At 41.3% G+C, this 72,089-nt stretch overlaps 1 protein-coding gene across 1 annotated transcript; it reads right to left on the reverse strand.

The window, feature by feature from the left end:
- Positions 1-5,371: 5,371 nt before the first annotated feature.
- On the reverse strand, positions 5,372-57,602 carry ptchd4 (patched domain containing 4). The gene is made up of 3 exons (XM_068708748.1): positions 57,003-57,602; positions 43,856-44,351; positions 5,372-13,188 (listed from the first exon to the last, which is right to left on the reverse strand). Exons 1-3 carry the CDS (start codon positions 57,600-57,602, stop codon positions 11,513-11,515), a joined length of 2,772 nt encoding a protein of 923 aa, XP_068564849.1. The 3' UTR covers positions 5,372-11,512.
- Positions 57,603-72,089: the final 14,487 nt, after the last annotated feature.

Below are 72,089 nucleotides of genomic sequence, written 5' to 3' on the forward strand. Positions count from 1 at the left end.
CTCTGATATAGAATTAGAATTAGAGTTAACTTTGAAAACCTGAACATTATTTCCATTCCAAAAACTTTCTATTCTTATTTCCATCATTCCTTTACATCATTGCACAGTGCTAGTCACACACTGTAAGTAAAATAACTAATAAAGATCTCACAGCTCGCTCTCCCTTATTGTTCCCCTCATATTCAGTCCCTTGTGAAATATATATTCATATACTTTTCAACTCTCTTCATTGCCAAAAGTTTTCAGCATCTCTTTCAGGTGGAGAGAGAAAGAGTAATTATCACAGTGACCCTAGACAGAGAATTCAGACTACTTCAGTAGGTTGTGAAGAAAAGCAATTTAAATGAAGGCTGTGGAGTGGAGGGATACATTAATAGGTAGGTAGTGGTGCTAACGAGATCATTGATTTATTAACATATTTATATATTTGGAGGGTATGGGAAAAATTGCAGATGTATTATAAAACCTATTAAATTAATAAATTATATAGAACTGATTGGTGCGCAGCATGGGAGCCCACACTTGAATGCTGGGCCTGTGAATGAATAATAATGATGACAAATATATATATATATATATATATATATATATATACATATACATATATATATATATATATATATATATATATATACATATATATATATATATATATATATATACATATATATATATATATGTATATGAGGAAAGCTGCTGCTCGTGGTGGCGGTGTTAAAGAAATGTGCGCAGGAGGAGAGGATGGGGAAGGTGAGAGGGGGGAGTAGTTGGGGTGAGAGGGTGGAGAAGGTGGGATAAGAGAGGAGAGAGGAAGCATGAATAATCCATTGGAGAATCACGACAGGATTAAGACAAGGTGGAAGCCAAAAATATCCCCGGCCGAGGCAGCTTGGCGCAATAACGCTGCAACGGAGCACCACACGACAGCAAGCCACTCCTGCTGCCAGTCTCCGCCGGCTCAGGAAGCAAAACGTTTGGGGGATTATAAAAAGCCACTATGATGTCGCCGTGTACAGTAAAACTTCCAGCATGACGCAGCACAGAGCCTAGACTCTATCTGCTTTCCCGACTGCCTGTGAGACACAGAACTTTTGTTAAATGTAACATAAAATGTGTCAAACACCGGCCTAGCACTTTCCTCAATTAAACAGATGGTTTTCTGAATCCAAACTTCAACACAAAGCCTCCTGCTGAAGTCCTACAGCAAAACAAAAACAGTTTCAAGAAGTCCTTACTGATCTTTAAAGGGGCACTCCAGCAATGTTCCTCTTCAGTTCAGTGTACTTGTCACGGACAGTACTACTCACCATGTGAAAACAGCTGTGTAATTTATTTTGTGGCTCTGGTAGAACAATAAAAACAACAACAGCAAAGTCCTAATGATGTCATCTGGGTTATCTTGTTTTGTATTGGATATTTAACATTTCAGCAGAAAGCCGGCATCATAAACTGGAGGAGTGCAGTGTGAAGTATGTGGACATTATCCAGTGTTTTCAGAGCTGGGGAAAGCCTACCACTGCCCCGGCCCAGGTCGTCCGTGTGGCAGTTACTTTTTGTTTAAATTGCTTCGTTGGTTGCTAATATGCACCATTGAAACACAAGTTAAAGTTGGGTAGAAAACGTTGTTAGTTTATATTTAGAAATAGTTTTTACACTCACAAAGTCAGTTAATCTGCTTCATACAGACTGTGTGTGGGGGTGCGGTTTGATCAGACTTGAGTCACAGTGGTCTGGCAGTAGAAGTTGACATCCTGACTCAGACATACAGTAAATACTAAGTGACGTACAGCAAACCTTCAGTAGGGTAATATTCCAGCGTAGAAATAGTGCTTAGTGTCTCAGAGGGCTAAACGGGGCCCACAACAAATTTTTGCCTCAGAAACAGCCTAGCCATAGGTGAAGTCACCCTGCATAGTAGGAACTAAATGCTAACAACTTTTAGAATTTTGACCCACATAAATCCTCCACCTTTATGGAAGTGCAATACTAACATGCTGGAGTACCCCTATTCCTTTAGACATGCTTTCAAATCTGATAATGCTGAGGTAATTCCATTTTCTTCAACTGAAGTTGATCATTGACTTGACAGTGGTGGAGAAATCTGCCTTTTTTTAAAGATTTCCACTGAAATAGGCAAATCTGTGTCGGTTCGACAGACGGCGACGTTTCTACGTGCTGTAAGTGACATAAGCCGGTAAGACTCAAGCAAAGGACTCAATATGTGTATTTCTCACCGTCACCCTCCATTCCTACGCCATCTCCCTTCACCAGAAAACTTTCAATCATCCCTACCGCTGGAATCTTCACAAATTTAAATGAGGGCTTACCTCCTGTTTTTCTTTATCTCTTCCTCCCTCTAACGCCTCTCTTGCCCACATTTCCTCTCACCCTTTCTCTCCCCCCTGTGATTGTCTGCATGTGTCACTTCATTTAAAACAAGGTTAAATCTTCCCACTGCTTGGTAAAATAAGTGCAAACTAGCAAAACAGAAATCAAACTCTTCCAAACACCTAAGAAGGCAACCAGAAAAACACCAACACAATACCTCGGCAACATGTGTGCACAACACAAAGCCGTGCAGAGCTGTACAGAGCTGTACACTGCTCTTGAGTACACTGCTCTGAGTGACATTAGAGTTAGAATATACATTAGAATATCCACAGCATTGGGGATCTAACAGTGACTAGAGGTGGTAAGATGGGAGATTACAAGTCATTCTTTAGGAATATCTCGACATGTGAAACACAATTTCTGGGCACAAATATGCATGCTTTGATGTTTCATAGGGACATCATATGTACAAATTCATATGACTGAGTGATTTTTGTAAGATGAACAGTTATGAGAAAGGCATTAAGAATTAACAGCATTTAGAAGCCTAAATCCCACAGTATCGTTACAATATCAAATGACAAGTTACCATCCAATTTAATACACTTCCACTCACCTATTCAAACATTTCACATCACTGTCATCTCATCACGGTGTTTTTTTTTACTGTGCCTGGCTATAAAGACATTCTCCATATTAATGTCTCAGTCCCAATGTAACAAAAATATTCCACCTCAAAGATGTCGACGTCTGCATCGAAATGTTGGAAAACACATGTAAGGCAATGAAGAGCACAGACGTATGTACCAGATGCTTACAACCCAAAAGAACACAAAAGAGGAATACCACCCACTTTAAGAAACCAGTCTAGTCAGGTACAGAGAGTCAGATCAGTCATTATGATCACGAATCCCTCAAAACCAGAAGTTAAAGTAGAAACAGAGACTGACTGTGTTGGCCCATCTGAACTAGATTTTAAGATGCAATGTTGATTAGCCAGCAGAAAATGTTATTTTTTTTATTTAATTTCTCTACATACAGTTATTACTGCACATAATGTTGCTTTGCATTAATTTCTTACTACCTTGAAAGGTTGTTGTGAGAATATGTTGTGTCCCCAAAAAAGGTCTCTTCTTAATCTCCAAAAATCTGAACATGTTTACTTTTAAAACACTGCCATGGAACATTTGGAGAACTTTGCTCTGTCCACAAAGTTAACATTCAAAGTGAGACTATGAAGCTTTTTAAAGAGGAAATGACATATCATTCTTCTTGCGAATGAAAAGTTAACTACAATAGCAATACCATTTACACTTAACTTAGTTAATACACTCCTAGGGGTTCTGCCATTACAACCTTTTTTTAAACCTAAACAGCTGTATAACTGTTTAGGTAAAGAAAAAAAAAAATTCCACATTCTCTCTCTTACTTATTAAATTTCATGAGGAAAAAAGATACCACAACCTCCCTTGCTCTGGCATGGCAAGTAGCTTCTGGTGGTTCATGCTAGCTAATTAGGGCTAATCACACTGCACTTTGACCCAGGCTAAGTGAGCTGTTAGCCTGGGGCTAACATATCTTTCACCCTGGCACATTCCAAAGTGGGCTAACCAAGACTTAAGCTAGTGCTTGCTGGCCATGCTCCAGAGCAGGGTTAGTCTCTAGTTTGTGGGGTTATCCCCTGAAAAATGAATAAACACAAGACTAAAATGTGTTAGTGTGATGAGCTAAAGTAAACACTGGTATTGTTTAAAATTTAACCAATTTAACCTTAACAGTAGCCATGTGTTACGACTGAAATTCAACCCAGGGCTAGTAGAATGGCAGTGTTAATCGTAAAGCACTAAGCATAGGTTCACAATGTGTGACTGTGTGAAAAGGGGCCACGTTATCCCAATATGCAGTGCGGAAAGCTCAATTTTAGCAAACTCAAAATAGTTACTGAATAACAGATATTACAGAGTCAGTTTGTCAAATGTATTATCCTTCTGACTTGTTACACAAAATGTAGCATTTAAAATGATTCCATAATTATTACTTGAGGACAGCCACAGTTCAGCTGAAGAAAGCCACAGCTTAGTCCACTCCGTTATGTTTCAGATGGGTTAAGACAACCTCACAACCTGTTCAAAGAACATTTTAGTAACCAACAATTTCCCGGATACAATCTTTCTTGCTCTGGCATGACCAGAGGCTTTTGGTGGCTAAATTGTAGTTAATGGAAGCACATTTGCTGTTTAACATGTTTAACATAACTGAAATTAATACTGAGTCAATCCAATGACTTTTTCCCATTACTGTAATGTGTAGACATGGTGGCCAATGTTTAGCAAAAAGTCAGATTAACTATAGTTTTAAAGATATATATATATATATATATATATATATATATATTATTAGATATAATATTCTAAAAACCACATATATTATAACATTCAGTTGCTGGTTTCTATGAATAACCTAAGACTGTTAAGTTATAAACCAGTCTTCATTATGCCCTTAGATTGTTGTAATGTGATGCAGTTGTGCTACTACAATGTAGCCTCTCACAAAAAGTTAGTATCACCTGACTCTTCAGGGATCTGGATTGAAACAGTACTTGGTCACCGTATGGTAAAAAAGTATTCGTCTAACTTCACTTCCTTAAGCAAACATGTTTTCTGATTGTTTTGTGGTTTGATCAAGAGCTGACCATGAGGACTGGACTTCCCATACATAGCATTTGTAACTTGTTAAAATGAGTAGTATACCCTTTTAAGATACAGTATTTAAGGCTCAGACTTTGGCAAAGTTGAACTGACCAGACTCCTCCAAATACATTGAATAATAAGAGCAAACAACCTTGTGTCCTCTTACCAGAGTTACATGGACACATTATACTCATGTATTGTATCCTTACTTCATGTGTTTGGGTCATACAACTCAAGTAGTTATACAAAACCATAGTTTAGACAATGTTGTATGGAACAGAAGCATAAAGATAGGTTCTTGACAGCCACACAAACCTGTAAGTATTGCTACTAAGATAGATAGATAGATAGATAGATACTGTAGATAGATAGATACTGTAGATAGATAGATAGATAGATAGATAGATACTGTAGATAGATAGATCTTCTGCACAATGTTGAAACTTGATGAAAAATGTTGAATTACTATAGATGCCATTAAATAACAAGTTTGATGAATGGGGGACACTAGAGCCTATTTTTTTTACTTAGTTAGTTGGCATACAAGATAGATGAGTTGCAATAAAACAGCCATTTGTCCTCTGAGGCTGTGGTTACAATGTAGATTATTCAACAAACAAAGCGGTGATTGCATATTTTTATTGCCCTGTATTGTGCAATCTCTTCCTGTACAAACTGAATATGTGCTGGTGCATGTTCAAAGGACAGTACACCCTATCTACCTGCCCAAACATTTACTTTCAATATACCACAAAATATTTTAGCGTATATATTGCTACTTTAATTGTGTTTCTGCTTTTTGATGATAATGCATTGTACTCATTATTTTTTGTGAAAAATAGATTCTGAGGCAACCTCAACTAACATCCCAATTGATGCCATATCAGTATTTCAGCAATATTTTCATGCTGTAGTATCACATACATTTTAGTTATGATACCCCCATAGAAGACAAAAAGAAGCTACAACACACCATACAGCAGGAGCTTACAGAGTGGATCCAATGAAGCTGATTTGTAACATTAGAAAATGTGCAATGTTTGTACGGTCACCATTATCTGTTTTTCTTCTGAATTAAAGATTTACGTGGATGAAAGTACGTTTTATGTGTGATTATAAAGAAAGTGAATAAATGTGACTCAAACAACCACATTTTACGATTAATGAATAGGATTCAAACTATTTTTGTACACAGAAACAAACTCTGATATGAAAAACATACTATCAACAAATCTAATGAAATGACCAAAACCACCAATGTATTGATCCTGTGTGTATCAAAGCCTTATATCTTATTCCTCTGTGCCATATAGCTCTATTACTGAGTTGCTAATTAATATGCTGCTGAAAATAGTCCTACACATGCACCCATGTTTGAGTAACCTTTCTTGACTACTACTGTGCAACCAATGGGAACCAAGCCTATCTTCAGTGGATTTGAGATCTACCAATACAGTAGGGTGAGTAAATTAGAACATTTTAAGAGATGGACTGACAAGGTTTTGGTCTGATTTTGGTTTTGGTCTTTTCAGGGATTTTTTGACAGTAAGAATAATTTTGAATGATGCCAAGCTCATAGTTTAAAGGGACAGTGTGTAGGATTTGGTGGCATCTAGCGGTGTGATTGCAAATTGCAATACCCATCCGCACACACTCCCTTTCCACACTGAAATAACGTATGCCCTCAAGTGCAAAACCACGGTAATGCAGTTCGCCTTGCTCTGAGGCCATCCTTACCACAATAACACTTTTGTGGGAGCAGCGCAAGTTAGACAGCGGCTGGCGGTGCCACGGTTTTGCCCTCTGCGGTTTCACAAGCATGTTGGAAAATTACGATGGCCTTCAGGTAATGAAAGACGTGAAAGACCTTCTCTAGAGCCAGTGTTTGGTTTGTCCATTCTGGCGTACTGTAGAAACATGGCGGTGCAACATGGCGGACTCTGTGACTATATGAAGGGCTTAACCCAAGCTAACGAAAACACAACCATTCTTTCAGGTGATTGTTCACTAATGAAAACATAGTTATGAATATTATATTCCATTTCTGCTAATAGATCCCTTGAAATGCTTCACACTGGCCCTTTAAGCTTTTTTTTTTTTTTTTTTCAAAAGATGAAGACACTATAAATATGTGTTTAAATATCGGATATCACATGCTGTTTATACAACCCATTGGTAAGACTCAGTGTGTTGCCTTGGAGGAATTTCTTATTCATTTATAATAATGCTATTTAAATACACAGGTGCCTAATCAGACAGTATTCAGCATTGGGAATGATGCTAATTGTAAGAAAGCCGAAAAGTTGTAAAAGTAGCTAGGTAACAGCAATAGCTTTCTAGACAGCAATGACAGCTTGCCCAAGTGGACAGCAAGTATATTTAGGGATGATGAATCAGAGTAGTGACCGGTAATGCTAAATACTGAAATCTTTGCAGTTAAGCTTGGCCTGCTGTAAAGCAAACTGTAATAATTGTATTTCAGACAGATTCTGTAAATTTATGACCTACGTTTTTGTGAAAAGTGATGTTTACAAACCCTGATAATCTGTTGTGTTGTTTCAAAAAGGGCTGTCAAGTAGTAGATGACTTCCTTAAATGTTAGGACCAAGTACATAATGTAAAGGAGTCAAGACACAAACAAACAGTAAATTGGTGTCCACAGTTTCCCATATAAAAACGTGAATCATCAACAAACATTGACACTGCAGTGTGTGCAAGGAATACGATCTAGTATAATGGTAACATTCCACTGTTTATTACTGGCCTACTGTGTTCAACTTTTTTCCCTTTTTATTCTTTTTTTAAGAAAATTCTGTCATTAAAAATCTTTCTATAGTATATTTTTTTCTTAGAAAATATAGAAAAGAGAAATTTACAGTTATTTTACACATGAAATATCCTCTGGCTTTTGTTTTGGAACAGATGTGACTCATTTTGTCCTTTTGCAGCACATGGTGTTACAGAATATGCATCGAAACAACAAATATAAGTCACTACAGTGTAGCAAAAAAAACAGAAGAAAAAACCCCCCGCAGACTTCATACAGAAAAATTAAATACATGCATACATACAATACAGTGCCATGCAAACACAGTTCATTTTGGGAAGTAAATTGTTTAAGATTTGCATTTCTTTCCCGTGTTTCAAACATTTCATGCCTTCTTGCTATACATACATGACATGGCTTTTACATAATGTGACATTCACTGCAGCTGCTGCAAGAAGTAGCTTGCCAAAAACTCCTCCCTTCTAAGTAGGCCAATGTTTGGTTGATGAAAGTTATAAGGTTCCTATTATTGACATTTCAGCAGTTGAGATTACTTTCTAACTCCAGAGAAGCAGGAAATGTGTTTGTGGTAAAGTATGGCAGGTAAACAATGATTCCTTTCTACCTTTGTGTCTCATTTGCTCACTGATATTAATTTTTACACAAACTGGGTTTTGACAATTAGTTATTGATTTTCCACTTGAATCTTACTCCCTCGTCCAATTCTATGTCAAACACATATTTCTCACTCACATTTGGTCCAGTATGATCATTCTAATCTCCCCGCACGCCTGTTTATTAGCTGTCCTCTGTCAGAGTCGTTCACTTTCTCAGAGGCACCACAAGGAAACAAGACAGCAGTGTCCCCTCAATGACAGCCCCGTAAGAACCAGCCAATCACTTAAGAAGATATTGACTGGTCTGCAATCAGCCACATCTGCTCTCTATCACACGCCACCAGCTAAGATCTGCCTACAAAGAGGTCAGTGTGAGATTGGTATCTGTCAGAGCTGCTGACCTTGAGTGTGTTTGTTTTGGTACCGCAACCAAGATTCTTATCGGGCCGTGGCCCATATAATACATACATATAAATAAAACACTCTAGGTAGACGGCAGACATTTTAGACTTCTTGGACTGACTATTTAAAGATGGTATTTGTGTGTGTGTGTGTGTGTGTGTGTGTGTGTGTGTGTGTGTGTGTGCCTTCACATTTAGAATGCTCCAAATAGATAGCTGAAGTCTTGACGTCACTTCCTGGCTAGATGCTGTTCTTAAGCTATCATAGCTCAATAGTATATCTCATTGTCTTTAATTGGCCTCTCTGAAAGTGAAATGCTCTGCTGTGGTTTACTACTCCAAGATCAATGGGTGTCTTTTATAGTATTTGCTATTAGCATTCAAACCCTTAATGATTGCAAAACAAAAGTTATATGATTGATTTGTTAACATGAAAAAAAGCTCTTAAAACAACCTGGTTTTCTAGCATGGCCTTGAACATATTATACATCACTGTAACAATTCTCTTCCTTGGCTGGTGCCAATGCTAGTGCTAGTGCTATGTCATATCTAGTCTTTCAAGCTGTTGTTATTAACCCAGAATGGTCTTAGGCTTGGGGAAATGGTGTTCATTAAAGCAGCATTTTTTTGGTCACGTGGGGGCCTTGGAACATGCTGAAAAACACATCTTGACAAATTATCACCTCAAAAAGTAGGCATGTATTAGAAAGCAATTGCTTATTTACACATCTAGCAGATACGGAGCAACATCAGCAACAATTTGGCATTGTGTTTCTGATCGCCTGATCAATGTAAGTCCAATATTCACTCTTCTTTAAGCTCTGTTTTGGTCTCCACCTACTCCTGATGGACATATGTGGCTCTTTAGCCGCTAAATGCTACGTCCACTAATTTTCTCTGTCTGCTATTTGTTGCTGGGAAGGTAGCAAAGAGAAGGTATATCAAAGCTTTTTCACAGGACAAGCTGCCTACTGCTGGAAACGAGGTTAATGAGAGTAGTGACAGTGAACCATACAGTTAGGCTGCTGGCCACAAAATAATGGGCTAAAAGACACTACAATGCTCTGCAGAGCTGAGGTGAACAACAGAGTTGGTAAAAATCCTCTGCGATCTTGTCACAATGATCAACCCCTTTGTATAAACTTTGTATTTTGATCCATTGTCAACAAACATATTGATTAGTGTAGCTTTAAAAGGTGGTAAAAACACAGATATTAAGTAAACAATGATTATGCAATTTTCTTTTTAAAACGAACTATGTCTATAAAATGGAGAGAACAAAATACAAAGATAATGTTGTAGGGCTGGATTAGTGGTAATTTGTTTTATTACAAATGTCAATGATTTTGAATAACTTTACCTCACTTCTGGAACAAAAACCCAGACGTTCTAGTTTCACTACGGCTCTTTATCAGTTTTTTCACGCTATTCAGAGACAGTCTATTTAACAATAGGTGCTTCACTGCTTAATTTAAAGCCTGCTTCACAAACCTGAACATTAAATAGCAATCATTCAAATTAGCTTGAATGATTTATGATTCGTGGTTGGTTTCTGTGAAAGTTCAAACTTACTGAGACTTTTTTTGTTGTTATAGAACTCTGTCAAACAAAAAAATATGTACACTATTTGGCACCACTGCTAGTTTTAAATCACATTCAGACCTTCCAATTACCAGTGCCATGCCATAAGCTTTTGTAAGTGGATCACAGAGACATTCATACTCTCTCAGGAACTTTCCATTGTTATCAACCTGCAAGAAAGTTCCATATTTCCAGCCATGGAAACACCCTTCACATTTGGTTTTACTGGTCTGGTGCAAAAGCAGTTTAGGATAAGTCATACTCAGGCTTACTGCCTTTTAAAAATACTGCTGCACGACAGTTACTTATCACTTCCCCTTCATAAGCTGCAGCCCACTGCAGTTCCTACGACCTTATTTGCCCTCTGGAATAAAGCAGGAATATTTGTCTCTGCTAATATGAACCTCGACGGTTCAATTTGCCGATGCAATGTGCAATATAATTCTTCATAATGGACACAGTGTATGCCATCTGCCCAGTTCAGCTGTTCAGCTATTTTTTAATGTCACAGAAAAGCATGTTGTGTGATCTCCACAGTTTCTCTCCTTCCATGGAATTTGGTTTTGTTTGTTTTTGCAGTTATCACGGTGTGAGGAGTAAGGCGCGCGTGCAGTCGTCTCCTGCACAGTTTCATTTATACACTTTTGTATGATCCCACTAACCACTTTCACCAACTTGTCCTTGGCTTAACAGACTGCTATGTTCCTCACTCACTTCTTTTGAGTTAAGGGCAGCAGGAGATGAACATAGAATTGCTAATATTTAAATGGACTCACATACCGATTGTTTGGAATTTACTTACAGACTTAGCGAGCATAAGTTCTGGGAACTAACTTGTCTAATATACCAAATAGTTGGGAAAGAGCTTGAGAACCGTGGGCATGCTGCAGTTTGTGCAAATGAGATACACTGTCCAGACTGAAGGACTGAATGACTGACCAGTGGGGCTGCGCTCTACTCTGGCCAGCTTAGCTGCTATTGGTTGGGAGTGATCAGTTCCCACTCCTCAGGGGACTTCTCGGACGCCCCTTTACCTCAAGAGGCGCCTCACCATTGGAGGATACCTCTAATCCACCAATAACTGACGGATAACCACTGATACTCATTGCTAAAATTACAAACTACTCAGACGTTTGTCACATGATCAGGATTCTCCCTGACTTCAATGCACTCTATCTCCTCCCTTTCTCTTTCCCTCTCCCGCTCCCTTTCCCTCTCCCTCTCCTTGCGCTTGGCCCGTTTCTTTTTCTTGTGTCTCTTTTTGGACGGTGGGAAGAAGGTCAGGAAGACGGGCAGGATGACAAAGCAGTGCAGCACGGTGCAACCCGCCGTGAGGAGGGAGCACTTGAACAGTGTGTAGGTCAGATTGGAAGGCACAAACACCAGGGGCATGATCCCGATCACAAAGCAGGATGCGTTCTGCAGGATGGCCGCCCCGTGCTCCTCCAGTGCCAACTTGATGCACTGCGTCCTAGTGTGCTCGGTGGCCAGCACAAAAGTGTACAGGTGTGGTGCACAGTGATCCATGGCGAAGTTGAGGGTATAAATAAGGCACAGGATTGAGATGCTGTCCATGCCGACGTTCCAGAGGGTCATCAAACCCAAGACGCCCAGCTCCACGGACGTTACCGTGAGGATGAGCCAGAAGTTCCCCAATGGGTTGATGACCAGGAAGAAAGTGAGGATGAGGATTGTGAGTACGCTGAAGCCTGAGGTCAGGATGGGCGAGATGACAGAGGAGCTGTAGCGGTCCATAAACACAAATGTGGGATTGAAGGCAATGAATTTGATGCTGTTGATCAGCATCAACGGACGAAGCTTTTCCAGAAGCTCCACCACCTCCTCTCGCTTCTTCTCTGTCGTCCGTGCGACCAGGTACATCCGAGAGGCGATAATGTCGTACTCATCAGTCTCGCGGTTCTTGGAGAAAATGATGTCCTCAGTGAAGTGCTGGTACTCCGGGCTGCGAAGGAAGGAGCCCTTGAGGATGGTGATGAAGTCGCTCTTGGTTGACGCGCTCACATTCACCACGCGCAGGTAATGGAAGAAGTTGTCCATCCAAGAGATCTTGTTGAAGCCATGACTCAGGGTCTTCAGGTGCTCCTGTACCGTGGAGTTCCAGTACTCGATGGGCTCATAAATGTAGAACCCAATCACAGGACTGTAGTTACTGAAGTATTTCTGCTGGGTCAGAGCGTACGAAACACTCGGAGAGTTACTAGCCAGCAGGTTCACTATATTTGATCCATCACTGATCTGTAAACATCCCATGAATGAAAAAGAGGCGTAGATGAGATATAGAATGACCACAAAGGGTTTGACATAGGTGTTAGTAATCCATTCTGTGTAGTGCTCACGCAGGAAGTGCTGGATGAAGTGATTCTGGTAGGGGACGCTGTCGTGGTGTGTGGACAAGTCATGGCCATCACTCATCATGGTTTTGAACCATGTGGGCTGGCGGTCCAGGTACTCCACTGAGGGGATTTTACAACAGAAAACACTGTGATAGCGGTTCTGCTCTAGCTGTCCGGCAAACACCAGGCAGGAGCCGTAGAAGGAGAAAACGTAGAAGTAGTTGACCAGGATGGCAACGCACATGCTCTGGCAGAAGATTTTCACCGACTCGATGTTGGTGAAAGGGCTAGCTCCCATGCCAAAGGTGATGATGTAGAGGGAGCTGGTCATGGTGTAGCACACCATCACATCAGCAAAAGCGTCCGCCACGCGCTCCTTGAAGGGGAGGTTTTCCCTCGTTCTCCTCCAGCCTGCCAGCAGCTCGAACACCCCTTTGGTTCCATGGCCTAGAATGAAAGAGAGAGAACTCAGTAAGAATTCTGTTTGCATTGATGTATTAGCACTGTGTACATCAAACATGACATGGTTTAGAAAATCATTCTCTTTGCATGATATAATCATTCCTAGGAAGTGAAACGGTCCTTGTCTCAGAGGGATTTTGGTGCCACTGAGTAATAGCATTATCAGAATACTCTGGATTGCTAAAACTACATTTTTGTGACTGAACTGAACTGCTACACATGATGTTATTAAGCAGCATCAACAGATATACAAAATATATCATTACAAATGAGCACAACATTTTGAAGAATTTCTTTCAATTTGGATCTTATCTTTAAGCTTATGTTCCACCATAACAACTACTTTATGACGGCATCTTCAGATGCCATGTTTTGTCCAAAAACTGATTAAATTATTAAAATAAAGCAGAGAAAAACTGAGACCACAATCTGAAGCTTGATTTCGGCAATCTTCAGATTTTTGTTGATTTGACATCTGGGGCACCGTGTTTTGCAGCGCAAGAATGAATCGATTTGAGGTCCCTACCACTCTGATTTGCGTCTCTGACAGTGCCAGAGACTAATGGAAAAACACAGGTCCAAAGAAAAGTTCAAGTCATTTTGAACTAGTGGTCATAACATAAACCTGTAGTATTGTTATAGCATCCTGTGTTTCTTTGTTGAGGAACATTGAGAATATTTTTACAAGAAAAAGTTGAAATGGGAATTTAAATTTTCTGACTCCTCAACTCTATGAGATTTGTTAAAACCTTGTTGGCATGTACAGGACTCAAGTACTCTGATATAGAATGAATGTCAAATCAGCCAGTATGTTCACACCAATATCTCGGTAGAGATTACAAAAAAGATCGGAAGATACCCTGATATATATTACAAAAAAGTATTTTTTGTAATTATGATTTTTGACATGAAGTTCTGAGGGCTCCATGATCAACTAGCTGGCATCAAAGTTTACTGGAGCATTTTCATAAAAGCAGTAAATATGTCCGGGTATCTGCCAATCTTCGCTGTCCAACGTGGCTTATGGAGGCCGCCATGTCCAGTACACACTTCAATACACAAGTGCTAAAGAAAGAAGACAATGCACAGATGTTTTGGGGTATTTTCACCATGTACGGTTTTAGTGTGACACGACAGATTAAAAATAAAATTAAAATTCGAACATGCTTGGTTAAACTCCTCTAATAGAGACACAGGCTTTCCTTTTCAGCTCATATCTGAGATATAGTTGTACACAGTCCTCCCTACCATGCACCAGTAAGCAGCATCCAAATCTGTCTGCAGCAGGCCCATTCATGTGAGTCAAATCTGTGGGATTTTCACCAGTCGAAAAATATAGACATGAATACACAACGTTCAAAGGCATGTGCTCCATAGTGCAAAATCTCCCACACAGGAACACCCGCCCGCCCACGCACACTGTTTATTTATTTGTAAAATGCCTGAGCTGCATTTCTGATGAGGGGGAAACTTCTGCGAGGGAATGTGCTATGAATTTCTGAACGCTCAAATCAATTTCCTCCATCATGTAAATATTTCAGTACAAGTGAACACTGGATTGGGCCCGTGCATATGCCACTCGGCCAACATTTAAAGCTGTAAAATGTTCTTTTCAAACCTAGCAGGTGAGAGGCATTGCAACACTTGACAGCATTGTAAATTTCCCCTTGTCTGATACAGAGAGAAAAAGAGTTAATTAACTATAAAGGATTAGGCCTTTGTAATGAGCTGGCTAGATGGTTTTTCTGTGCTGCAAGTCAATTTGTTAGTGTCAGTTGGTTTAGAGGGTGTGGAGACAATGGGAATTCATGCCCATGTTTTTTCCAACATTACACCAGGGGCGTCAGCATCCATTTCCCTTCACCAGTTACCAGATAGGATGTTAAGTAGCGTGTCATTTGCTAGTCATGATTGGAAAAGCCCTGGGATTTATTATAGTGATTGATTGCTGGCAGGAGGAGGTGGATAGTAACAATGAGCCCATTTGGTAAAGTATCTCTGGTTACGATTGATGTTTTGTTTTTTACTGATGCATAGCTAGAACTTGTGTTATGAAGTCTTTATCTTTGGATACTCGTTCACTTACATCGCAAAATATATTGTATCTGTATGTTGTAGGGAATAACAGTTCCTTTATTACTGTATATTTTCAGATAGAGTAAAACATTTAAAAAAGGCCATAAACAGTGATGCATACTGATTGTGCTGCAGCTGTTTATTTTCATTATTTTTGGTGGGGCTATTGTTTTGAAGCTTTGATTTATGGATTTTGGCCACAACCAAATTTGGATGTGATGGTGGAGGGAGGGATGTGCATTGCCTGATTGACAGGTCGTCAAGCCATAAATTATACCCTGCTTTATTATGTATTTTACTGTAAATAGGACCACAATGTACTAAATGTATTGAAGAAGATATTTTACTGAGGTAATATATTAAGTGAGAAGTGGGTCTATTTCCTTTATTTTCTCATAGACTTCTATACAATCACATTATTTTTGCCACCGGAGGAGTTGCCCCCTGATGGCCATTAGAAAGAATGCAGGTTTAAGGCACTTTAGCATTGGCTTCACTTTTCAGACCTGGAGGCTACGTCCACCTCTTTCATACAGTGAACCTAACGAGGGGCGCCATGGCACCAGGATGCCTTGGAGATTTTCATGATCAATCACAGGCAATGGTGAAAAAAAAGTTCCAGACACCAAATTCTACAGAATTTGCAATCACACCAAGTAGAATAAAGCAGTTAATCGCCACATTAAATAGGCTGGAACAAACACATTTGATTGATTTATAAAAGAGCTTGTGGATTGATTTTCTGCAAATCAAGTAATTGATTGTGGCTCAGCTCTACATGTGCTCACATTAATTATTTTTGAGACTAAATAGTTTAATTTTTACATACATATACAGTATATATATATATATACATAACACTTTTAGCACTAATGACGATGCCATTATCAATGAATCTGTAGACATATATTCATCGTATGGTCTACAAGACAAGTCTGCTTTCTAGTAAGAGCAGAAATCATTTCATCAATGACAGCGGCAGATTTCACACCTGTCTTGCCTCTCTGTGAGAGTAGGTTAGTCTTTGAAGGCTCCAAAGTGAGAAGAATCCCAATTAGAGGGGTTGAGTGAGAACTGAAAGAGTGCAAGCAAAGATCAAAATCAGCAACAAGCTCACTGGGGTAATATGTATTCACAACCGTGTCAAAGAAAGACAGATGCTCTAGTGGGCAACTCAGCAACAAAAAACGACAAGGATAGCACCGCACATCTCATGTTTAGTGAATTCAAAAATGTGTTGCTCAAAATATGTTGCTTTCGCACATATTTCCCTAAATCTATCAGCAAATTTGACATGATTTTACACAAACAAAGGAGTGTAAATATCTTTTTTTCAGGAATCAATTGTTTATCAAACATGATTGGTTCAAATGTTGCCTTCACATGACTGGTTTATCCTTTGGCTGAAAGCTCCATGCTTTTCTTGACCCAATGGAAACACGGTTGGATTGCAGTGGCTGGTTGCACTGTTTCTAAGTTCAAACGTAGCCTAGTTATAATTATGTTATAATTGTGATGCTAAATGTACCTCCTTTAGCCGATTGCAGGTATGCTTAGGTATCATTTAAATCCTAACTAAGTGGATATTAACGCCCCCTAAAACTGTTATTTTTGCAAATTATGCTATAGCTTGTTCAAACTTTCATTCAGTGGGCAAATAAAGGAAAAACAAAAACAAACCCTGGTCAATGTGGACAGTCCAAGGAATTTAATCAATGACAAAGTGAAGCAGCAAGAGGGAGAGGAGCACATGGCTGGAAGCATGACTGCCGCTCAATGTTAATGAAATTTGGTGCAAACCGACAATTCTCTCAATGTCTGAATGCTGATAGATGGAAAACTGAATGTCTAAATTTTTCACTTGGGCCTCTGTGAAATACGAATAGATGACGTAAGAAGCGTGAGGGTGAGGCAACGCGGCAACAGAGACTGAGATAGAGATTGCATTCCCGATTATTGCAGTGATAAAACTCCACCAGTGTCACCGGGATGTCCCCCCCCCCCCCGACACACACACACACACACACACACACACACACACACACACACAGTATGACTACCCTGTTAGAACTTTATAGCCAGGACTATGAGTCTGCAGGGGAGACCACACTCTCATTTGCTGTTGCTCACCCACACACAAGCGCTCTGGAGCAAACACCCACATACAGACAGCAAATGAACTAGTCTGCCTCCTTTCACCTCCCTTTTTCCTCTATATACGAGGCTGCAGGTGGTGTAACACACTCTCTGGCAGCTGCAGTGAAGGCTCGCAGCTGAGTGCACTGACTGGGGATTGAGATAGATAATAACAGCCTGTTATCAGCAATGTCAACCTGCAAAAACAATCAAAATCTGCTTTTCAGGCAGCATTGGTTTTGCTGTTCCCCAAGTGTAGCTGCCAATGAGATCATGTCCCCAGTATTTCGTCTGGAAATGGGTTTCAGCATCTTTTGGGCGGGTTTACGTTCCAGAACTAGAAATTATGATCAACACTCTCAATTTAAATCAAGCTCCGGGCAAGTGGATGTTGTTTCAATCAACCCTCCCAAAAGCTGTGTCGGCATCAGCTATGTGGCTCTAGATTGGATTGTTTCATGCCAAACCTTTGTGTTGGTGATGAGCCCTCCTCAAATATTCATCTCTCTTGTAAGGTCCCTCAGGGGTCAATCCTGGGTTCCCTGTACTTCTCAATGTACATGGTGCCACTCTGTAGACTGTCACTAGCCTTGTTTGGCGCTGTGGGCTACACACGGCTGTAATCCGCCAGTAAAAAAAAAATAGAAGATGTAGAGGTTGCAAACCAGAAAAAAAAATGTACAATAGAAAAATGGAGAGAGGTCTTCAGGAATTTCTTTCATTGTACTTTCATGTCTGCTTGTATCGGGCATGTTTCATGCTGTTCGGAGATGAAGAAAAGCATTCACAAGTTATGGGAATATTCGGGAAGATGGCAACAGCAGAAACAGCTTATCCGTAATGTGAGAAAAATGTTTGCTAGGTCAGCCATGTCCTATTTAGTGTATCAACTCTTTTTCAACAAAGGCCAAGAACCCACCTCTCAAGCGAGCATAACATCCTTTTCCGAGGACGTTTTATGGAATTTTGCCGTCTTCATACAGCTATTCTAAAGCGACACTTCAAAATGTGCATAAAAATCAGTGAATGGAAACACAAGACGAAATCTTTCAGTGACACCTGTCATTGCAGCCAGCAAAAACAGAAATGACAATTCTGTTTTTATCTACCATAAATCAAGGGAAAATTCCCAAATTACTTTGAATTTTGAGTGGTAAATCTGCTATAGTTACACTAAGCAACACCAAGATGAGTGGGGTTGACCAAGGGTCCTGTATTTCCCAATGAAGCCTGGTGCTATGAATGCGTCTCTTACATTGCTGACATTGAGTGCCGAACGTTCAGTTGAAAGAAAGCAAATCCTTATAATCCCCCCTGGTCCAAGTGCCTCCCTGGTACAGTCTAGTCTGGATGCGCTATCTAAATGAGAAGCTTGTGTTCTTGGTGTCATTTTATGACTCTGAGCTGTAATGTGATGCTCAAGTCACCAAAGTACTGCAGTAGTGTTTCATTCAAGGCATATAACCAAAATCCAGTCAAGCATGCTTTTATCTCCCACTGGCTTGACAATTGTTACGCAGTGTATTCAAGTCGAAGCAGGTACTTATACTTATGACCGCAGTATTTCTAAAAGTCTGGCTACGACCTTGGTTGTTTTTTTGTCAGTGTGGGTATTTCATTCTGGTAATTATCTGACCATTGTTACTGATTAGCCGGTGATAGCCTTTGCTAATTTTTTTAGTTGCGACACTGATGAACCTTTGCACCGAAAGAGCAGCTGCAAAGCATCCGTACACCCCTCTGCAACCATTCCCTTTCCCTCTAATGGGGGACAGGCTGTGTGTCTGCCAGCCACTACGGCAGCGTGTCTGGAAGCGGAGATGGATATAGAGGGATGGGGAAGCTGTAGCTCAGAATGGAAGGATGAAGAGGCAAGAGGTGCAGGTACATCCTGAATGGATTGTAAGAGGGCAGTTTGTCACTGGCTGTCTTGCAGACTATTTTCTACTGTGAGGAGAGGGAGGGGAGAAAAAAAAAAAAAAAAGCCTGCACGTTGCTCCGATAATGGAAGCTCGGCCTGCATCCGCTGCCCACCTCTCCTCCCTTGGCCCGCACCGAAAAAAAGCCACCGAGTCATTAAACTACATTACTGCTCTAAAACTTCTGCGGCACACGGACCCTTGCAGCACATCCATCACGTGGCGAGAGAGCGTGTCGGCGCTCCCGCCCACCGAGGGGTTCTTCCAATCAGGGCGACCGTTAACCACGCCGGCTTGTCACACAGGTGGAGATGACGGAGGAGCCAATATCGCACAGAGGAGGTCCCGCCGCAGAAGAGTGATGCAAACTCAATAAAAAAAAGAAAACACACGAGGGGAGTGAAAGTGAGGACGAGCACAGGGGAGCCCAAAAAGCAATCTTCACATCCAAATCAATATTTGGGGCGATAACACTGCTTATAAACTCCAATCTTTTTGGGGGCTTTCCTCGCAACCAAGAAGGACATTTTATCCAATTTAACTTTTTTTTTTTTTTCCGCGGTGCTGCCTACAGTTGTTGTCCTGGATAATTTCAGCTAATACACTATTTTAGCTGAAGGTGAGTTTGACTCTGCTGCAGTGGGTTACATACAGAAGTAATGACTAATGAAAGTCATTGTCATACAGTTTTAGTCCTTTCACATGAGAGGTATCACATAACATGCAAAACCTTTAAAAGGGACAGTTCACCCCCAAAATAAAAAAAAAAACTTACCCGTGGTGCTATTTCTCAATCTAGATTTTTTTTTTTTGTGACTCCCCTGGTTTTGGGGATACAGCACGTAGAGATGTCTGCCTTCTCTCAAATATAATGGGACCATATAGTAACCAGCTTGTGGTTGTCAAGGACAGCAATGTCTCTTTCCAGAAATCATGTCGCGGTTACATCTGTAACCCAGTTTGCAGAGGCTTTAAATTGGACTTCCATTGGCAAACACTCAGATTGCACCTGATACTAGCTCACTACTGTCAATAATACTAGCTTCACCGTAGACAACATTGAAAGTACAATGAAACGTGTCAAAAATTCAACACTTGCATGGCCATAAATGCGTGGGGGTTTAAGAGTCACTTCACAGAATGATTGCAAACCATATCAAATTCAATTTTGTACCAAAAAAACACAACTTCTGCACCGCTCTGCTTATAATAACTGCAAGATTGCCTTTCTTGTATCTTTATGATATTGGACACACTCACCCACACACACTCACACTCTCTAGATCGGCAGCAACGCTATCCTGGATTTTGAGTAGGAGTCTGGCTGGGTTTGCCCCCGGGTGTGAAACAGCAAATTTGATCATTTGCATGTTAAAGCTCTCCACTTCTGAGAGAAAAAGTATGTTACTTCTGCTTTTCTGCAGCAAAACATGGAACTCACATCTATGTGCTGTCTTATTTGTGTCTTTCCAGCGGCAGGTTTTGCAGTAAAAATCAAATAAAGCGCACCAGATGTAAGTGCAGTTTATTGAAGTAGCTTCTCTGTACGTTGGATACATGCAGTGTTGACACCAAGCTGAGAGATTTTTTTTTTTATCTTTAGTTGACTGAGATGCCTGGATATGTGTATGCATGTCTCCATTTATTTATAGGCTTTTGTTTGTATCCATCTGCTGATGCCACTTCCATAGGTTGCCATTTTCAAACTCACAGACAACAATAAAGCTGTGTCAAAAAGTGTCCCCAGCTTTGAAGAGATCTCTGTCATGTGTTTCCCCCTGACTCTGGCAGAAAGGTCTCTTCCATCAGATCCTGAGAAGTCATTCATTCACTGGAGATGCTGATCTTTAATGATACATTGCAGTGACTGTCAGATTTTGCTGCAGGGTTATCCGTAAAAACAATCACAAAACATTTTCACAATTAAAATCTTCCATTCCATCGATGATACATTTATGTGGTTTTATTCCGTTAAGTTCATTTTGAATCTTTTTCCCTCTACCTACAAAAACACTACACAAATCGTCGTAGGCTCCACCGTAGCCTTTTCCGTAATAACTGTTGTGGCTGTAATATGGTGAATAAACTGACTGGAGTGTCACAACCAGGCGGCAACCTCCAGTTCTGCTGAGTGAAGCCAACGCAGAAGTGTCTTAATTAAAACTTGCATTCTCTCTAATGTCCACCAGGGGGCGACTCCTCTGGTTGTATAGAAGTCTAGTCTAAAATGACTCTACTTCTCTCTTGATTTATTACCTCAGTAAACATTGTAAACATGAGTTTATGGTCTCAATCTCTAGTTTCAAGTCTTCTTCAATACAGCATGATGCGATTGACTAGTTGATGACTACGTCCACTTCTTATATACAGTCTATGGTCACATCATTATTATCATTGTAATAATATATAGTGATAGCTATCAACATGAATCAAAATTGAAAAAAAACCATACTGTCCAGCCCTACTTTGCTGTGTAGCTTTTTGCTCAGCTGCTTGGGCTTTTCACTGAATTCAGAAAAAAATAATAATGAGAGTAAAAGGTCTCCGGGATGCTTAAAGTCATCATTTATTTGATGCATTTTTTCCCCCTTAGAGTGCCACTCTTCACAGACAACAGAGAGCGCAGGGAGCACTTACAGTTACACCCAGCCATCCAACCAATCACATGCCTTATTGTGTTTCTACATTTTTTTCCCAACTGAGTGATATTTAATACAACTGTCAAGTGTAACCCAAATCTATGAACATGAGTCTGAAATAATCGCAGAGAAAAACATTGCTGTCACTCTCTCGCCTTTGATGTGAAATGAGTTCACAAGCAATCAGTGGCATGCTGTGAACATAAATACCACAACGGACCAAAATACACAGACACAGGAAGTATGATGCACAGTTGAGCCATTAAATATGCAAGAGCTTACCACTCTTTGATGCTATATTTAGCGATGTCAAAGAGGGGTCCTTCCGAAACCCCACTTCCTGCTGAACGTTAAAAATGGATTAGCCCCCAACACGCCTGCTCATTGACTATGATCTGTAAAAGTGCCTCTCACCCGCTTTCAATAGTCACACACTGACGAATGGCAAGTCAGTTTGCCAGATCGGGACAATATGGGCTACTTGTTCTTTGATTGCATGGGTTAAAAATAGTTTGGGTGGCTGAGAATTGTATCGTTTGGGCAGTAAAGTTAGGCTACACTATGATTAATTGTGATTGAGATTAAAAGGGTACTAGTAAGCTCAACGCTCAATGACTGAACTAATGGCCAACAAAACCAAAGTACATCTAAATACATCACAACTAGGTCGTTTACATTTTCTTTTCAGATTATTATTTGGTCACAGCTCTCTGCTCAAGACTTTTTTTTCCAGGCATATAATTTAGAAAAATAGTATTTATCTTTTAAATCAAACATGTCAAACTCAAGGCCGCGGCATCATTTTATGTGGCCTGCGAATTTAAATTAAAAGTTAGACTTGAAAATAAAAATATCCCCATGGTCGAAATTATGAGATAGAAAGTCGAAATTATGAGATAGCATGTTGTCTGTTTCCCGACATTAAAACTATCACAACATCCCGAGAGGCAACAGCCCGTAAAACGGTTTTCCAACAAGTGATTGAGTTGAAAATGATCGACAAATAATCCCAAAATGTCCACGAGGAGAAAAATGTACGCAGAGGGAAGAACATTTTATGAAAGATGTGAAAGAATATATGTTTGTGCTTCAAGGAGAAAACCGGTCCGTCTTCTGTGCTATGAGGCAGTGTCGGTGATGAAGGAATACAATTTACGTCAGCATTTTGACACCAAACACGGAGCTAAATTTAACCTCCAAGAAAAACTAAATTGTCCAAGAATTAAAAGGCAGACTGCAATCGCAGCAGAATATATTTACAAAAGGTACAGCCCAGTGCATGCTAAAAGGTATGTGAGCAGATGAGCTCCGACCAGATACAGACTTTTACAAATGTCAGTTTGTGAAGAAACACCATCGCAGACCGAGTTCAGGAACTAGCAGGAAATCTAACAACACAGCTAGCTGAAGAGACGAGCAGGTCTTTTTCATTAGCTGTTGATTAAAGCACAGACAACACGGATACATCATACATCTACCAATGTTTATAAGAGGCTGAAGGCAGACCTGACCGTCAGTGAGGAGCTCTTGGATGTAGCTGCATGAATGGGACGACGATGGGGAGGAACATTAGTGATACAGAGAGAGGACAAAAATAGCTTTGAACAAAGTGAATGTAATAACTTGTTTGATGATGTTTGTCTTTAAAAGTTTGATCTTTGATAGAGTAATGTGGGTTTCTTAATCCTAAATTAAAATGATTTATGTTATAATAACAGAAATGTGCTTAAATATAATTTTACATTGATATAACTTCATGTACAATATTATTACACTTGAATAAACAATAATCAAATGCAGAGACAGTTATTTAACAATATGTTAGGGAGTAGTTACATTTATACAGTCTTACAGTTACAACCGGCCCTTTGAGGGCAACTATGATGCTGATGTGGCCCAGAGTGAAAATGAGTTTGACACCCCTGTTTTAAATACTATAGGACTGTAGGACGAAGCGACGGAAGAACGACTCTATTCCAGCACCACGGACAGCGCCGTGCAGGCGTCCGTAGCAGCACAGTTAGGCTACTGATATTTCAGAGCCGTGGTCGGAGGGGGGCCATGGATTCTAACTTGCACAAACCTCAATGAGATAAAGGATCAACGATATCAACATATTCAACTCAGCTTTGAGGTGTATTCACTGCGGCCTGTGATTTGATTTAGCTCATATTTAGCAAGTTGAAGATACAATCAACAGCCCTAGCTTAATGTTGCAGCTCGGCCAACTATATTTTGCAGAAGATTGAGGCTCGCAAAAATGACATAATGTTTACACCTAAAAGCTTATTATGACTCAATGCGTAATGTAAGTTACACCCAACATTGTGGCTCTCGTTATTTGAATATTGCACTCTTTTCAACGGTAATTTCAATCTGAAAATGAATAACTGTTCGGCCACCTCGATACCAAATTAAAAAGATGTACCCAATCATTGTGCATCATCATCTCTTCTCTGCAGGGTTAGAACACGAGAGTGCTGTTCTAGCGTGATAACGACCTGAAGCCATCGGCGACAGCAGTGGCCTCAAATCCCCATTCCTCCCCCGACACACTCGTCCATGAGGAATTATGCAGCAGCCCGATTAATGGCATGTAATATGTTACACTTGAAGGGATCTATAATAAGAAACTCTCGTGTCGATTATAATTCTACCACCATGTTACTCCATAATGGTAAATCAATAGATAATACAGTTAATAGTTAGTATTATGCTAGCATTAGCAGCATTAGCTCGTAGATGCAATGACTTTAAAAGGAAGAGCATGGGAGTATGGGAGGACGCGCTGCATCCAAGTGTGTGCCCACTGCACTTCCATGCTACTCGTGTGTGTGTGTGTGTGTGTGTGTGTGTGAGAGGCATACTGCAACCTGCCTCTTTGTCATGACCAGTCACATTCATGGCTATGTTGAGTAGAGAATGCTGCATGTATGTATGTGTGTGTGTGAGTGTAGGTCAGTTCTCTCCTGAGCAGGGAACTCTGACAGTGACGTGAAGATCAATAGTTTCTGACGTATGGAGGAGGAACCGCTGTGGAGCTGGAGAACATCTCTCCACACGACACCTGTATAAATCTACACATGCACATGCAGGCTGTTTCGCCATGCACCGTTCATAGCTATATATCTGTGAAAAGCGATGAACTGCAATTTGTATACATGCCGTGAAATCAATTCATATTTGTCCGACGTAAATCTAGAATAAGAAAGAAAAAAAAGAGCAACAAACGAAGAGTAGTGAGGAGACCAGAGGGGATGGGCGAGTAACACACCAAGACTTTTCATCAGGAGACCGCTGTTCATGTCCCATGTGTAACCAGAAGACACTGTGTTGATTTATTTGTCATGTTACTTCCAAAATGAATCAAACCCAAACGTTGAGTTATCAGTCGCATTACTTCTGTACTTAGCTGACTCCACCCCTATCGTTTCCTAAACCCAGCCAAAGCCGTTTTGTTGCCGAAACCTAACCAAGGTGTTTCCTGTGAAGAAGTATGTTTATTTTTTAAAAGAATGTATGTGTGTGACAAGCGGAAATGAACGTGTGTTGCTGGACATTTGTAGGAAAAAGAGAAAATTAGGATTAACATTTTGATATCCAACAATGCGTCGCATGAGGATACGTTGGGCACATGATCATACGTCTGTTACGATGCATTCACATGGAATCAGATGGAAGACGGCAAACCGGACATCATGTTAGTGGTCGAGAGCAGGACGGTAATAACGGCATGGATTAGATGGATGAGTCCAAAAATTAACTATTGCCCATCTCCGAAACAAAATTCACGAACGGGATGTGGAGTTGGTTAAGTTTAAGGTTAAGAGAAAGCTACATTTTATAGCAGATTATTGTGATTATTATTAGAGAAAATAATAGACACTGACTCATTTTATTAAACACCATCACCACAGCAACATACCATCATGTGTTTTTTTCATTTTGCCGTCCTGCCATTCCGTCATTCGAGAATATTTTGTCCGTCTGCTGTCTGCCGTCGGCCTGATTCCATGTGAATGCAGCGTTACACATGTGCAGGGCCTTTCATTCAATCCAGCCATTCAGTCACCCCCCAAAATTTGACCAACCCACCTAACTGTTACCGCCAAAGTCTTCATAATTGTGACTGTGTGAAGGTGTGTGCACAGAGGTAAACTTACAAGCATGTAAGAAGAGACAAACACCACCCTTGGCTGGATCTATTGAGTGAAGGTTGGTGGCAGTTAGGGCTGCAACAACGAATCGATAAAATTAAAAGCGTTGGCAATGAATTTCATTATCGATTCGTTGTGTCGCGCGATTATTACGGCACTCAATAAGTCGCGAAGATGTTTGAGTATTAAAAAAAAAGTTGAGTTGAGCGCGGAGCAGAGCGGAGGTAGAGGAAAGACCGTCGGAGAGACCTGTGATTTCTCGGCGGAGGCAGAGATATCAGTACGACCTCAGTCATCCAAGGTGTGGGAGCATTTCACACTAGATAAATCTAAAAAGTGTGTTAATTGCAAGATGTGCAAAAGCGACATGGCATGGCACGGGAGCACCACGGTGATGATTCAGCACCTAAAACGTAAACATGTTGGAGTCCTTGATGAGGAGGAAGAGTTCAACAGCAGGATAAGTCACTACAGAATCCTACTGTTGTTCCGTTTTAAAGTGAGGAACGTAACGTCCCTCCAGTAGCTCTCCTGGTGCTGCTGTTTACTCGTTATCCAGCTTGACAAGCATGGCAAGTTAGCGTTAGCTCGTTAATAACAGTAGTAAAGCAAAGGTGGTATAGTTTCCAAGACTAAAGACACGTTTTTATTCACTCGCCTTTTCCCCGCCGATTCATTGATTAATCGAAAAAATAATCAACAGACTAATCGATTATTAAAATAATCGTTACTTGCAGCCCTAGTGGCAGTAACAAATACAAATGCTTTTCCTAAGATGCAAAAGGGGCTGACAAATGAGGCTGTAAATCAGATCATCTGGTGTGGTTCTACTTGGTTGTGTAGCTGCTGCCTGAGCAGCAGACATTGCACCGTGTCTGACGGCATCCACAGGGAATTTGTGTTCATTTTGAGGCTTTTGTTTGGGAGAGAAAAGCTGTACCTGAGTTATGTTTTGATGGTAAAAAAAAATAAACACAAGCTCCTATGTAACAATGATGTTATTGTGTGTTACTTAAACCCGACAGGACCCATGATGGATGATTTGATTCTGCTTGCAAACTAATGTTGCAAAGTACAATTTTGATGATGTATTATTCTTGCCTGAACGTAAACAATATGTAAAGAGAAGAATTCCCACTGTGTTCAGACCAGGTTGGGACAGTAATTCAGGCAACTTGCAGGTTTACCTCAGAAATGATAATGGCATCATTTTCTGGTCATATTTCATAGCAACGTACATAACCAAAGTAAAGATGGGCGATATTCGCAAATTAAAACTTTCTACGATAACAATAGCTAATTATTTCTTTCTTTCTAAAAAGTTATTATTGAATCTGTTTTCCACTCACAACAAAAACACCGGATGAGCAGCCAATAGATCGTAGTCTCTGCCGTAGCCTACATTTACACCGTCGCCACTGTTCCTAGCTAAATTGTATTGAATGTCATATTTGAAGCAAAATGACTCGTTTAACTATCAGCATTTAAACAATTTAGCGTAAAACTATACATTGTGCATTATTATTATTAAATATATCGTAATTATCAACATAATAAAAAACAACATTGTGATATCTTTGTTTGCCTTATCGCCAAAAATGCGAAAGGTATGCCTCGATCTGTCATTTTCATTTTAAGTCAGGATGTATATATATTAGTGCTGGGCAAGTTAACGCGTTATTATCGCATTAACGCATTAATTAATTAACGCTGACAATCATTTTATCGCGCATTAACCCATGCTTCACCTACATTCCCCTGGGTCCTAAGTGCCTCCAGGTACAGCTTCTTATCACCCTCTATGTACCAACGTACACTTATAACAAATACCACACATATTACATGGTAATCAGCATTGCATATGTGTCTGACCAAAAAAAGCAAAAAATAAATGATTCATTTACATTTTTTTTTAAAGTGTTTTTGTTTGGAATATGTATAATAAGCATATCATTTAGTTGTCCTACTGAGAATTTAACAAACATAAAAAAATAAAAAAACATGACGTAGATAGTTTTGCAGTTTTCAAGGTGTATATTTCAAATTGCATCTATTACACACATGAAAATAAAGTTGTGAACACCGGCTGAATATCTATGATAAGAATCATTATAACTGTATTTTAACTGCTACTGTGTAAAGGGAATACTGCTGTTAAAAAGAACCTTATTTGTTTAAAGTGTTTGCAAGTTTAAAAGTGAGCAATACTCTACTTTTGAATTCATTATTGAATTTTGCGATTAATCATGATTAAAAATTGTAATCGTTGCCCAGCACTAATATATATGTATATATATATATATATATATATATATATATATATATATATATATCCCGCGATACTGGGGCTTTGGGCATTGGCCTATACCATGTACCAATCTGATACCAGTGTTTAATCAAAAAGTTGCCTTAGGTATGCCTTACTGTGTGAAAGTGGCTTGAATCAATATTCTATGCTTAAGGCCACATCAGGCTTGACTTACACATTGCTTTTCTAATTTTATTGAACACAATGTAACATATAAATGTGTATATATAATTTATTAAATATTTTTTTATTAAAATAATGATATCAAATACCAGATCGGCCAATTCAGTCAGTATCGGACCAATATATATATATATATATCTATATATATATATCTATATCTATATATATATATATCTATATATATATATATATATATATATATATATATATATATATATATATATATATCAGTATTGGTGCATCTCTAGCCCTAACCTTTAGGGAACAATGATAAAATCTATGAAAGTACAGTACAAATACATATACAAAGCATAACTGAACTTTAAATATCTCGAATACATAAGTTCTCTGTTGGAATAATTCTCTCTTATAACCCAGATTGACTAAAAGTAAACAAAAAAGGAGAGAAATGACACCAGTATAATGGTTCATTTTTGTGCAAAGTGAACAAAAGACACATTGGTTTAGTTCTGCCTGTTTTGTGTTCACACTGACTTATTACAAACAAACCAAAAGGAGTAAACATAATGTGCATAATTATGTTCTCTGTTGGTCACACAAGCAACAAAGTTATTATGAGCAGTATTAGTCGAGACTGGAACATTACAGGATTTGTCATAAATAAATGACAGACACAGTGGTGTTTTATATATATATATATATATATATATATATATATATACCTCCTCTTTCCAGGAAACATGAAGCGTTCCCATCGCCATGGGAATGTGGAGAGCCGGTTCAGTCACAAACCGTTATTCTTGTTGTCTGCTTTGATTAAACTGTGACTTGTCCTTCCTGCTACTGCAGCCACTTTTACCTACAAGAACCACGCAGGCTCCTTATACTACTGATACAGCCACAGTCTTCAACTCAAGCTGCTGTGAGGCAAAATACTGAACGCTGATTTTCTAATAATAAACTGAGAATGGAAGAAATAATTTGGAAAGATAAATAAAACGAGAACATCGCACTGGGAATGGAACCAGGAATAAATGTAGTTCTCAGAATCTAAAAAGAAACATTGTTCCTGTTGCCCACGGCAACATAAAATTGTGGCAGAAACATCAAGAGGAGTATATCATATCGACTCCAAATGGCTGCCAGAAATGGCGTGTTTTTCCATCTGGGACCATATCATCATAGAGCTATATTAATTGATGTATAGACCTGGTTTATGATTCCTCCCTGCAGTCCTTAATTACGACCCTGAAGCTGTCACACTTCCATCATCCCAGAGCCGCTCACGGCAGTAATATCCATAGATCGATCATTAGTCATCTGGCCCTACTTATAGAAACAGGCAGGAATTCCCAGCGGGCGTTTCACCATCAGCAGAGATGGCCACCGCGCGTGACTGGCTGCGAATGTCGAGTGTCACTATTTATCTTGCCCTCACAAGATAGAAAAATAGCAGTCCGTAAAAACATCAAGGTCCAGAAAGAGAACACTCCCAACAGCTTGTAAATCATGCAGCAACACATCACAGGCTCAGATACAGTAGATGTTGTAGAATACAGAGAGAGAAAAAATGATTCATGAAATCATCTTTAAAGATGCTTCTTTTGCTCAAACTTAACTGCTATGATTAGAAGAGCAGATCAACACAACCGAACAGCTAAACCATACTTATATTTTGGTAACTTGCACATTATTCGCATGGGTACCTGTAGACCCTTTTCACAGCAGAGAATGTGGCTTGCCAAAGCAGCAAAAGCAGTATCTACATGGTAGTTGAAGTTACTACAAGAAACTTTTCACTTGTTATGAAACAGTCACAATGTAATACTGATGCCTCTTTCTGACCTACAAAAGTGAACAAGACCGTCAGCGAGAAGTTTGGCTTTTCTATACAGTTATTCTTAATGCCTGTCATCGGGTCTGATTACCCACAAAATTAGATAAAATAAATTAGGGCATGTAGGTTCACCAGAAACTCCTTCAGCTCAGACTGCAGCAGCAACCAGTCTGCCGCGGACAGACCCAGATATGGCTCGACTGCAGTTGGAGCTCTGGTGGGGGGGTGGACACTTCTTGTGACTTGACTTGCACTTGTCCCCAAAGACTTTAACTTGACTTGGACTTGACAAGAATTGGATTTGCCCCTCAAAGACTTGCAACCTGACTTGGACTTGCCCTTAAAATACTTGAGACTTGACTTGGACTTGCCCCTCAAAGACTTGAGACTTGACTTGGACTTTAAAAAATTCTTTAAAAAAAAAGTTACCTCCAAAACTCACAAATTAACATGGTACATCCCGGACTACATCTCGGCTGGAAGCAGTGACGTCTACGGGGACGACAAGAACTATTCTTCAAACATTCAAAATTAGAACCATTTTGAAGCATTTTCTTCTTGGTTTCTTTGGTGGTGATATCACTTCCCAGTGCACCTCTATGCTTTAAAAACTCAAAACTGCTGTGACCACTAATAGGTTTTTTTGGAGGGGAATTAAGGTAAGTCTGATTGTGGTGGAACACATTCCTAGTTTGACTCTCACCCAAAAATAAATAAAATACACCTGCGCACAGTTCAAGGCAGCCATTTGAAACAATTTATGCTGAGCCAAATGTGGCCCAGGTAAAACAAGATTGGATTACAGCTCGGCACCGTGGAGCACCACCATTTCCCTCTGGGATGTACAGTGGCTGCATGTTATTGGTAAGTGAATAAAATACAGTTTGGGAAGATCAATATACTGAGCTGATTGAGGCCCGTCACTGCCTGTGAGAGAAAGACGGAGCCGCCCCTTCCTCTGTGATGTTGCTGCATGTATGTTTCATGAGTCTTCCTGTTTTTACACTTCCAACAGCCCTCACGTATCCAGAGAGAGAAGGAAGTGACAAGCTCAGCTCAGCAGTAATTGGCCAGCTCGCAGATGACACAGCAGATAGACACAGGGGAGACGGATGGGAAGAGAAGCTGCTCCATATTAAACAAAAGGTCCATCCGCACGTGGTGGTACCTGCCCCGTGTAGAGTTTCTTTCTCTACATGATTCAAAGGCCTGAGAAGACATTAGCTTCATTGTTCAGAGAGAATAATGCATTAGTTTTACTTTCACGTTAAAGGAGGCTTTAATGAAACAGAAGAAAGGGAAACCATGACACAGCTTTACATTTAACGAGCCACATTCAGCTTCAGAGGGGAGAGTCTTTGTATTCCCCGATGCAAACTTTGACACAGCGCGTTGTTGTGTTTGTTCTTTGAGTGTTACATTTCTGATCGGTGCTACCTTTGTGAGCCTCGTGGCATTGGGTGTGAAGGCTGGAATAATTAAAACGGTCAAGTATAGAAATCAAATGTCTGGTGAGATTTTTGGCCTTTAGTTTGCTTATTTTATTTAATTTGCTTATTTTCTGATCAGATAGTTTTGCCAGTTTTAAATTGAATGTCATTTAACCATGATTGCTATATTGTTACTTAAACTTTGCCACTCTATTGATCAAGTATCGGAACATTTGGAACAATACTCAGACCTTGTGTCTTGCCTACTGTTGTGCCAAGACTGTTTGCTACTTGTGCAGATTTTTTTGTTGTTTATTTTTCCCAGGTAGCCCGTCTCTATATTTGGTTCATCTAGTACTGGGTCCTAGTAAAAGCTTCCTTGTAACGTGGTGCTGCCAATACCACACCTCGCAGTGATAAGCCCTACTCCAGCACTTGGCCCCTTTTAGGTCAAAGTTTAATTTTGTTCCACTCTGACGGGAGAGTTATTTTGCCTCATGCTCTCAGAGTTCTTTAAGTGCCAACACATATTTACCAGTTGGGCAGTCATACTGAACTTACTCAGGAGTGGCTTTCAGCTGGCCACTCCACCACACAGGCATGATGAAGAAGTGCAGATAAGGATGGATGTTTTTGTGGTTATAACCCCATCCCCTTTGCAACGATGAACCCCATTGTGCCAACTTTCAGTGCTAGTGCCTTTAGACAATACTGTGTTGCAGGTCTATCGTGACTTATTTAGACTTAAAATGGTATTCCAAGTGATATGTACAAATTAAAATCAACCACTCAAATTTACCCCAGGTCAGTTTAAAGGATAACTCAATGAGACATAATGCATCTCAGCTCAAATTTGACAGAAATAGTAATACAAATGGTAAACGTTATCATAGCATCCCACAGCGACTAAGAATAAAAGAAAATACAAAAAGTCCGTAGTGAGCCTTTAATTCTAAATATCCAACCATTCAGTATCTGTAAAACTGAATTAATTGTTTGCTAAATGCTGCTACTCCGCCAAGCTGTCAGACCTACCACGGAGCCCACACTGTCACTAACTGTAGTCCTTGAAGAAAAACTATCGAACTTTCAGAAAAACAAAAAAGCAATTTCAGAGAGAAGCAGACAAAAGGGTTTATAATATGCGTTTGAAGGATGAGAGATGTCAAAGTGATTTAGCAGCAGAGACAGGTTACAAAGATAAAGATAGAAGCTAAAGCCTACAGATTATAGTGTAGAAGTGAACCATCCCATCACCTGGTGATGGAGACAGAAGACAATGAAATTAAGGAACAACACTGTTACTGACAAGTAGGCATCACAACCTGGCTCAAAAGTATATTACAAAAGAGGGAGAGCATGCAATCTTACTGCAAATAATGCAAACATGTTTAATTCAGTAATTTGACGAATTAGAATCTCTGAAGGCAGGCCAAGGGAAGAAAGAGAGAATCGTTTAGGTCTGCTTTGTAGCGTCCAAAAGCCCAGCCTGCTACAGTGCGCTGCACTGGTGACAATGTCTCAGCTCCACCCATCAATTGCCTGAAGCAAAGATAAAACTCAGCCAACAAGAAGGAAAAGGTAGGACCAACCCTCAGGCATTCACAGTTATAATCCAACACAATCTCCAGCAGTTCACAAAATAGTCACGAAATGCAAATTATTGTTTTTGTGTACAGGGACACTCGGAACAACTTCTTTTTCAGGACAAAATTACGTTATTAGAACCAAATCCACAAAAACAGCCTTGAAATGAAGACAATCTGAGACCACTGGATGAGAGTCTATGGATAAGCCAGTCTTAGTACGAGGGCAGGATTTAGCGAAGAGTTAATTAGTGGGCAGCAGAACCAGTTGAAAACACTAAAGAGAGGCTTGGAAGCTTGGATTAATACACACTCAAAGGGAAAGCAACTTCAGTCTATGCTGAGGTAGACATAACAGCACTATATCTTTACATTACAAACAGTTGTTTGCTGCTATATTTTTTGCACTGAATTTCAAATTTAGCACCTTTAATATTTGCCTGTGATTCAGTTAAAGGTGTACTATGTACCGTTGTTGGTCTGTCTGTTTGTAAGCATTGAAAGTTGGAGAAATTAGCCAGGAAGGAGCAGCGTTAGCGAGAACAACAGTGAGTCAGAGAAATAAAAAGTTATTTTCTGATAGCACAAATAAACACACACCTCCACACAATGCTGCGGGAAGATGCCGGATTTAGAATGAATGCGGCCAAAGTGCACGCTACATCGTCACATACCACCACTTTGGATTGGTATGGGTGCCTCAGTATCAGACGCCAAGGGGCTTGACAGTGGCAGTATTTGACAAGGTGGGAATGAGATCTACTGTAGCTTCACACCCTGCTGATGAGCTGGGAGTTACAACCCCACGTGGAGCCCGAAGGCTCTTTGCTGACGCCCAAAAACGTCCCGAACACAGCAAAATAAGACCAAAAATTCAGGCACACACCACCGAACACTTCTAGTGGCTCATAAGTGATGATTGAGAGTAATTTTTCTTATATCAGTCTATACATTTTTTTTCGGAAAATGCTGCATATTCATAGGCCCTCCTGTGGCATTGAAGTGCCTGTGTGGATCATTTGAAAGTGTCAGTATATTTTAGGACACTGTGGCATTTACATGTTTTTCTACAAGCACAAGCCTTTGAAAGATAACATTCTATCATTTCTACACATAGGGGCTTTAAATATCACTCTATGATCCCATGTGTCATAGTAGTCCCCACAGAGGAGATGAAGGGATCAAGAACAAGCTAAAAGGCCAGGGGGACTACATTCAGATAAGATAATTAGGTCTATTGTGTGCATCACCAGCTCAAATGAATCATGGGACTGTGCAGGATGACTGTGTTCAGCAAAAATACTTGCTAGCACTGTGGCCAACAGACATCAGTAGCTGCAGGCTAAGACATTAGCACAAGAATAACATAGTGAAGTTAAAATATTCTTCCAAGAAAAGAAATAAAGCCTTAAGTTGTGGTCTGAGAAGAAACAGTGAAGAACTGGATAGATAAGTAATGCTTCATAATGCTGTAGTATCAAAACAATTGGCAATTTCCTTATACTTGCAATAGTAATGCAGAAACTAATGTGCAGGTGCTATAGCTAGTTGGATGTCAGATAAGCAGATTGAGAGAACTCGAGGAATGAGAGAGATGTGACATTGAAATCCCATCTCCTCACCAGCATAAAACAAAAAAAATGCTTTTTTTTATTAGGAAATCTAATGACTCAATGTCCTGACATGCATGAATTTATGAAGCATGCACAATCACAACAATTAGCTAGCGAGATAGATTAGCCAAAATGCAAAAAAACGGAACTTACAAACTTCAGTAACGGCACTTCCGTAGTTATTTTAACCCAAACAACGAGTGGTTCTATTTCATCCTTACTGACCGCCAGAGGCAGTGTTTAATACTGGATGTCTTCTGTCTCGCGAATGCGCAGGTCGAGTCTTTATATCAACAAAGTCACCTGTGACCTCCGATGACCCCCGTCGTCTATAAGTGCTGGTGTCATCCTGAGATCAGTCCTTTTTCATCTTCTCGCTACGCAGGCTAGCTACCATGGTAGTAGAAGCTTAAGCAAAAATAATTTGTCTATGATCAAGACATATTAGAGTTTGTGGCGATAGCCTTGTGACCACCGGTCGGAGTTGCGGATCTTCGCCCTCCAAAGGCTGCGACAAGCTGGCACTCGTAGGAGGGAACGGCGTGTGTCCATTGATTACTTGACACATTATGGCTGTCACAGTGAGCAGAGCGTCCTCGCTCCGGCTAACTTGGTGGGACGCTAACTAGACTAAGCTAATACTTGGGATTGTGTCCATTGGTTTTGTAAACATTACGGCTATCAAAGTTAGCAGAGTGTCCTCGCTCAGGCTAACTGGTGGGACACCAATAGTTACAGCAACTGTCCAAGTGAAGAGAGTGTCCTCTCTCCCCTCTCACTGTAAGGATTGTTTTTTCTGTGTTTTTCTTTTGGCCTGTTTCCACAGTGGCAGAGTGCTCTCGCTCAGGCTAACTGGTGGGAGACCAATATCTGCAACAACTGTCCGAGTGAAGAGTGTCCTCGCTCCCCTCTCACTATAAGGACTGTTTTCTTGGCCTGTTTTCTTGGCCTGTTTTCACAGCGGCAGAGTGCTCTCGCTTAAGCTAACTGGTGGGACACCAATATCTGCAGCAAATATCCTAGTGAAGAGAGTGTCCTTGCTCCCGTCTCACTGTAGGGACTGTTCTTTTCTTTTTTGGCCTGTTTTTCCCCGTAGTAGAGTGCTCTCGCTCAGGCTAACTGGTGGGACACCAATATCCGCAACGACTGTCCTAGTGGAAAGTGTCCTCACTCCCCTCTCACTGACTGTCCACTGCCTGTTCTCGTCAGCAGAATGCTCCCGCTCAAACTGACTTAGCAGCCCACACCAACTAGTGGGACAAGGGTTCCTCCAGAATTGCGGCCATGTTTAACTCTCCCGGCTGTAGGACCTGTATGGCTCCTCTTCAGCCGGAGGACGGCCATGACCACTGCCCCTCTTGCCTTGGCCTCGAGCATCTGAGGGAGGGCCTCTCGGAGAACTCATACATGAACTGTGGCATCATGCCTCGAGTAGTAAGGGCTGCTAGGCTCGCCGAGGTGGAACACATGATGGGTGAGGGCGACCTCCCCCTGTCAGGGCAGCTAAATCCAGCCCAACCTACCCATTCCAAACGCCAGGCCACAGAAGCCGCAGGGGCTCCCTTCAAGAGGGCTAAGCCCAGCAGGCTGTCTTCTAGAGTGGATCTGCTGACCGCCGAGCTTGCTCAAATGAAGTCGCTTCTCCTGACCCTCCAACCTAGTGCAGGGGGGTCTGAAGCACCAGATCCATCCACAGCTGAGCTTGGTTTAAAAGCTCCCTGAGCCCTTCCCAGAGCATAACCTTCATTGGTGTGGCCCTGGATGCAGTCACTATGAGTGCCCGTCCGTCACCCCAGCGTGTGGACGACATCCTCCACAGCCTCTCCACCTTTCGAGGGGGCAGGTGGTTGCCCTACATTCTTTTTCTCCGCCTATTGGGCAAACTGACAGCTGCCTCAGCTGTCGTTCCCTTAGGTTTGCTGTCACTGCGCCCCTGCAGAGATGGCTGAACATCCTTCACTTGGACGCCAAGTGGCACAGACACAGGGCAATAGTAGTAGCAAAACAGTGCCTACTCGCTCTATCCCCATGGAGGGAGAGAGCATATCTTGCAAACGGTGTCCCCATGGTCTCGGTCCCATTCCGCCGGGAGGTGGTCACAACAGATGCCTGCCTCTCAGGATGGGGTGCAGTGTGGCAGAACAGGACTGCTTGGGGGCAGTGGTCTGTTCAAGGCCGCATGGAGCATGTCAATGTTCTAGAGCTACGGGCTGTGCACCTAGCGCTCATTTTTTTGCCATACTTGAGGGGAAAGCATGTGCTTGTCCGGTCGGACAACACCTCTGCTGTGTTCCACATAAACAATCAAGGCGGTACCAGATCCCTAAAGTTACTACGGGTATCCCGTGCCCTTCTGACTTGGGCGGCCCCTCGCCTTACCAGCCTTTGGGCAATGTACCTGCCAGGAGAGTGGAACCAGATCGCAGATTTCCTGTCCCGTCACAAGCCTCCACCGGGGGAGTGGCGGCTTCATCCAGACGTGGTACAGAACATCTGGGGTCTCTTCGGCAGGGCAGAGGTGGATCTCTTTGCCTCGGAGACGTTGACCCACTGTCCCCACTGGTTCTCCCTGACGGAGAGGACCAGTCCTCTGGGTCAGGATGCCCTGGCTCACACATGGCCAGAAGGGCTTCTTTATGCCTTTCCACAGTTCCCTCTGATCTTGCCAACGCTTCTCAGAGTTCTTCAACAGGGCCACAGACTCTTGCTAGTGGCCCCCTTGTGGCCAGCCAGGACTTGGTTCTCCCTACTGCACAGACTCTGCTGCAGAACACCCTGGCGCCTCCCCGACAGGAGGGACCTCGTGTTGCAACTAGGAGGTCGGATTTGGCATCCCAATCCTAGCCGCCTCCAACTATGGGTCTGGCCACTGGAGGACCCGACCAGCTGCTGACTGGCTGCATAGAACCAGTCAGAAGAACTATCCTGAATGCCAGGGCACCATCTACCCGTCTACAGTACGAAAGCAGGTGGAGACTGTTTTCTGACTGGTGTGCAGTTCGGAACAAGGACCCAGTACAGTGCCCCGTGCCTGCTGTACTTGAGTTTCTGCAGTCCCTCCTAGATAAGGGCCGGTCTCCCTCTACCCTGAGGGTATACGTGGCGGCTATTTCGTGGCAACATGCTATGGTCAACAATGACACAGTGGGGAGCCACAGACTAGTGTCCCTCTTCCTAAAAGGGGCTCTGTGATTGCGTCCCCCGAACGCCCCGAGGGCTCCTGCATGGGACCTACATTTGGTATTGGACACCCTATGCTTGCCGCCTTTTGAACCCCTGGCACAGGCGGAGCTGAGATGGCTGGCGACCAAAACGTTTTTTCTCCTTGCCATCACTTCAACTAAACGTGTAAGGGAGCTGCATGCCCTGTCGGTGAGTGAATCTTGTCTGAAGTGGAACTCGGATGGCTCGGGTGTTACTTTGTGGCCTAATGCAGCATTTCTCCCAAAGGTGCTGACACGCTTGCATATTAACCAGCCTATCCAGCTTGTGCAGTTTGACCCCCATCAGGAGAGGAGAGGTGAAGGCTGCTGTGCCCAGTGCGGACCCTCAGAGCTTATGTGGAAGCCAACGTGTGCATACGGCGGTCGGAGCAGCTCTTTGTCTGTTATGGCGGGCCTAAGAAGGGCTGTGCTCTTTCAAAACAACGCTTGTCCCACTGGATAGTGGAGGCCATTGCCTATGCATACAAGGCGAGCGACCGTGCTCTCCCATTCAGAGTGAAGGGCCACTCTACCAGGAGTGTCTCCATGTCATGGGTAGCCCTGAGAGGAGTGCCTGTGGAGGATATATGTGCTGCGGCCTCATGGGCATCTCCGAGTACATTTGCCAAACACTACAGAGTCAACGTTGCCACCCCTCACCCACTGGGGAGGGTTCTTTGGCCAAGTTCCTCTGCCTGAGCTATACGAGGTAGGTACTTATAATTCCTCGTGACTCTGTTGATATAAGTCATCCAGTGTTAAACACTGCCTCTGGCTGTCAGTAAGGATGAAATAGAACGAAAGTTACGAATGTAACTACTGTTTTATGAATCCTGGATGCCCGCAAGAGTTCTTGGTCACTCGGAATCCCGTGAGCTCGCGAGAAGATTCCGTAGGACTGATCTCAGGATGACACCGGAACTTATAGACGACGGGGGTCATCCGAGGTCACAGGTGACTTTGTTGATATATAGACTCGCCCTGCGCATGCGCAAGACAGAAGATATCCAGTGTTAAACACTGTCTCTCGCGGAAATCCAGGATTCATAAAACCATAGTTACATTCGTAACTTTCGTTTTGTTGCCTAAACCTAATAAGTATTTGATGATTTTTTTCTAAACCTAACTGTGACGGCCCCTGCCTATCTTACAAGTGTACAAGTGTGGTTCTGCCAGTTATTTGTCCCTGAAGGTGTCACAGGAACGTGGTTGCGGCAGAGTGCCACTTCTCGTACTCATCCCTACGGAAAACTGCCCAGACTCACTTCCACCTACTAACACAAAGTGCACTGTGGGGACACCAACTCCCTCATATGGCGTAATGGAATGTGTTGTAAAAAATGGCTTGAAAAATCATGATAGAAAAAAAGAAAATGTCATAAAAAAATTATATAATAATGTTTCAACTCAGTTTCCATTAAACCTGGTGATCTCATCTCAGCAGGGGGTGCCACACTGCCATTACTTGTAAAGTGTCAGGATCCATTTCACTCCTCAACATCTGCCCCGATGTGGCGTTGATATAGTGATAGGGGTGTGTCTCAGTCAGGAAGTCCCAAGAGAAGGGTGGACATCTGCTGCCGTTGGGGTCCTGTCACATGAAATTACAGACTTAATCAAGTCCTCTCCATCTCCGTTGCCCTTCCACCCCTCCTCCCCCCGTTATGTGACTTTCTGTCTCTCTTCCCCTCTCCTCGACCTCTTCCCCTCCGTATCTGTCTCTGTCCGTTCCCTCTTTCTATGCGCCCTCCTTTAGTTCGATCCTATATATCAGTTTTTTTTTTCTTCCTCACTCTTTTCTCTTTGACTCTCATTTTTAGCCTCTCTCACCACCCCACCCCCTCGTCACACCTCCCCCCTCTCCTCTCCTCTCTTCTAGGTCACAAGGAGCTGATCCAGTCTCCTGTTCCCGAGTCTTACTTAAACTTCAGTTATGTCAGCCGGCCCGCAGCCGAGCCGTACCAAAGCCCCAGGGAACCAGTGACCTTAGGAGCGCACGGTGAGGAAATGCAAGATATACTGTAGTTTAAATGAAGAGAGGGTGTCTGAAGAAGCAAAGAGAGGGCCGACGAGGAGAAAGAGATAAGGAATATAGTATACATTAAGAGTCTACACAATCTTATTCTGTTACATATAATTTTCTACATTGTGAAAAGGACATCATTTTTATGACAATGGAATTATTGCCAAATGGTTTGTTGACGAGAGAAGGACTTCACCGAAGGGGGGGAAGTTTTAGGGTAGAATGGAGGTATAAAATAATGTACAATGCTATTGTGAAGTTAGTTGACTCTGGACAGCTCGCTTTACTTGTATTCTTTGTGATGCAAATAAATCTGCGTGAACTGAAGAAAATCCAATCTCTCTTGTGTTCGTTACTGAGTTCCTCACCACAAGTAAGATAGATAACAGTTACTGAGCCAGCTGTTAGGTATTGAGTTTTACCATAAGTCATAAAGTCAAAGAAGCTGAGCATCACCAAAGGAAAAAGAACAATAAAATTTGGCGAGCCAGACAGGAGGAGGACTCCACGGGGACCATGCCCGAGCGGGGCAACCTTTGCTCTCTCACAGACTGAACATGCCATGAGCTCAACATAAAGGCAAAGCAAATTTTCTGCATTGTTGGTGTCAGTCTGTGAGGAGGAAGGGACGGATCCGAAGGTGTGGAATGTTCCCCGGGATGTCCTAAGACCGTAAGACAGGAACTTGTATTCAGTAACAGTGTTTTTGAACCCCACTACTAATTCACATTTTAATTATCAGTATAGCATTATTCATCGACTGTCCAGTAATAGCTACAGCTGGTAAGTGAGGGGTGTAAGACTAACTAATGCGTATTGGAGTACCATTAGGAGAGGACAAGATTTGGCAACCTCTAATGAGAATCAGAGATCCAGATCTGAACCCAAATTTCACATTAAATTAGAAAAAAACACCAAAATCTGATCCGTGTCAATGTGTGCGACCCATCCCTCTCTTGCTGATTAGCTATGTCACCTGTCCTTGAACAATATCAGCCAATTGATTGGGCGTTATCAGCGGTTACCAGCCTCATAGATAAGGGTCTGAAAGGGGTCTGCTACGCCTATTAGTGGGTTCAGAGGGCTGTTGTCATCTATTCACATGGGTGATGACCCTAACCCGTCCTCGATCCGGATCGTTCCGGCCCACTTTTACCCCTGACTTTTTGCATCTACTATTTTCTTTGCATTGACTTTGTTATGGGACCATTATGGAATCCCTTGATGTTGTGGTGGCCTAGTGGTTACCATACAATCGCAATGTCCCCAGTAGTCTAGCCGGAGGTCTCTGTATGTAGCCACTGCATGTCATACCACTTCCTCTCTCCCCCGTCCGTATCTACTGTCACCTTCTATAGGCAAAAGTTTCAGCTTTTGCAGTGAGTCATGATAGAAATGATTGTGCTGCTAACTGTGGATGTACAAATCAGATTTGTATATTCAAATGCATTACATTAACAGGAAAGTGGTGTTTGTAATTTCATCATTGAGAAAATATCCAACCAGAAGGTTTTGAACATCCCCTACTTCATCCCAAACCCATACTTTAACCTATAGCCTCAAGTCATGCTCACCACTGAAATCCTGATTACTAGTTTTATCAGTTCAAGTTTACGGACAAAACCACTTTCTTTGCTTCTTCGAATCCAACCTGCTATGTTTATCATAGCACTCGTTCCTCACAGTATGTCTTTGCAAAACAACCAGTTTGTGTGTGTGAGACCACTGAAATATGAATATAAATGCAAATTTGAAACATGAAATAAATCCTTTTGAATGTGCCTTCATAGTGAATTCCAGCGTTTTTCTTTTATTTTCTCGCCATACAGAACTCTGTGTGTTCTGTCCTTATGTTGCTACTCTTGCGGTTGTTATACACTTTAATATACCCTTTCACAGTTTGTAAACAATGATAGCATACATAAATGCTTGCACACAGTTTGGAAACTGAAGTATGGTGGAGTGCATTGGCTTTTCAAGCTTTGCAAGGGCTCTAATAACTAGGGATCGTGAATGTAACCTAAACAAATTGATTTTCCAGATCTGTGTGCTATTAGTGAGTGAGCTTGGCCCAATAATTAGCAGCCAAATATGGACACGTATTTGGTGGAGAAACCTAGCGTGTAATGTTACACTAGATAGACATTATATGATGCTTTATATGTGTTATTTGTCATGTAAAGCAAGTCAAATACCATGACTCAAAGTTTTGACTTTATTGGGTTTAAAATTAACGCTACAAACAAGAACAATTTTTGATCAGTACAGCATATATGCAGCCGGTGACTCTCTGCCAAATATGTCTGTGGTTGCTTGTAGATACGGCAGCACAAACAGAACCTGTATGTGTCCTCATAAAAGCCTTAAATTAATTTTAAATACATACTCATCTGTGTTTATCTACGCCAACCCTTTACGAAATCCGGCTGAAACTTACCAGTTAAAATCGCCACTCGTTAAACATCTGTTTCTCTGAAAGGGTCATGATCCTGTCGGAATTCTGTAGAACTAGAGTCCACTGTTGGAATATCGATTCTTACAACGAAACATGGAACAACTAGATATTTTGAAGCGGTTAACAGTTTTGATTAATTGTCTAAAGCTTTCTATCTCGTCTGGAAGGCTGAGGTAAAACGCCACTTCTTCCAAAACACATGTTTTATGACATTGACATTGACATTGTAAAAGTGTTTATTACTAAGTCCACCATATCAGAAGTAGGCAACCTTTGACATGCGTGCCACCATTGGCACCTGGAAGCTCAATCAATGGCACACTAGCAATAAGTGTGCAAGAAAGTTTTATTAGGAATGTCTCTCTCTTACCCATGCCAAATGACCTTTTTCACAACCCTTGGCAGATGCGCATGCTGTTATTTACGATAGTTTGATTTCTTTTTCCCCCACTTGCATTCGGCAAAAACCCGCCCTACTCTGCCTCTGATTGGCTAGTACTTGTTGACTCCTTGCAGAATTTGGTAACTTTAATGCTAATAATGAAGATCGGTGGAAGTTTGGAAGGGTTAATGATTTCTTTACAAGGATGGCAGCCTGCTTGTATAGTGCTCTCATATATACAATAACTATTGGAGAAAATGTTTTCTTTTGATCGTTATGCACATTGCCTATATGGATGTAAAAATGTTTAGATGCGCTGGACAATTTTGATGAGATAAATAAACTTAATGTTCACCATAATGTGGATATGGCACATTGATGAACAAGAAAATTTGAAAAATGAAAAAGGTTGCTGGCCCCTGCACCACACTGAGGGAAACATCACTTCAAGCTCAGTGAAAAAGTGAAAGACCTTGCACGCCAATGAAATGTGCACAATTGACAGGCCAAAGAATGTGCTACACATATGCAGCTGCAAGGTCCACACTAACACACATGCCACTCTTCGTATTTTGCCACAGCTACAAACATCCCCTCCGAGGAAAAGCCCATCACAGTTCTGCTAATCCTTTCCCCCCCCAATCAACCTGATGTGAGTGTCAACTCCTGATAAGCCCTTTAACCAACCACCACACACACAAAACACACAGTCAGACTCCGTCACAACCCGGCGCTCACACTCACCCATGGCAAAGAATGGGATCCCCAGCAGCGTGGAGTTGAACTTCCCGTCCGATATAAAGAAGATCCCTGCGGCCGTCACGTTGGCAATGCATATGGTCAGCACACCCAGCAGGCCCAGGAACGGCTTCCCCCTCAGGCAGTCCCGCATGGAGCTGGAGATGGTGGCGGCCAGGAGCACCAGCACCAGGCTGACCAACACCTCCCCCTTGGCCAGCACGCCTGTCTGGTGAAAGTCCCGCCACAGGCTGAAAGAGGTAAGCGACTGGATGTGGAGCTGGTCGGGCACATGGGGCGCCTCAGCCGTTGACAGCCGGCTGACCAGTGCGCAGAACTCATTCTCCCAGCGCTCAGCAATGGCATCCTGCACCACAGGTCCGTGGTTGCGGAGGTAGTAGGTGATCTGGACGGCCCGGGCGAACTTGACCTGCTGGTCGCGGCTGTTTGGCGAGAAGGAGACGCCTCCCAGCTGGTGGCCGATGAAGGACACACGGCCATCCTGTAAAGGTGATTTAAGATATCTGACATTAGCTCTGATGGAAGTGAAAAACACATTTTAAGTCACACCATTTGACTGGAAATCAGTATTGTTGGCCTTGACAGCAGACGGGGAACACCAGTGATTGGGATGCAGCCAGTTGTACAATATACCGGAGAGTTCCAGCCCATGCGGATAGTGCAGCAGCAGTTCTTTGCCTTTTTTGCTTCAGTGTTGATTTACCGTTTCGCTCGAACTCAGCTCACAGCTGTGGACAGAACTGGTTGTTGAGGGTTGATGTGTCGCTCCATTGTTAGGACTGAATTTATTTAATCACACAGTGCATTCAAGACACCACGGTGGCGAGAGTTTGGAGATAATGTGATTGTGCAATAAGAGTTGTGCAGAGCAGCCGGGGCAATACAAGTCTGTCAGTCAGTCTGCCAGGAAGAAAATACAGAACTGAGTTTATTGCTGGCTGAACCATTCTCATTTATACAGCTATGGTAGCACTGTATATGTACAATATATATATTTTTGTTTAAGCAGCAGTAAAAAAGAAAGAACAGCTGAGGAAGGCGGTGACCTAAGAATGTCTCAAGTTAAATTCGACACAAACTGAAACAATTAAACATGTATAACAATTATGTGTGTACATTTAGCTACTACAGTGCCGGGGCATGGGGTTGTTTAGTTGAATACGTTAGTCTAGTCTGGCAGAATCATTGATCTTTTATCGGCCTCAGGCAGCAACATCCAGTGAAGCCAATGCGGAGGTGCCTTAAACCTGCGTTCTTTCTAATGACCAGCAGGGGGCAACTCCTCTAGTTGCAAAATGAATTGTATAGACTATAGACTTGTATAGAAATCTATGAGAAAATGACTCTACTCCTTCTCTCTTGATTTATTACCTCAGTAAACATTGTAAACATGAGTTTATGGTCTCAATCTCTAGTTTCAAGTCTTCTTCAATACAGCATGATGTTCATTGAGTAAATTATGGTCTATTTGAAGTGAAACAGACCATAAAGCAGGGTATGCTTTAGGGAGGGGCTACCTTGTGATAGACTGGTCGCTACCACGGCGTGGGCCGGTCTGGAAGTTGTCTGTGTTTTTGTTTCCAGTTCATTAAATCTAAGATGCCATATGATTATAATAATGACCTAAATCCGGTCCTGGGTAATCATTTCCCAAACAGTCCACGGTGTCTCTTTATCTGAATGACGTGAAACGGCTTGAAACTGACAGCCATCAATGAGACAGCTGTCTGTAGGGGTGGGAGATGTGCTGTGAGGTGACTTGAGAAGGCAGAGTGTGTCTGGTAGACTGTCTCCAGTTCTGAGTAACATAAATGGAACATACATCCAAAGTGCTTTTAACCAGGAAGTAAAGAAGATACCGTTTATCATGGCTAAGCTGATAATAGCCCTTTTTTAGGGGCGCCAACGCCAAAAAAATGGATCCTGATACAGCTCAGCTTGGGGATTCAGTGTCACAACCAACTTAGACAGGAACAGTATTATTCATTTTTTATCTTAATGCACTTGCACCCTGGCTTTAACTTTCACGGATTATGGTAGCCACCTGTATAACCCATTTAAGAATGCAGTGCATTTCCTGAATTTCATCATGACCAATGCAATCATGCACATACATCAAAGCTTGATGCTTTATTGAGACACTTTCTCTCTTTCCTGATTAAACGGACCAGCCGCACAACATCATGAACTCCCACACGGCACACTGCTTTATTGTTGCAACCGGAGCAACGTCAACGTTAATTTGCATCTTATTGTAGATATAAATTCATCTTGTTATGAGCACAATAATCCAGTACAATCAAACAGCTGCAGTATACTGTTTCACATCGGGGGAGCTTGATATAAATCTCTTGCTTCTAGATAATAATAAATCCCAGATTGTTTGCTTCAGTTTCTGTCAACAATTTAGCAGCAGAGACAAAAAACAAAATGGATGAGTTAGTCTGCCGTGGCATTATGTGGGTAGCAGGATACATTAGTGGTGGTGTACACTGCACCTTAAAAGTCACATAATTGATAACATTCATAAGTCAATGTCCTCCTGTTAGGGCCGGCATTATGTAACTGACTACCTCTAATATATAAATGCATCAGGCAAGATCTCTGCATTATTTCCGCGCTGCATTATTACTCTCAAAAACCATCCCACTCTGTGCTTCAAATCTGTCATTTCATGACAGTGTACACGTGTGTTTGTGTAATGTAATCACTGAGTAATCGCTAAGGGAACTCGGAAAGCTTTAGCTCTAATTTCACTTGTGTAATTGCACAAAGGTCAAATCAATCTATCGTACTGACTTTGCAACTTCACGAAAGCTTTATTAAAATTAAAGCAAATTAATTAATTAATTGTAAATTAAAGCATTAAAGCAGTTCCACCACACTTATCTATAAACTTTTGCAGCCCAAACTGAGCCAATGCTGTGCAGAGACTGTGTGCAGGGTGGAAACACATGCATAATCGCACGGAGAACGACGTGACATAACAGGGCGGAAATTGCAAGCTGCCTGCGCGGTAGAGCTTTTTTTTTTTTAAAAACGCTCAAGCTTTGTCTTCTGTTCTTGTTTTTTGGAAAATATAGTTCTCAGTGTATGTGTGTGTTAGAGATGGAGAGATAAAGGATGAGAGTAGGTGGTGGATAGGGCACCGCACGAAAGCAAGTGTGCGTGCGTGTGTGTGTGTGTGTGTGTGTGTGTGTGTGTGTGTGTGTGTGTGTGTGTGTGTGTACAGAAATCCCTGTAAGAAGTTGAGTGATATGTGAAAAGGCAGGAAGTGACACCTCTCCTCTGGTGACGGGCGGGAGAGGTGGAGAGAGACGTTTCCAGGTTCCATGAACACATTTAAACAGAGAAAGCATTCAATAGAGTGGTGCAGGAAGGAGTCCTTAAAACCAGGAGATGAGTTAGCATTTCTTTTTCAATGGGTTTTTGGGTCGATGCCTTGGTAATACAACTTGATGTTTTGGTTCTATGACTTAAAGTAAGTCAGTAAATATCTGTAATCTCATGATTTTGCTTTTACGTGTCTAACACGTGAATTGAGACTACATCGTGCTGAGCGGTCCTGAGCTTTTACAGCCCTGCTGTGTATACTCACTTACTCATGAGACGATATTTTAGTTTGTTTATAGCCTAACGTTAGCTTTTTACATCTGCCGATTGCATTCACAGTTCAAAAATCATAAAAGGACTGTTCGTGAAGATTATCTTGCTGAACAAAACGTGTAAGTATCATATACATTTATTTGTCACAGCATATTTTCTGCAAAAATCAAAAGGGACCCAGTGTGATGCTAACTTCTGTGTTTGGCCTGCAAAAATGCATCATCCCTGAGCTAACATATGTAGTGTTAATATATTTTTACTGTTTTCTAAGGAAATATGTTTTGAAGTATGAACAGCCTTTGGGGGAACTCCACTACTTAAATTAAATTAGATTAAAGCTTAATCTTGAAGCCTAAAACTGGTTTATAAAAAGTAGTATATATGTGACACTCAAATGTATAGTCTGATCACAGATCAGATATCAGAACAGTGTGAAATGCACCTTCAACATCAAAAACATCTCAAGGTGCTTTCATAAGTGCAACATTTCCATTCTTGAGGACATCACCGAATCAAATCCTTGTTGGTTTCTGTGTTTCATTGAGAAAAGAATCATGAAGGTGTTCAACCCACAAAGTAACGCATTATTTATTTTGGGTCACAAATGCACCATTTAGAGTAGTTTTGCTTCCAGGCTTCCTTTTATTCATTGTCAATGCAACCAATCTATCGATTTTAAATTTATTTAAAAAATGAATAATGAATAATTCAGTGAAATAAAATTATTTCAGTGGTATCGTGCCTTTTAGTTTTCATTTTACAAAATAAATTATATTATCCAAATTCATGACTCCAGGTAAATACAAATTAAGAAAATATATTGTATGCTGAAAATTCTAAATTAAGGGTTCTAGTGCAGTTTCAGGAGAACGATCTGAGGGTTGTATTGGCTGTTTTTTATTACCAAGTACCCAGACGCACCCTGCGGCGAGCCAGTTATTGACACACACATATAGCTAACCCCATCAGCCCATTCCTGTGGCCCCATCCTCCAATCACATCCCCTCTCCTGCAGCATTTAAACTGTCACGGACCTCCCTCCCTGCATATCGGCTGCTCTCCTGCTGCCTCGCCGCTGCCGCTCTCACCTCCAGTTTTATGATTTATTAAAGTGACTGGGAGGGGAGGGGGGGGTAAAATCTAGACGTTGACCTTAGCTTGACATTGCCACGCAGAATACAAACCCAAACTACCAATAACTTAATTCAATCCGGCACTCAATTTCCCTGTCCTCTCATGAATGCAACAAGAAGCTTTATCTTGTCAAACACAATATTATTAGTGTTAGAATGTGTGTGCACTGCAGAAATAGCAGACCTCTGCCTTTTTAAATCTATTTTGACCATCAGAGCTTTACCTACGGAAGCCCAGAGCAGCCAAATTACTCTTTCCTAAGGTCTCGTATTATCACAAGATGACAACTTGTTGTAAACATTTGACAATAGAATAGACATACTCTATATCCAGGAACACTAGCAAATCCATGGCCTTGCTGTCTCAAGTTGATGCGCTATTTTATTTGCGATCACTTTCGATGTGTCAAAATAAAAACATAGTGAAATTTGTATTGTAGGATAACGGATGGAAGAAAAATAAAATTGTCATTACTTTCCAAAACAATTGATTCAATTGCTTTCCGATCTAGCAGCCCTATGAGCTTCATGGCATGAGTTTGCCAGTGCCTCGCAAAACTATTACGAATGACTATTACACAAAGTATTTGTAGTGTTTTCTGATCAGCCACCTTTAAGATTGCGGTTCGGTTAGATTCAGGCAACAAAATTGCTTGATTAAGGTTACAAATGTATGGTAATACCATTAAAGAATCAACATGCTAATAGTGGACTGGACCTCCTCCTTAAGAGGTTCTGCATTGCTACAATACTATAACGTCACTGTCACCTTTGTTTCTCAGACAGAGGTCTGTTAGCACACCAGAAATACATTGGTATCGTCATATATGTCGGCTGATAGTTAACAATAAAATGTAGTGAGGGTTATATGGTTAATCAATTAGTTGATTGACAAAAAGTTAAGCTGTAACAAAACTGATTATCAATTGTGACTAGAGCAAACATGCTGATGCTAAGAAAGTATAATGGTACTATGTTCCTCTCAGTTCAGCTTGCTTGCATGCTAACATTAGCTAATTAGCACTAAACACAAAGTACAGCTGAGGCTGATTGGAGCGTGACTAGTTTGTGCAGGAAAAGTCAGGGGAATACCACAGTGATTAAAACTCGACTGAGGAAATGCATTGCATGAACTATTCATAAGACATTTTAATAAAAAACAAAACATATCAACCTGCTGGTGGCACTAGAGGAAAAGTCAGGGGATCACCAAAGTCACTTGGATGTCTTTCATGGCAAACCATCATATAGATATTTCATTTTGAAACAAAGTGGTGCTCTGACCAACCTACCGACCTTCTGTTCAGCTTACATTGCCATCCCTAGAGCCATACCGGTAGCATGGCTAAAAAGTAAACCTCAAGGTTCAATGTGTAGGATTTAGTGGCATCTAGTGGTGAGTTGGCAGATTGCAACCAACTTAATACCCCTATGCTCCCTCTTTCTACGACTGTGGAAACCTGAACTTCCAAGTGCAAAAAATTTCAGGACTTTCACCTCACCTACTTTAGAAGCAACGGAATTTAGAAGGCTGCAGGCCCGCGTTTCCACAGTTTCACAAGCGTGTCGGAGAACTACGTTGGCCTTAAAGTAACTATGAACGTATGAACTCAAAAAGGTTCTCTCTAGAGCCAGTGTTTGGTTTGTCCCTTCTGGGCTACTGTATAAACATGATGGTACAACATGGCGGACTCCGTAAAGAGGACCTGCTCCCTACGTAGATATGAAGGGCTCACTCGAAGCTAATGAAAACACAACAATTGTTAGTTTCAGGAGATTAATAGTACTTTCCATTTCTGCAAATTGATCCCCCAAAATGCTACACACTGGGAATTTAAGGATCCTTATTAAAACTTTTTTTTTTGTTTCAAAGTTATAGCTGACACATTTTTATTGGTTTTGAAACTTAATATCAGTATCAGCCTCAAAAGTCTAATAAATGTCAGTCTTATTTACTCACTTGACAGGTCAACTTTCAGGAAAACAAACATGGGTAATTCTAAACTGTAACACATGATCATTTTTAACATATGGACAACTGGAAACCAGAATCCATATTTGTATGACCTGAGACAAACTGACTGTCAGTATAGGAAAACTCAAACTGATAGCCCAATTGGCTATCAGCAGATGATCAGATAGCAGCGTTGCCATACGTCCAATCTGTTGCTGCAACAGCTTTGGCTCTTCAACTAGCAATCAGCAAGCTCTATTTGACCATCGGATAATAGGCTGCTAGTGGTATGGATGCAGGATGAAACCACAGTGCAATGTCAATGACTGGTTGGCAGCTAACATCCTACAATTCAGTAGCCATTAAACAGAGGTTTTGATCTTTGGTCGAGAACATCATAAACTACAGATATAGTCCTCCATTGCTTCACTTACTGACAGTGTTAAGTCCATGGCTAAGAACCTTGGGGTAACCTTTGCCACTCATCCGCTGAGCAGCAATATCAATATCAATTAAGAAACATCTGTAAGATAAGACACATGCTCAATTTTAATGACAGGAAAAAAAAGCATACATGCTTTTATATCATCACGTACTGTAAATCTGTCTTTACCTGTTTAAACTCCCACTCAGTCTCACGATTGCAATTTATCCAGAACTCTGCAGCCAGATTATGAACTAAATCTATGAGGTCTTGTCATATCACTTTGCTTTTAGCACCACTGCACTGGTTGCCCATTACCTTTAGAATTCATTTCACGATTCTATCAATTACCTAAGAGGCCATCCGTGATCTGGTACCATATTATATCAGAGACCTTTTGACGCCTTAGTGCCCAGCCAGGCCCCTAAGATCTGCTGACCAAAGCCTTTTAGTCGTTCCACCGACCAGACTGAAAGCCAAGGTTGATTGTGCATTTTCGGTTGCGGCCGCTCGGCTTTGTACCAGCCTCCATGTGCAGCTTTTAAGTGCCTCCTTAAAACTCACTTTTACAAGATGATCTACACTTAAAAAAGTTTACTTTTCCATTATCGCACCAGTTCATATCTCCTCTATATGTAGAGTTTTATTTTTACCTTTATTGTTGCACTTCCAGATATTTTCCACTTTTATCTGTTTTGAATTCAGGAGTTTGTTCTTTTATTGGAATTCTATCTGTTTATTATGCGATCACTTCTGATACATGCACATATTTGTTTAAATATGTTTATTTCCCTTTTCTGCATCTTACTTACAGTACTTATATGAAGTTATTTTAACATTTTTTATTTGCACTTGCACCTCCATCTGTTTATGTATGGGCTCAATGCTTCTTGATGTGATGTCATTTTTGTTTGTAACACTGAATTTGTTTATTTTTAAAAAGTTTTTATTCTGTAATCTGGAAAGCACTTTGTGTTTAAGTTTATAAGATGATGTATAAATAATATCCTTATTGTTATTAAGAGCTGGCAGGTATTTTTTCACATTTCTCCCATTTGAATGCTGCATAATTGTACTTCGATATTTATTTCTTTATTAGATATAGTTCTCCTAATTTATTCATCATGCCCTATTTGTTGATTCTTTTTTTAATCCTACTGTTTAATGTTGTTTTATTTTTGTAACAGTGACACTTTAAAAAGATTACACGGCTGACAATGCAGCAAAGGGGGCAAAACAAAGAACTCATATTTGAAGCATTTTCTCCTGGGAACAGAGCTAAAGTTCAGCTCAGCAAAAAAGTAGGATTTTATCTGTATAACAAGCAACAGAAATAAACCCCAAGTTTATGACATCAAAGCGGAGTATGAGGCATGAGAAGTCCGGCAAATGAATTAGCCCAGACAGCTCATCCAACGGACGGTGAGAGGAGGACTCAGGACTACGGGAGAGAAACCGAAGGGAGCCGGAGAGGAAGGAGCTCACACCAACCTTCAAGAACAGAAAATCTGGAATTTGCATCTAGGAGGAGTTAATGATAAAGTGTGCCATGCATGATTACTGTAGATCAACTTTGGATAATTGATTACCATTTGTTTACGACAATTAGTTTGTGGTGGTTTGTCATTTTGAAAAAATTGGGAAAACAGTGTTGTTGTGTGACTTTTGTATTTTAAAACAAACTAACCATGGCAGCAGTAGACCAGCAACCTTTTTCAAAGGGGCCTGGTAGCTTTGAAGAAAGTGTAGAACAAAAATGCCAGATATTCATTCGTTTTAGCTTTTTAATTCTTTCTGCTTTTGTGTTTTATATCATTATAAACTTTGGGTTTTGATATGTCTTTAACTTTTTACTGTTTTATGACCTTTTCTGGACCAAACAATTAATCAATTACTAAAAAAAAAAAAATGTCGATAAGCTGAATCAATTCATTTGAGCATAAAGGAACTTCTTCTTTCCCCAAAAAATAAACTTCTGCCTCAAATAAACTTCTGCCATTCAACTGAAAGGAAAATTGCTTGCGTAGGTCAAAACGTCGCTGCAGTGCAATCTTCATCTGATAAACGGCAACTCTCCAACATCAACGCCGGATTAACCACAGACCTCACTATGAACCCTCATCATTGGAACCTGAAAGACTCAGCAACAGGAACAAAAGTCCATTCTCCGTCCTCCATTGGGGCAGCAGCAGTGGCCTGATACCACTAAGGGTACTGTATTTGTATCCTGAGGTGAACTAATCCTTTAACAATCTCACTGCCGGGTGACAACGTGAGAAATACAGACAAAAGAATAAAAATAAACCTTAAAAAGAGACATTGCTGCATGCATTTCTCTTTAACAGTGAATATAAGCTATCTGACTCTGCTGAGTGGCTGTTTGTTCTCCAACAGAGCAGAGCCTGTGAAGTGTCTCATTCTAATCATGCGGTTCTCTGGCACAAAAAAAAATACTAATATCTATTTTCTTTTTGTCATACAGCCTGTATGAGGATACATTATGACACAGTGCGGTAATATACCTTTTTTTTCCCCACGACAGAAATTTAAAATAACATCACAGGTGTAATTAATGACAATAATAATGGCTGCATTCCACTTAGTGGGAGGTCCTGGTATTGTGTGTGTGTGTGTGTGTGTGTGTGTGTGTGTGTGTGTGTGTGTGTGTGTGTGTGTGTGCTGACTCGCCGGGACGCTTCATTGAACTGAGCCCGGGTCGTTATTGTTATTAATTACACCTGTGCCTCTCCTGCTGCGGACTGTCGAAATGTTCGCTGTGAAAAAGGTTCGGTTATCATCGACGCCTTTTTTGGACTGCGGCATCTCCAAAATGCCGACTTTTAAATAAATCCGCTCTGTATTTCAGATCAGTGACACATTTTCTAGATCACTTGCATGGTTTATTTTTTTTAAAGGGGATAGTTCGGAGTGGGGTTGCATGAGGTGCTCATCCACATAGTGCTGCTGTAGACGGATGGATATCCGTATTAAGTGAATCCGAGGTAACCCTTTAGAACAGTCAATCCCAAAGACTGGTTGGGGACCCACGGGTGGGACGCAGGACATTTGTTTTGGGGTCTGCAAATGAATTTGCAGAATTTCTTCCACAGTCTTTTATTCAACAATTATATCTGCAGAACGCTTGTGGGCCACATGAGGGAGCCTGAATGTCCGTGTTGTTGTGATAATTGCTGTCTACTTATAACATTGCTTCTAATATGAAAGGCTGGCGTACATCTGTTTGTTTAACTGATGAGAGGACATGAAAAGAATGAGATAGCCTGTTACTAAACTAACCCAACTAAATGCATTTACTTGGTCTCATTTGTGAAGAAACATGCATAAAAAGAAAGTGTGATTTCTCAAATGTACATTTCTTCTAAACGGCTGGTTTACCTAGCCGGCAGTAAAACTGCTCAGGAACATTCTTTTGCGCACAAATTCTCTCCTCTCACGATTTTTACATGAGGCCCGTTTACGAATTGGTTCGCAGTGGTTTAATCATTTTGAATAAGTGGCTCCTCATACAAAAAAAGTTTGGGAAAACACTGTTGTGTGACTTTGGTGTTTTAAAACAAACTAACCAACAACGGCAGCGGTAGAGCAGCGACTCCTGTGTTAAATTACAATTTTTTTCAAAGGAGTCTGGTGGCTTTGAAGAAAGCATAGCCCACGGCTTCAGTTCCCTGATGGAAATGTCTGTCTGACGACAAGATAAAGGGCGGAAAATATTCTAAATATGGCGTACACTTGAAACGTTTTTTTGACGCCTAAAAGAAAAAGAAAAAATAATACCAGATTGCTGCTGGCCCCGTCCACAGCAGTGCACTGCTTTGCTCCCGTGCTGGAACTCCTGTCTTTTTCTCCAAACTCCATCTACTGTAGGTAATACACTGACTACTGAGAAGTACCGTATACTACCACGCTTCAAAAAAATTGGAGGTGTCCCTTTAAGAAGTTGAATTCTCTCAACCCAGACATTGATCAACATTTATTGCTTCATTCTAAATACCCAAAATATGGAGATGCATGATTTTTTTTTCAGTGATCAGCAATGTTATGTAGAGGCAATGCTGTGCTTTTAAATGGAATACAGTCTTACTGGGATAAAAATGTAAAAACACAAAAGTCACAATCCATATTGGACTCCCACTTGTCATCCAAAACAGGAATACACAGCGTGTCCCTTCAGCTGAAGATCAGGAGGCTCAGACTGAGGCGCTGCTGTGGCAGCTCTCAGTGGAAGCTTCAACCTGCCGTGCTGATGACCAGGGTTGTGATACATTAAATATGTGTGTGTGTAACGTGTACAGAAGCGCGTACACCACGTCCTAGTCACACATATATATATATATATATATATATATATATATATATAGTGCTGAATGAGTGTGTTATAGTGCGTGTGCTTGTGTCCATTGGGCCTCACGCTGCAACGTTCTCTTAAATTTCGGTTGCAACCAAAAACAAAAAAAATGTAGGAAGAAGATGAAGGTCAGCGCAGGTTATAGGGAAAATCAAAAAGCGTCTAAGAGCAAGTAAGCCATTCAGAAACACGTATGTTTCCTTGCGTTGGACGAAGAATTTGTGGCCTGTGAGAACAAGATGTTTTCTGGGTAAGAGTGCTCCTGACCACCAAAATACAATGTCTTCCACGGTTAACGCTTGAAATGACGACAAGGTAAACCGTACTTTGGTGTTTCATTTTTGTCTCTTTACTTAAGATTTCATGATACTCATTTATATAAATTTACAAAATGAGCTAAATACTGGCAGTGAGGAAGAGTTTGGGGAAATAAGAATGATAATAAATATGAAACAAAATGTATATCATACCCTCTAAACCCTAAAAGATAATCTGATTTGAGTTGAAATCAAACGCTATAACAAACCTTCTTAAAACATTGTTGAATCCCTGAAATCAATGAGGGCTAAAAAAAAAACGCATCCGGCATGAGGCCCAATGTCTGTCATGTCTGTACAGTACTGTGAACGCAGCACAATAGAGACCGATTTAAAACTCGCAACAAACCCTGAGCCTAGCATTGCACGTGTCTTGGGGTGTGACACGAATGTAATTCTGTCTACAACACATACACAGAAAGAAGCCAAGGCAAACCGTAGATGTACTGCATGTGTGCAACAGATTTTCAGTGTAAAAGCCTCACACACGCACGCCCGATCAGACAACTAGCAACCGGGCTCCATCTGCAGAGCACACCCGCACTTGTGCGATGCATCTGTGGGCCTGTGCACTGAACGTGCAGCCACAAGCATCATCTTGTTGCTTTGCTGCTGCTGCTGCTGCTGCTGCTAAAAGCTTCGACTCAGCTGCATGTGCGCGGTCAGATCTCACTGGGGGAGACCGAGAGGAAAGAATTCCAGGCAGGAGAGGATGCCATGGGAATCTATTAGCTATTGCGTGGAGCCATGTCATGCTGCATGCACACATGTGCTGCCCCAGAGAAGGCAGGAGGGGAGACACTGCATAAAAAAAGGCAGGATATCCCTGTGTGTGTGTGTGTGTGTGTGTGTGTGTGTGTGTGTGTGTGTGTGTGTGTGCGCGTGTATTAGTGTGTGAGAACAGAGAGCAGTGAGGGGCTACATGCAGCCAATCAATTCACCTGCACCAACAAGGGAGGAGGGTGAACTGTAGAAAAAAGCCGGCTGTGTTATATAGAGAGAGGGTTCCCTCCTCCGGCTGACATATGTGGCAATCTGCACCCCCCCCCCCCCCCCCCTCCGCCCCACACACACACAACACGGCTCGGCTTCCTTCATTCACAAATTATGGCAAGCTCCGAGCTCCTGCTATTCACATGCTGACTGCTGCTGCACCGTCACCACTGCTCTGATGGTGGGATTCTTTTTGGATGGAGGGGCGACCTAGAATGCACAGGCCCGGCCTGACATGCATGTGTGTGTGTGTGTGTGTGTGTGTGTGTGTGTGTGTGTGTGTGTGTGTGTGTGTGTGTGTGTGTGTGTGTGCGGGCGCACAATATAAAAAAACCTCACCTTCAGCGTCGTGTTCGGGTAGCTCACGGGCACCTTATGGAAGGTGCTGTTGGAGAGCACCGCCTGCCCGATGTCCTCGAAGATGGTGACGATGTCGTCCAGAAGGCAGCGCTTGTCCCGGTGCCTCAGCACGCAGAGGTGCGCGAACGTGTAATTGAACCCTTTGTAATTGACGCGCAGGTCCAGCACCTGCTTGTGGACCCGCAGGACCTGGTCGGCGAGCTCCAGGATGTTCCCCCCGGACCTGGCGAGCAGGATGAGCCTGCCGTATCTCCCCGGCGTGTGCAGATCCGAGTACAGCTTGTGCTTCGACTGGTCGATGGGGAACAGGCTGTTGGCGAGACTGCGCTCGATCTTGGCGAGGCTGTGGGTCGGCGCGACCAGCACCTCCAGGTCCGTCTCCGGCGTGAATCGGCTGAGCACGGTGGAGCCGAAGATGATGGTGAGGACCGCGGGGACGGTGAGGAAGAACACGGGGTGCCTGCTAACAAATAAGCCCAGCCAGTAGAACGAAGCCTTGAGCCCTCTGTGGATCACTTGCCGCAGCATCCTCCACAAAATCCCGCTCGCAGATGCCCCGTCTCCTCCGATGAAGCACATGTGACATCAGACTCCGTCCCCCCCCCACCCCCCACCCCCCCCCACCCCCCCGGCTTAGTCCAATTCGTTAAGAGATTTACACCAGGCTACACCGCCGCTTACGCACGCACACACGCGCGCGCACTCACTCGCACACACACATATCGCAACACCTGGAAAAAGAAAAAAAACAGCACTGCAGCAATTCGCGGCAAGACGGACGGACGCACACACACGCGCACACACAGACACACACACACACGCACGCACGCATGCACACACACACACACACACACACACACAGACAGGCAGACAGTCAGGGAGCCATCGCACATCAGCCGATCGAGATCGAGTCCGCGTTGTCTGATTCTCAAGCCATTCCGCCTCCTCCCGCGTGTGATGTAGTGGGGGTGGGGGGTGGAGGGGAGGGGAGGGGGAGAAGAAGAGACGCGCCGCGAGTCCTCTCCTTCGGTGCACCGGCTGCAGTGGCAGCGACGAGCCGCGGCGGCGTGAAGTGCATTCGTGTGCCTCCCGTCTGCCTCTACAGCCCCTCACACACACACCGGCGGTGGCGCCTGATTTATGTACTTAACTGTAACCAAGTGGCAGGGTTGAAGCGGGCGGGCGGGCGGGGGGGGGAGGGGGGGGTTGCCTGGTTATTTTAAGGACAGTGGAGGCAACAGGCAACATGATAGTTGTTAAAATGTGCCCACTGCTGGTGGTCGAGTGACCAAAAGCGAGTCAGCGGGTTGACTTCGTTAATTGGGGGGGGGGGGGCTCCTTTTGTTGTGCTTAGTGCTGAGTTGACAGGACCAGAATTTTTATTTTTGTTACCATCACAACTAAATGCCTAACTCCAACTATTTATTCTAACCTGCACATTAAAAACAAGTCTGGACCCTCAGGGTCCAGGCCTTTGAAGAAGTGAGGACCGGCAAACAATGTCCTCACTCTGAAGGAAAATCAAGTTAGTCCTTACAAAGACTGCTGTACGAGTACATTCAAACACACACACAGACACTGTACTTCTATTTTCCTGAGGAAACTCATATGGACATAATGCATTCCATAGCCCCTTCACCCAACCTCACTACTAAATGCCCGACCCCCAACTCTCACCCTAACCCTAAATTGAACCTAAAAGCCAGGTCTAAAACCCTCAAACAGGCCTTCTAGAAGAAGTGTGGACCGGCCAACACGTCCTCACTGCCCAAAATAATGTACTCACTCCGTAGGTCTAAAACTCCTGAAGCTGAAAACACATACACATATGTACACATACATACCTCTTAAACCTCAGGTGGTTATTACCACCTCTGTTAATACTGGGACCTGGAGTCTAGAACCCCCTACAGTCGATGCAAGTATATGGCAGCCTACAGCCTAGTCTTGACTAAATTCCCTGTCTTACAGTATTCATTGCCAGTGTAAAAATGGTATAATGTCCCTTTGGCCACCTTTCAGATGTGCATGGTCTTAAGGCAGAGCTTAAAATGAGTAATTAGTATTGTTCATTTGCTCCAAATGAGACCATAATTTACTAAATGAACATCATGCTGTATTGGAGAAGACTTGAAACTAGAGATTGAGACCATAAACTCATGTTTACAATGTTTACTGAGGTAATAAATCAAGAGAGAAGTAAAGTAATTTCCCCATAGAATTCTATGCAATTTGACTTCCTTTTGCAACCGGAGGAGTTGCCCCCTGATGGCCATTAGAAAGAATACAAGTTTAAGTCACATCTGAATTGAATTCACTTTTCAGACTGTGTTGCCCCAGGTCTGTTTGTGATGAAACACAAATCTGTTGACAAATATGCACCATGTACGAATATCGACTGAAATATTAAAATGTAAAAAAGGGGCAATCTAGCTATTTTGAAAAAAAAAATCAAAGTCCTTTATATGGGTTTAACTCCAAAAATAATAGATCCTACATTTCCCATAATGCAGTTAGACATTCCCATCCAGGTGTATTTCCATGTCCTCCTTTTTTTTCCTCCTCAACCATAGAATGATTTCTATTTTGACATGTTAAAATTGGTCAAATGCACATTCAAAACTCAATTTTGATTAGATTAGGTTAACATGTAGGAGCCCAATGGGGCCCTGGAGCCATCGCCCCCACTTTCTTGGCAATCCAGCCTGGGGTAACATGTTTTTCTAAAACTTTTTCCTTAAAAACGACTTACTAAGTAATAATTTGTGCTGATAACATTAGACTCAACAGTATCTGGCCCACTCACGTAGCTGCCGGCTTGTTGACCAGTTTCACAGACGAGGATTACAGCTCGTCCTAGTCTAATGTCTTTGAGTGAACATCTCATCAATGAAAAATCAATTACAGCTCAGGATTAGGATTACCTTACACTTGTTACACTGTAAATACCGCCTGTACAGTGGTTATCATCATCGAAGCCCCTTCCCAGTCTGTACACAAAGGAAGCCACTGAAGAATCCCCCAGACTTAAAATCTCATTGTGTAAGTGTTGGATACTGACGTCATTGCTGGTGACCAAGACCTTTATTCTGCTTTAGTAGAGCTGAATTTTTCCAAGCAGCACCTCCTCATATTCGGAGCAGCAGCAGTAGAGAAGCAGCATAAAATGTAGGGCATGTACAGTTGCTCCTGAATAATTTCTTGTCGTGAGTAAAACCTCATTCACCACTCTGCCAAACAGGCCTCCTGAGCGTGAGACGCGGCAGCGTCGTTTGGTCTTATTTGTTTCCTCTGATTGCCAAAAGCTGTTCAGAGGCATTTGTCGTTTTAAATGAACCCCGAACAAGGAACACTGCGGAATTCTCGGCCGTGCACTTTTGTTAAATAAATAATATTTTGGAATTTCAGTGTTCTAAAAGATATTTTTCATTCTTCATAACGACCTCCACTGCTGAGTACTTGAAATAAACAACCTTCCGTTGTGACATACTATCAGCTGGGCTGGAGGAGCCTTTACAAAAAGCCTGGTATCCAAGATGGTTGGCACAGCCATCCAGTGCCATGGGGACTGCTTCTAAAACCGGTGGTATGCCAAATGTTAATGTATTACCCTCAAAGAGAAGGTATATTCCAATTCAGCAGTTCATTTTCATGTCGTTGTAAATGTACTATGTTATGATATAGCTGTCATACAGTATGCATCTGCTAATGCATTGCTTAAACATGAGAACCACATCTGTACGCACACTTTGCGGTAACACAAATGCTTTATGGATTACTGCTCTAAATGGCAGAGAAATACTATGTACTCATTCTTTTCTCCTTCCCGAGCAGTAATTCCTCCCCTCTGGAAGGGCTTAATTAAAGGTCGCACAGTGACCACATTCCATTTAGCCTCTGATTGAATGCCAAGTGCCTTCTTCAGAAAACCAAAGTCGCTGGTCAAAGGGAAGAGGTTCACCACTGGTAACCTGTTAGTATTATGATAGTCTGCAGTAAACCACTGTGTACATAACTGCTTCTCTTTTTGCTGTAATTGATGGTGGATGTTGTCACTGTACAATTTTTTTTCATGACTCTGGTTCCAACCCAAACCAAAGGAAAATCAGGGCATCTCAATACAGTTTAGCTGAAATTGCAAAAGTCATATGCGTACAGGAACATGCATGTTTCTTTGTGTCGGATCAAAAACATATCCAGGTGAAAGCACACGCGTAAAAGTCACACAAATGCTAATGCTGTGTTGACACCAAACGCTAAGCTGTGTACATACTACACTGTGCTGTTCACTTTTCCACTCATTTAAGTATTGACACCAAATTAACATAAACATAAAGATTGTGGACATTGTTGTCTCTGATTTAGATTAAAATGAAATAGGACTAACGGCTAAAACTTTTGCTGGAATTTGGGAGAAGTCACCAGACCCAGATGTTTTCAATAATCAGCCTAAAAATGCTAAAACAGCTTTACGGAATGAGTTTTAGTTTATTGTTATCGTTTTTAGCAGCTGCACGCAGCTGTTTTCACTACAAACCTTTTACAGCCCACTTTGCTCTGTCTGCCCCGCACCAAAAAATGACAAACAAAAGTTAGCAACAAGCTAGTGGGAACATAGTGGGATGTATTTTGCAGATATTTCCATCAGAAATTGGTGAAGACCAAAAACAGAGCTAAAGAGGGTCAATATTGGACTTCCATTCATCAGGTGACCAAAAACACAACTCCAATGAAACACGGGTACAGATTCAATTTGTGTTTGTGTTCATGTGTGTTTATGCGCGTTGGCTTCAGCCATTCAAATGGGGTATGCTTCCGTACGCGTGCTGGCGCGTGTGCCTTCCAGTCGGTTTGTGTGTATGTGAATGCGGGTTCTGTGTCACTTCGTGAAAGTGATTTTCTGCCCGAGTGGTTGTTTGTCCAAATGCTGGCGATGTCCTGTAATCCTGCAGGGCGCTCCAAGGGCTCCGGTGTAGCCGTCACTGCTAATCAAAGCCATTCATCAGCACCTCCGCAAAGACTCACTCCAACACACTACTGTTCACACAACAAGCCTTACACCACGGTGATCAAAATGCAATGTTATGCACAGAAAGACACTGACAGATTCACATGAAATCTCACCCCACTCGTGTCCTCTTTAGGCTAAAATAATCGTACTGGTTGCTGTTAAACCTCAATTTTCCCCTTTTGGAACACAGCTTAGTTAACTTTTTTTGTTCTAGCTAATAAGCTCAATTGCTGCAGGCTTTGTATACTTTCATGGTCTTGGAAGCTTATGCTAGATAGCAACTGGGCAAGGGCAAGGCTAGACAAGTTGTTGTAGTTTCCTACTGATGCTGATACTTCTGTGTAACAGGGCTACTCGGCACAAATAAGGACAGGATCCACAACTTTTGCAGAAAGCTCATTGGGAGTTGCTCTTCTGTGCATTAAACTTGCTAATCAGGTTGAATGAACATTATGTTGGCTTGAATACACGCAAGGGTCTTAAGGTTGTTGGCAATGTTTAATATTTAAGACATTAACTACTGCTTATTCAGATTCATTTTTTTAAAGATAGGTGTTTAAAGTTCTGCCTTGAGGAGAACTCCAGTTATTTTCACAGCTTTTCCACACCAGGGGCATAACAAATAAAAGACACAAATATGTGAAATTATAGGTTTAGGGTTTTCATAGTGAAACGTATGGACGGATGGAGTGGATCTGGTGTTCGCTGCCTTTGTCGAAGTTGAAAGAAGTAATAAAGTTTGCCATCTTGGTTCGGACTAGGGAGCCTCTGTGCTGTTGTTTCACAAATTTAAACACAACTTAAACTGTTGCACACAACTTGATTGACTGATGCCTTAATTAGCGACGCAAAAGCTCAGACAAATTTCATTCAGATAAAAAAGTGCATTGCCTTTTGCCACATAATATTCACATTCTGTGTCAAAGTACTAACAACAAAAACAGTTTGTTGAAAAAACGCATTAACATGCATACATTTTCTATTGGTTCAAGAGGCAATAGTTTATAATCTGTATTGCCAGAAAAGAAAGTAGCTTCAGGTTGTAATCCACTTTTACTGTATGGCATAACACCCTTTATAATATTCAAAGGCACAATTGGTGGAATGTGAAAAGTCCTGAATCTCTGACTTATATTTGTTTGCAAGTAAATTAGTGTTGTCAGTAAACCAAGACCAAACTCTGAGTAAAGCTATTCTTGGAAGCTGAAGTTGTGTTCATTGATAGAGACACAACAGTTTGTCGCATGAAGGATCTATATTTATCCCTATTTGTGTGAAAAGTTGGACATAGATTGAAACTGACGATTGAAGCTCTTCATCCAGACTCAAACAGTTGGATTGTAAGTAGTGGCAGTAGATGCGTTGCTCATATACAGGACACTTGTCCCTGAGTAGTTGTTATTGTAAATTCAAACCAGTAATCTTTCTGATATTTCAGAATTTCTTGAGAGAGTAACTCAATACTCAAATTTTTCCACTTCATCATAACATCAATCAATCCAGTGTTCACTGCAACAGCAGTCATTCACCCTCTTCTAGAGATAATTAAGCTGTTCTCTAGGTAGTAGGAATAACAATACAAGTGACACTGCTTTGTACCCATTTAAACCTATCCATGTCATTATTAGACCAACTGACGTATAAAAACAAACAGGACTTAGTCCTGTGAGAAACTGAATCAACTAGCTAATGCCAGTTACTCATTTTGTGTAACAAACACTTATTTTAAACAAACCACGATGTTTTGCTAAGCCTAACCCAGTAGTTGTGTTGCATAAGTAAACCCCAAAAGCTACGTCACAATCCATCACTTTCAAAGTCTAATGATTAGCGTTATTATAATGTTTTGTTTGTACATTCAAAAACCAAGTCAGGCTAGTCGTTTCCCTCTGTCTCCAGTCTTTGTGCTAAGCTAAGCCAACCAGCTGGCTGTAGTCTTATATTCAACAGACAAATATGAGAGTGGTATTGATCTTCTAATCTAACCCTCTGCCAGAAAAACAATGAGCGTATTTACCAAAATGTCCAATTATTGCTTTGTGCTTCAGTGTGTCAGCTGCAGTTAAACTTAAATAATGTGCCAGGACCTTGATTAACGTTTGAATTTCTTACAATGAAATATATTGTAGTACAATGGCTCGTCTCGTTGAACTTTGAATGTCAGCTAATAGCTATTTGCTGATTAATTGCATTTGAGTTTATAAAAGCAACTGTCTCTGATACTGAAATGACATGGATACACACATCTACCTCCCTGAAAATAGCTCACAGTCAGCATGAGGAACATCAGCAAAATGTCATTGGTATCCCAAAATACCTGCGTACAATGAGGTTTCATTATGCTATTTCTGTCTTTGCTCTATCAATAACTTTGGGGAATAGTGACAGTAAACGAATGCCCCCTCCTTCCTGCAGGACAGCACAAATAAAAACCTGCTGAATCCATCCAATGGAGCGATGCATGATGTGCTTAGCAGGTGTGTCATTTTACTGGTTGATTGACATAGTTAATACCCCTTAAAATGCATGGGGAAACAGACTCCCACCTTATATTTGTCACTGGATTCATGCTCTTTTTCACTTCAGCTTCTAATGACCATTAATCTTAAGAGACGGACTTCATCCAGTTTTGGCTAAATTTAACAGCTTCTCAAATCATTCATTCTCCAGAAATCTTAATAAGACAAAACATTCTCATCTGCCTATTAATATGAGTTGCCAAACAAATCTACAGGGTATGCTTAATGAGGGTTTGGCAGTGGCTGTCACTGATTGATTCTGCTTGTACTCCACTGTTCCCCAAAGACTAGACCCTAATGACTCCTCGACTGTTCATAGTAAACCCACTTATCTCAAAATAACTGGCCCCAACATGCTGCTCTACTAGACAAAGGTAATCATAATCTACTGTTCACAGTAAAAAATAACAACAAAAAATGCCAAAGAGAACCAACAAGCATCTGTTTAGGTATCTTTGTGATCTATTTGGGACTTATATCTCATGTCCGTGTGTCACGTATGAAAATAGCGAGTGGATGTGTTTAGCATGAACACTGGAGGCAGGGTGACAGCTAGCTTGGGTCTGTCAATAACAATAAAGAAATACACCAATCAATAACTGTAAAGCTGATTATCATGTTGCTCCGTATTTCTTGGTTAACAGACGATTGCAGTGAAAATGCAAAAGGTCTTAACGGCACAGTGATGGTGCCAGGTTCGATGTGTTGAAAATCTGTACCGAGATCTAAACCGTGTGACAAATTTGGAAATTGAGGATGCAGTTTTCACTTTTTCAGAATAATTCAACAGTAGAAGATGCTTGACACAGATGATTTTGTTTTCTTTTGGTGAGTTGGGATCCATCCATCTATCCTCAGCTGGAAATTGATGAAACATACTTGAAACACATTTTTTAAATATTCAGATGTGGAAAAAACAGCACATTCTCACTCCCAACTTCACTCACTCCCCACTTGGTCAGTGGCCCGACGCTTCAAACTATGGTGCTCCAGTTTCCCCTCTTGCGTCAATGTTGCGTGGCAGTTTTATGCTTGTTTGTGCATTCTGTTATTCCTAAATATACTAACAAATGTTTTTTTTAGTTCTTAGGTTTACTTGGTTAGTCTTAGGAAAAGACGGTGGTTTGGTTTAAAATCAGTAAATTTGTTTCGGAACTTACATGCTTGACGTTAGTTACTTGACAAAAGTAAAGTAAGATAAGTCGACATTGACTTAAAAAAATAAAGCATAAAGTTGAATTCTTTTATATTTGCATTACTTACAGTGACGTTTGCTAGCTAGCAGTATTCTTCCCGTCCTTTTGTTAGAGCATTGTTATTTTTTTGTACGTGTATCACTTAAGATGGTTAGTCAGGTGCGTATGTGTACGTTGACAAAATAAAAATAAATAATTGAGGACCAGGACATACAAACATGTAAATAATGCTACTAATGGTCAAAAAAAAATCCACAGAGTGCCTTTTAAAGAACAGTCACAATTGTATGTAAATTTCAAGTAAATAAGTGTATTCTCTGATTTTCTTCTCGGTCGGACTGACATTGCCTTCTTAGTATACTACATTTAGCAGTTACACATGCACCCATTTGATTTGGTGTTATTTTATAGTTTACTGATGCACTACATGTCCATTAAAATGTGCACTGTGTCCTTTTCCTGCTTGACTTTGTTCCTTGCGTTGTTATTTAGAAATAACTGCAAACACAAATGCACAGCGTTAATAATTGATGCAGGAAGCATATGAACATGCAGTGGTGCTTACACCTCAGGACGATGCAGACCATGTTTTATGAATCTGCAGATGCAGTGCATAACAACCCCCTGAAGGACTGGATTTAAAGTTGTGTAGGAGAGAGAGAGATAGTGAGAGAGCTCGATATACCCTTCTGGGCTTCTTCCACCACTTACCAACATGAAAAGAGCTTTTTATTCCTCAGAGACAGAGCAGTAGAAAGAAAGTAGGAGGTAGATGATAGAAGTTGACCGCTGATGTGTGGGGGGATGGAGGAAACCCTCTGCATCTTTCTGGCCTCTGAGCTAAAATCACATTGCTCTACCTGCTGGGAGAATCAAAAGCACTGAGCATCATCCTCATGAGTGGGACTTGTAGGTAGAAGATGCAGTACGTATTTTCAACTTTGTAAAACATACCTCTGTGATCATAATCCTCAGGCAACAATTGTTCCGTACGACTCTTCTCAGATTACGATAAGTTGTTCTGTAGGTCCCTGAATGGAAGGTGGTCCCCTCTCCTCCTTGAACTTGTGCCGACACACACACACACACACACACACACACACACACGTGCTAGCGTGTCAAGCATTATGCCGTCCGTCAGCGGCCACCCATTTTATGCTACACTCCAATCTGATCGGTAGGTGGTTTTAATTTGCTAGTTTATATACTTTGGTGTCACTGATTATGATTTTATTAATTTGATGTCATCCTGTATCACAGGGGACATTACGGCTGGGTTCGAGCAGAACGCTGCCAGAGAGCGGCTACAGCTAACCCGGCTCACATTTAAGCTGTTTTGCCTACGGCTGTTTCGCCTACGGCAATTGCTTACCGGTGTTGGGCCTACTGAGTTTTGTTTACCCTGCTGCGCTGCGTCGCCTACAGGGTCTGACGCTGATCTTACAGCGGCTTCGTGCCATTTGGTGTCAGCATCACTGGGTTTTAACCGAGCAAAACTTATTTTAGCTCGAGCCATCTTTTATTGTGTCGGCTGACAGGGGATGTTAAGGCCCACTCTGGCATTTGATTTATACCCATTGGGTAGCTGATCATCCCCCTTACTGATCAGTCAACTTGAGTCATTTTTGTTGTTTTGTCTTTTCTTATTTTTCCCTTTTTGATTTTCCTTTTTTTATGAGAACCAGAGCCTTGTGTAATTGTGCTCCCTGTCCCTGTAGGAGGTGCTACGCCTGCCACGATGTGTGTGAGTGTTGTGTGCACGTGTGATCGGGGTGCCTCCTCTTTTGGGATCCTCACCTGTACTGGTCCACCTCGCCACTGGTAAGCTGCAGCCCTACACCTTCCTTCTACATAAATGTATACGGCTCTTTTATTAGTACTTTGTGTCTAACATTATCGATGAACCATGTTTTATAATAATAAAGACTGATCGTTTTGTAGTGGAACCACGTCTCCGGCTGATTTGTATAATGAACCTGAGTGTCCTCTGAATCCTCAATACTGTGGGAAAAACGTAATCTTTAGGTGAAATTCCTAAGGTGCCGTTGTTGTGCTCGGACTATTGACTAATGTCCACATAAACTTTAAAACCACATGCCACCTATCTTCTCGCCACACATACAGTACATTGTGAGTTTTGTGATGTAATACAAATGTACCTTTTATTATTTGTGAACATGTATTAAACTGCAACAATTATGTATTGAATGTCAATTGCGATTCTTTTATTTGTTGGGAATTAAATGCAAAAGTATTGGGTTGTATTACCCTTTGTAAATAAACGGTAACATTCTGGCATATACCGTAAAATCATGGCAAAACCCAGTTATCCTACTATCATGTACCGTAATCCAGTTTACGGTAAGATACCGTAAAAGTAAATTATGATAGTGTACCGTTAAAAACAGAAAATTATTGGCTTCCCTATTGCCAGCAAGTTACCGTTAAATTACAGTGAAATAATTTAGAGTGTACAGCCATAGCTTTATTATTAGCTACTGCGTGACTCAACGGGTTCAGTGGTTTTGACAAAGCCTCATAAGTGGTGAAGAGTGAGTAATATTCATATACCTAACTAACCCTCAATCAGGGGACTGTGAGTTAGTCAGTCAGTGCAGGGTGCAGAGATAATTCATACGTTGTTTTGTTTTTTATAGAAGCAAACAAATACAACAAAACATAGTAGACAAATGGTTGGACATTCATACAAACATTATACTACAATTAATGCATGCCATTTTAAACAGTAATGACAGTCAACTCTCACTAAATGCCATATGAATGACAATAATTTGAAAGTCATTTTTGCCTGCAATAAGAATGTCTTTGTGATGTAGCATAAAATGTGAAACATGGTGACATATATAGTGGGCAAAGTGGAGGTTGATGGGTCAAAAAAAAAAAAAAGTTACGAAATGCAATACAATTACATTTTGAAACTTGAAAATTAAAATCAAGACTGAAGCTAACTGTCATAATAACAATGAAAAGGATCATTTATTCGTCACTGGAATTTTTGGAATTTAATTTTGGTGCTTAGTATCACTCTAGACATTGTTTTACATTTAATATTAGAAGGTTTCAACTTGTACTACCAATGAGAGACTACACCGAAATTTTTTTCCAGAATGCCTATAAAAATGATCTCCATTGCCTCAATGTTAATTATATATAGAAACAGAATTTATAGGTTGCTGTTATTTTACACCCTATGGTACAATGTTAGAAACACTCAGTCTAAACTTGATCTTCAAACTATTCACTAAGATGCTCTGATCAGATCTTCTTCATGGTCCCATTTGTATCGAAATAAGTTAGGGAAAAAAACATATTTCGGTGCCTTCTGTTTGGAACAAGTACCTTTAAATATTCATTCTCTGTCATCACTTAGCGTTTTGTGGTTTGTTGATCATCTTCAAATTGATGATGATAACATCATCGATCATTGTTTGATTGTGTCTGGTCTCAGATCTTACTGAATGTGAATTAGTTTAGGGTACTGGGCAGGTGGGACTTTGCCTGGAAGCCTCTGCCGTCAGTATATGATTGTGTGGAATGGGTAAATGATGAAGAGCGCTTTGAGTGGTCGTAAGACTAGATAAAAAAATACAAAATGGATGTTGGTCAAATGCCTTTTGATAAAAAATGTGATGTACAAATGTAGCCATGGTGAAAGGGTCCCTTTTTGCCCACTTATTGTACAACAATGGCAAATTACTGAGAAGTTTCTTTTTCCACGACTCTCACTGAATGTTTTTTCATATACCAATTTTAATTGCTGAAGGCTGCTATAGTACAAATGAATATGATATATATTAACCTTATAAAATAGCAAATCCAAACAATATAATACTGAATTAATTATATAAAAGCAAGGAATGTCAAAGATCATATCGGTTTTGCTGCCCTAAGCTTCTCAGGCATTCAGTAAAAAACCTAAGAGCCTGGATGGCAAAGTCCCAATCCCCTCTGCACCGTTTCTCTTAGACTAGACTTTACTGAACTCGCCAGAATGGATCCGCTTCAGTATCTGGAGCTAGGCAGTGGCTCATATAGAGTCAAAGCAGCTGTGATTAAGCTAAAAGCCTACATAATATGCACAGTGTGTTAGTAATGCACGGGTCAGAGTTTTTTGAATACCTGCACCAATCCAACCAGTTATGAGCGAGTCAGTCTGCATTGCCCAGCCCACAAAAATATGCCTCGATCAATCACCTGGACCCGACCTGCAAACTGCAACCTTTTTGCATTACAGTTCCACAATTGTCAGAACTGTGCGCCACAGCGCTTGCTGTGTTTATGTGTTATTTATTGAAGTTAAAGACCTTTAGAGTGAGCGCATTTTTGGAAAACAAGGACATTTTGGCTGGTCCTCACTTATTCAAAGGCCTGTTTGAGGGTCAGACTTTTCAAGTTCAGGTTAGAATTAGGTTTAGATTAGGCATTTTTGTTGGACCCAAGCGACCTGCGTTACATGTACTGTACATATTATGTAAGTAAGTGTACAGTCAGTGTGTCTTAATGACGTTGACTATGAAATTCTGAATAATGTACCATAAACACAAGGACATATCTAGTTAGTAGTATAGGTACATTCATACAATTTGCTGTCGGAGTTGCAAATTTTATATATTGGTTTATTATCTGTGCTTCTCATCTATTTTCCCACTCTTGAGTCATATGTAAAGAGTTATGTCTTTGATGCTGAAGCGTGAGCGGCGCCTGCCCTGTTTCTAGGCGGGGAAGTCGTTCGCACCTAACACGGTGGTCACTCCGTCGGCTGTCCCACCTGCAAGGATATACGTTCCTTTTTGAGGTGTTGGAACAATACCTTCGCCCTTTTATCTCACCCCGTAGCTAAATCGTTAGGATTTCGGATTAATTGTCTTCTTGAAATTCTTTTACGGCAAATGCCCTAGGCGTTCTCAATGGGATGCAACCCTAGCACCCTGTATGTAATAGTTATGTACTTCGTCTGTACTTTACTATTGCCTATTGTGAACATTCTCACCATTTTATGACTAACACTGCCAAGTCTTCACTCAGGGTACTTACCTTAAGCTCCTCTGCATGCTTCAGTCGTCACTTCTGATCACACCATCAACGGACAGGGGAAGAGGGTTAAATTGTTTTAAAGGACCAGAATACGTTGTTTGGTTTCAGTCTCTTACAAAATGTAAGGCCAGATTTTTATTTAGGTTTTTCTCACAACAATCTCATACAACAATTTCAAGTCAATGAAACAGTTTCTGTGGTACAAGAAATAAGTCTAACACTCCTTCTATACAAAGTTTTCCTCTTTATCAGTTCTCACTGATTTTGTGTTTAACAGGTTTCCTGAACTTGTTGGAAATGTGCTTCCTTTTTGCCAACTCTTAGTTCATTTCTTCATTCGTTCTGTTTTCATGCCAAATCATTAACTCTCCTGTCGTTTCAGATTCACCGCTCCCTCCTGATTCTTGTAAAGCTGAAGGTTCCTATTACATTAATTGCTTCTGTGTCATGCTTTTGGGTTCCAAAGGGAATTGTGAATCTATAGGCAATGTTGTAGCAAATATTGAGCCAAGACAGTAAACTTGGGCACCAAAAATACAATTTGGAAACTGCGTGCCAAATTTACGCCTTTTCATTTTAAAAGAGCAGCAGCCGGTGGTCAAACTCCAACTTGACTAATCAATGATGGAACTTCATCACTCAGCAACTTCCTCGCTCAATGACAGACTTGCCCATTTATAGGCTGGACCCCAGTCCTGCCAAAAAGGGCGAAGAAAAGACTGTGGAACTCTTTTCAATGCCAGTTCAGCTTTTTTTTGTGAAAGTGTTTCAATGCCAATGTTTTCTTTATCAGTTAAGGTCTTGTTTTTCAATGCCGAAGTTAACTGTCACTGTCCTAGCTCCACAGGCTTACAGCTTAAATGTCAAAACACAACATATATTCTTTTTCTTGAGACATTGTGGCTGGAATCGTTAAGATTTCAGTCTTAGCATGGTGACAGCAATTACAGTTTACGTGCATTCCTTGAGAGGCTCTCTTTGTCAGAAATACAACAGAGGAGCAGCTGGTGCATCTGTTTACATTACAACCACTCAACCTCATCTTTTGACAAAGACCTCAGTCTATAATCGTCCTTTCCCCATCATTCAATGAGCCCACATCTAAATGCTCACTGCTCCCTCTATTTCCATTCCCGCCGTTAAGTCTCCGCCACCAACAATGAAAACTTCTCTACAGAAATGTAATCACAGAATGTAAAGACATTGAGTATAAAAAGCTTGGCTTAATTTTAGGAACACGTTAGGAGGTGTTACTAGGGCTTGTTGTGAGACATGTGTGCAGGCA

Source organism: Cebidichthys violaceus, unplaced genomic scaffold (assembly GCF_023349555.1).
Source record: "Cebidichthys violaceus isolate CVI_PGR_0920_01 unplaced genomic scaffold, fCebVio1.0.p SCAF_14, whole genome shotgun sequence".
In the NCBI taxonomy this organism is placed as follows: domain Eukaryota; kingdom Metazoa; phylum Chordata; class Actinopteri; order Perciformes; family Stichaeidae; genus Cebidichthys; species Cebidichthys violaceus.

Bases quoted from the DNA above. Each gene is read 5' to 3' on its own strand.
- ptchd4 (XM_068708748.1), bottom strand. From the start codon at position 57,602: ATGTGCTTCATCGGAGGAGACGGGGCATCTGCGAGCGGGATTTTGTGG. The intron at 44,352-57,002 runs GTGAGGTTTTTT...TCACCTTTACAG, and splicing joins ACCCGAACACGACGCTGAAG to GATGGCCGTGTGTCCTTCAT. The intron at 13,189-43,855 runs GTGAGTGTGAGC...CTTTCATTCTAG, and splicing joins GATCCCATTCTTTGCCATGG to GCCATGGAACCAAAGGGGTG.